At 33.2% G+C, this 72089-nt stretch overlaps 1 protein-coding gene and 1 long non-coding RNA gene across 2 annotated transcripts in view; one reads left to right on the top strand and one right to left on the bottom strand.

Moving 5' to 3' along the window:
- Positions 1-40924: 40924 nt before the first annotated feature.
- Positions 40925-44116, bottom strand: LOC107954711 (uncharacterized). Its single transcript, XR_001699658.2, has 4 exons — positions 43311-44116; positions 43093-43194; positions 41780-41917; positions 40925-41441 (listed from the first exon to the last, which is right to left on the bottom strand). It is a non-coding gene; the product is annotated as an uncharacterized lncRNA (long non-coding RNA).
- Positions 44117-66652: 22536 nt separating this feature from the next.
- The window catches only part of LOC107954713 (putative inactive cadmium/zinc-transporting ATPase HMA3), a 9853-nt gene continuing 4416 nt past the window's right edge, over positions 66653-72089 (top strand). Inside the window, exons 1-3 of the mRNA XM_016890352.2 lie at positions 66653-66793; positions 67058-67281; positions 69902-70159. Of these exons, the coding sequence (XP_016745841.2) occupies positions 67095-67281; positions 69902-70159 (445 nt within the window). The 5' untranslated portion in view covers positions 66653-66793; positions 67058-67094. The remainder of the gene's footprint in view (positions 66794-67057; positions 67282-69901; positions 70160-72089) is intronic.

Raw genomic sequence — 72089 nt, 5'->3', positions numbered from 1 at the left:
CGAGCTAGAGAGGACAAACTATAACAGAATATTGTAAAAGCTAATACTGGAGGTTCTATTGGTTCAATAAGAATTTTGGTTTGTAAGTACTATTGTAAGCATCATTTGGGAAAATGTTGGAAAAGTAAGGTGCATGCTTCAAATGAAAGTCTGTTGAGCATCGTGTTCAAGATCGCTCACGTTATTGTTTTTGTTTAATGCAAGCTTCTACTCAAAAATGAAATCAGAGACTGGTTTATGCTGCTAGGTGTCGAGAGGATCGAGACACATCTGGCGTCAATGAATGTACTTTTACAATCCATTCTAATTGTACCTTAGACAGATTGAGAATTTGGATTTACATAAATGTTTATTGTTAATAGTGCATATCTGAAACTGAAAATTTCAGATTAAGGAAACCATTATTGATAGTTCTATAGTTAGTCCTTTGAGACAATCTGTGTAAATAAATAGGGAATATATTGGAGATTTAAGGTGAAGTATTGGAAGTACATTGGAATTAGAGTTGCGCAACGAAAGAGTGGTGGTTGGTTTAGAAAGAAAAGTTATGAAGTTTTTGATAAGTTTATTGGCTTGACAATAGGAATTTTGAGGAAGAAATTCTTTTTAAGGAGGGGAAATTATCAGATCTCAAAAACCTGGTTAGTAGAAATTGGGTTAATGAACCGAGAGTGGTCACCTCTGAATTTTATTAGATGGCCTTAGCACATTTGATAATAAATAAGTATCAATTATACTGATTGATTAGTGGTGGAATTGACCTTGATAACTTGTGTTCGAATCCTTTCCCTCTTATTAATTTTTATTTGGTGCAAAATTGTCTCAAACCCTAAGGAAAGACCATCCAATGTTTTAATTATTTTATTGTTAAAATGATCACAAGGAATGAAATGGCCAAGTCTTGAAGTGTTTAATATGTTTCCTAAAGGTCCTAGGTTCAAGTCTATTCATGACCACCTTTTTAATTAATTTTTTTGTGAATTTTTCAATGTGCTAAATGCCCTTGCCGTCCAACCCATAATTGCCATACTTGGGAATATTCTTCCATTGTTTACATCATCAACATTCCTTCAATAGCCCTATTTTCTCTCCTATGATCCCCTTTTTGCTCATTTGTCCCCTCAACATACCATTCTCTTCACCCTTAGCTTGTGTGCTGATTCATTGAACCTAGGCTAGATGAAGAACACCCTTTTATTCCATATTTTCATTCTTTTCCTATTTTTTCCCACCCCTCCTTTGCTCCTCTCTTATCTCTCCTCCTCCCTTTTTGCACAACCATGAACCACCATTTGTTTTATTTTTTCCTCCTCTCCTCCACCAGTCCTTTGCCTCAAACCACCATCGTCACCATCGAACCTCCACTTTCTGCCACCCTTCTCCTCCATTTTTTCCACCGTTGCCCTTATCACCACCCTCATCCACTGTGACAACCACCGCACGCCACCGCGAATCCCCACTCTTTTTTCTTATGTTTTCTCTTCTCTTTTCTCCTCTGTTAAGTGATTAACTGAAACCATATATTCTTTTCTTCTCCTACGCTGAATCATCACCTCTATTGTTGGACTGCCACTATCACCGTCATGGCACCATCGCCGACGGCTGAGATTCTTCCTCCTTTCTTCTTCATTTTTCAACCTTCGTTTTCCTTTTTAGTAATAAAAAATTCTGAACTATTTATTGTGTTTAATTCTTAATCCTACACCTTACTTTCATGAACTTACTTTCAAATAATCCTCCTTTTTAGATTATTCTTTCCCTTCCAATTCATGACCAAAAAGATCTGTTGATCTTCCCATTTCAACCACGTTAGTGTAAATGTAAGGGTTGAGTAGAAATCTCCCTACATTTCTCTTGACCGGATATTTTTAAGGTCATAGTGAATTATTTTCTCGTGTATTAATGTCTCGTATGTTAGGTTTATTGAAGGGTCGATCGACACCAACCTCACAGTTCATACTAGTTTGGGGTGAAGAAGTGTACAGATAGGAAATATCAATTTTGGGTTAATTCCTACCTTGATGACTTCCCGGGGTTGTCAAGCCTAGGGTTTGTTTCACGTTCTTCCTTTCTCAAATAGTTGATCCGTTGAGTAACCCTGCAAAATAGTTATTATATTATACCTCCACTAGCTAATCCTGCATAGGTAGATTAGTTCCTTATGGCTTTCATAAACAATATGATATTGATGTAAAGAGAAAACATGATAAATGGATTAAAGTGTAGAGTTTAAGAAAATGTCTGATTTGTATTAAAAATAGAAAACAAATCCATAAATTTTAACGATTTTCACAAATCAAATCTCTTGACACAGAACAACTGAAAATAAATTCTAAAAACCTAAGAAAGAAAAAAAACTAAACTAAGTTTAAAAGATAGAATCTAGGCTAGTTGAATGATGTCTATAACATGTGCCAAATGAGCCTATTTATGGATTCTAAATGGTCGTCGACCTGAACTATAGGTCAACTTACGTTCTCGAGCTTTAAGTTTGATTGTGCACACTAAAATGCCTATATTTCGTATTTCATTTCTGCTCCAGAGTCTATGTCGCGACATACTAGGACCTGTGTCGTGACATGGCAATCAATGTACTCCTCTTGGGACATCTTTAGGGGCATGTCGCGACACCCTCAAGCTGTGTCGCAACATTGAAAGTAGTCTTGAGATTTCTTTATTTTGCTCCCTATGTTGTGACATCGATCATCCCATATTGCAACGTACGGACCAACATTAGTTCAGTATACCTTCTAAAAGTCTCCTGTACACTCACAAAGTGCATTAGCTCGCCCTTAGACCTCATTTGGCCCTTAAGGTCAATAAAAGACTCAATTTGCACATTTTATTAACTTATTAAAAACTTAATAAAAACATAATTCAAACCTACTAAAAATGCTTGTTTTCAAGCTCCTGAAGTGTGATAATTAGTTTAATCTGCTACACTAAATTACAGCAGATTAGAATGCTTAAGTCACATTGGTCTTCTAGGCTTGTAAAATTCTAAGACTTAAGATGGTATAAGTTCAGGAAAGATATGGCTCAAAATGGTTCAAACACTTGAAATAGTTAGGCACATGACTAACGTGAGCTCGCAATTGATTTAGTATTACAAGTCACTTGATTCCCTAACCGTTTCTAAATAGGTACTTGTTACAAAAGAAAATAAGATAGGAATCCTTCAATCAATCCTTTGTACGAGAAAATAACCAATGCTATTGAACATGACCCATTTTCTCTACGACAAACAAATTGGAAACAAGAATTAGATTCGAACAAACCCTGACCCATAATTTATGTAAGAAAAAAGAACTGAAAGTATAGAAAAGAAAAAAGAATGCCACAAAGTAATAAACCTTGATAAGTTCAGTTTGTATGTTCTTTAAGAACTTATGAGAGAAATCTCAAAATATGCAAATTTATTCATCAACCTTCTAATTACAAAATGAACAACTATTTATAGACTATTCTAGGTATATGAATAGTCAAATTGTCCATGAACTTTAAGGCCCTAATTATGCATGAATGCATGTAGTACATGAAAAGTCACATAACTCCCAATCTTAAATATAAACTTTAAAAAAAAAAGAAATTCAAAAGTCACATTCAACCCTTTTTTTATGACTTGTAGAAGTGATTGTGCATGGGAGTTATTAAAATGGTTGCTTAATGTGCATAAATGCATTAAAATAGAATCTCTCCAAAGGTCATGAGGTTGCTAAAATGTCACTTGTTTTCCAAAGGTCAGTTTAGCTCCCAACTTGAATGGTGGCAATTAAAGGGACTTCGGTTAATTGAATGGTCACCTAAGATGCAGAAATGTGAACCTTTTAGAATTCCATCCATTAAAATAAATGCTTGAATCCTTAGTCTCCCCTCTATTAAATTTGTCCATTGAATCTCCATTGACTGATTAAATTCCTTAGTCTCCCCTCAATTGAATTTTTCCATTGAATGCTAAAATTTTGAAGTCTTAAGTTACCAGAATTCTTGAATGTTGATTAGGAATATGAAAGCTCTTCATGGAAGATGTACGGTCAGCAAGGTACCTTCAAAACACTATAAATAGAACTCATTATGCTTAAAATCAATAAAATTAAACATATATAAAAACAAATGAATTCTGAAGAAAAGACTCTATGAACATATGATAATATTTTACGAATAGAAAATAACTAAATTGTGATGCATGGAAATAATGAACTGAGCATAATCAATTACGAAAGCATAAAAATAGTGCAAGCAAAATAAATATATGACCAGTATGAATCAACACATCAAATCTAACAAATATGAAATAGAGCATATGATCTGAAATCTGAATGTTTCATCTTGAACTTAGGTTTCCCATGTTGGGTCTTAAAAATTGGGTTGAGTCCATGATTGACTCCCTTAGGCCCAATGCCTCTAAACTAAGGTAAATTAAGCTCCTTGAATTTAACAAAAGCCTCATTTTGCCCACGAAAACTTGGCACAGTTCAGATGTAGAATTGTATTTTGGCCTAATCCAAAAACCACATGGTTACATAATCACATAATGTGACCATGCTCACATCATACCCTCCCTCTTGAAATCAATTGGTCCTCAAATATGGCCATTTCCTCAAAAGAAATTAATACAATCACAACCTCTTAAAGGACACTCCTTGAGAGCTGATTTGAGGAAATTACTTCCGCAGACTTGAAAACCAAACATATTTTGAAAAGAGAAATAGTTAATTGAGCACCCCTCATTGTACGAACGTGCAATTATAGGGCGATCTATCGTTAGAACCCTTTCAAACCCTCCCTCTTTAAAAGGGTATTTCTTCGAGTTGTAACCTATATAGATATGAAACCGATCAAAGACATTACAGATTATGAACATAATACATTTTCCCGAATCCCCTTTGAAAAATTGAACACAGAAAACTTTGGGACCAAAAACTTGGCTTTGCTTTTCCAACTTTTCACAGACTAAGTACTTCATTTTTGGAGGCAAAGAAGAAACACATGTCAAAACAAAATGATTCACACAAGCAAGAAAAGAGAAAATCCAATGCTCAAATCCCGTCAATAATGATATAGAACAACAATCTTAGGGTTTAAACATAAGATTTTGATCCCTTAGTTCACCATTAAACAAACATTTCATACCCAAAAACAAACCATCAAATTTAAACAAAGAAAAATTAGGTGGATGGATGTTTTCGTAAAATTCACTCACTAACTTTCCTTGAAAAGTAATGTTCAACCCTAAAAAGCTTCTCACAACAAATCGGAGGTTTCACATAACAATTAAAACAAAAGATATAATATTTGTATGTGATGATTCTTTTTTGAAAACATTAAATCACGAAATCAGCTTGCTATAAGGAAATTCTTTAAAAGCAAGTTGAAAAGCAAACTTATCAACAAATTTCAAAGAATGCCTTCTTGGTTTAATCTAAAAAATTTCCTTACATTCCTTACCTTTTTATCGTTATGCATAATTTTCAATTTCCCTCTTACCTTTCTCCTTCATACAGAACCGTCTCTCATTAGGGAAGTAATGAAGTTGGAGCTCATCCATTGATGAATTTTTATAAATACGTGGCAAAGAAACATTACAAAACAAACTCGAATATTGATTAATTAAAACATCTCTCACTTTTTCATGTAAAGTTTCTTGCTCCTCATTGTCTTTTTCCACGATGAAACTCTCCTATTTTACCTCCTTTTTAGTTCAACTCTCCAATTTTCAACACACAAAATCTCTTTGCTTTCTTATCTCTCGCACTCCTTTTCTTTTTTAATTTTTTTCTCATCTTTTTTTTCTCTCACACTCTTTTTCTTGTTCTTGTTCTTATTCTTATTCAATCTTTTTTTCTTTTCTCTCAAGTTCTTTCTTTCTTTCTTTTGCAATTTCTCTCTCACTCGATTTTTCTTTTAGTTCTTCATCTTTTTCATTATCTTTCTTTTTACTCTCAAACTCTTGTGATTTTACATCCTCACTTTCTTTTCTTTTCTCACTAGCTTTTAACTTAGTTCAATCTTCAAGAATTTGTTGTGTCGTTAAAGATGCCAATGTGATGCTTTTTCCAAGGCATTTGAATGAGTACCGATTGGTAATTCTGTCATAGTTAGCTTGTCTCTTGAACTACCATGGTCTCCTTAATAGAATATGTCCAACCTTCATTGGAACTATGTCACATAAAACTTCATACTTGTACCTTTCAATGGAAAATGACACCATGACTTGCTTAGTAACCTTGACTCCTCCACACATCTTCAACCATTGAAGCTTATACGGTTGTGGGTGATTCAATGTGGGTAAGTTTAATTTTTCAACCATTATAAAACTTTCAAGGTTGGTACAAACTTTTTCGTTCATGAGTCACCAAGTTTGGAGCAAATTTTCTTGTTGGAAGTCTTCATTTTTTTATATGCACTCAAAACCTTTCTCGTAGCAATAATTTCTTTCGACGTGATTTATTTTCTACAAAATATCAAAGAAATGTCTAGGACCAAAATGAAATACCTGACCATAAACAAACTTCACAATTTTCACTCATAAAAAAAAAATCAATCCTCTCGTGTTTGTACACAATTCAGACTTTTACCACTCAATTGATCTCCTCATGCTCTTGCCTTTTTCTGCTCAAAATCCTTTTAAGATCTTCAAGAACGCTGGGAGTGAACTTAGCAAAACTTGTAATCTTGTGTGTAACAACCCATTTTTAGTGATGTCGAAAACAATGGTTTTGGGCCACCAAATCTAATGAGAAAGTTTGTAAACATTCTTATTTAATATTTACAAATCAAATATGGTTTTTAAAAAGGTTTTTGATTTGATAATTTATAATTTATAAGTGATTTATTAAGTTCAAGTTGTATGACCCTAAGGTCAAGTGGTTTTAGAAAATAAGGTATCGGGACCTTGTTTCTATAAACCGAGTTGTAAATATTTTTATAAATATTTAAGGATTGTCATTAAGGTGGTATTAAAGTTTCATTCAAAAATTTTAATGTTTCGATAGTTAATTAATTAAAAAGGACTAAATTATAAAATATGTAAAATTTAATCACTATTTGATTTGAGTGATTAAATGGTTAATTGAATAAAGGAAAAGGGACTTAAATGGTAATTAGACCATTCAAGGTGTTAGTGGACAATAATGGACATGAATTTCATGTTATATTTAATTATTAAATAAGGTTAATATAGTAATTTGATAATTATATTAAATTAAAAATAAAAAATGTTAATTGGTTATCATCTTTTTAGTTTTCTTCTTCATCAACTGAACCTCCATGGATGTTTGAGATGAAGCTTTCCGCCATGGAAAAATTGCTTGCATGATCAAGATCAGGTGAAAAATCAAGGAAAATGGAAAATTACTAAAATACCCCTAAATATTGTTATTTCTACTATTTAGCCAGGTAACTTCGTATGAATTGTATTGTATATAATTTTGATTAAATTAAATGGTAATATGTGATTATATTGTGATTAAATCAATATATATGTTAGTATACAATTTATCGTGTTTTGAAACAAAGTAAATCCAACGATGTATGGCAATTACTGAGCCTCGTTTGAACCTTAGGAATTTGTAGGATGCAAATGACATGTCATTAGGTTTTACATGATTTGGGTGCTAGTCCTAAACGTCCTACAGATGGTTGAAGCCTTGCATGTGTTACAGATACTCAACTCGTGTGAACAACATCATGTAACTATATTCCAACCCACAACTAATGTGAGTAGGCCCATTTTCAAAGCTCATGAGAGAATTCTGATTTACAACTCGTGTGAGCATACATGTACAGGAATTGACGAATTACAGTTATTTGAGTTAGCACACTATGTGTGAGCTATCCCAAGTATCCAACGATCTTTTAAATGGTTAAACGACCATTATTCAAATAAGAAACGGTAAGAGAATGATGTGAATTATGACATGTACATATATGAAAATCCTTGATATGATGATACATGGAAATTATGTAAGTTGAAATGAGTAATAAACTCAAGTGTTACATGTTGAGAATAAACGGTTATCCATGTTAAATTTATATGAAATGTGTTCAAGTATGTTAACATGTGTTGTTGTTTGATGCTTAGGCATGTGTCAAGCTATTGGTTGAATGGTATTATGTTTACTTATAAGTTGCATTGAAATTGTAAGAGCCCAAATGGAAATGTGCTTGTGTTCATGAAAGAGTGCTAAGGTTTTAATTATGAAATTTCTTATAAAATGATTTATCATGTAGTTAATTCCAAAAAAAGCTATGTTTAAATGCACTAGCTTGTGGCTATGGTTGATGATATGCTTATTTGTTATGTGTTATGCATTTGAAAAGGGTGTGGAGAGGTAATGAAATTGTAAGTTCATACTTGAAGTGTAAAATGATGAAAAAAGGAATGATGAGTTGAATTGATGTTGCTATTTAAGTTAAAGAAAGTAAATGCAATGGAAAGTAATGAAATGAAAATGAAAATAAGAAAATATGAAAGAGTTTAAAGTTATTTAAAATCCTACTTTTCTAATGATGATATGTATAAATAAGTTATTGAATATAATTTCATGAATCTTGCGATATCGGTATAAGATTATTCTTGATATGTATAAATTTCATATTTGAAATGGATTGATATGACTAAAGTTTATACGAGCTTACTAAGCATACATTGCTTACGTAGTTGCCTTTCCTTTACTTTTCAGATTATTGGAAGCTCGTCGGAGAACTATCACACTATCCAGCAGTTATATCGGTAGTTTTCGATGTCTTGGTTAAGGTTATAATGGCATGTATAGGTGGACTTATGGTTGATGATAATTGAATGTTAGTTAATGAGTTTGGCATGTATATGTCATTTTGGGTGATGAAGCCTTGGTACATTTGGTGCATTGTTGATATGTGTTAATTTGATAATATGTTAAAGCATGTTTGAATGGCCAAAGTGATATATGATGAATTTACCTCAACATGGTCAAGATGTGGTATTTTTTGGAAAGGTTTTGAATCTAATATGGTATGTTGGTTATATATCAATTATGTTATGTTTTGGCATGGAAACAAGTTAAGTGATAATTGGTTAAATATGCACATGTATAGGTATTTTTGGTTGATGATGTAGCCATTTGTTTTGGCTTGTGTTTATGGAATTTTCTTATGAATGAGTTGTTATTAAGTTGGCATGTATATATTTGGGCCTTGTCATGGTTGTTATGTTGATATATATATGTGACATTATGATGGTTGATTTATAGTTCTTATGATGCTTAGGTGATGGAAGTTGAACATGGTCTTTTTGGTATGAAATTGATAGGTAAACAAGATGGTATGTTTTGGCAATAACTTAGCTATAGTTTAGTTGAACATTTGTTCAAATTGTGCATATAATTGTACATGTTTAATTGTTATGATTGAGGTGACTTTTAGGCATATTGGTTGTATGTTTATGTACCTTAATTAGGTAGCTTGATGATGCATGTTATTAGTGCAATTTGAAGGCTTGTTTATATGTAGAAATTTTGTTGTAGGTGTATGCCTGAATGGGTGAGAAAAATGGCTTGGAAATGGCCTATTTTTCGTCCACACTGGTAGAGACACGAACGTGTGTCTCAGTCGTGTGTGACACACGGCCAGACGACATTGCCGTGTGTCTCATTTAGCTTTCAAAGGGTTGCAAGTCAAACTATTACACGGCCTGGCACACAGGCATGTGGCGTGGCCGTATGATCCAAGCCAGTGAGTTACACAGGCACAGACACGGGCTGGGACATGACCGTGTGTCCTTACTTTGAATGTCAACACGGCCTGAGACACGGGCATGTCTCTCAGTCGTGTGAGTCACACAATCTGCCACAGAGCCACGTGACCACTGCAGTTTGAAAATATTCATCTTTTCCCTAAAAGTTTTATATGTTTCTGATTTAGTTCGAACTTGTTTCTGTTGTGTTTTTATAGCCTCAAGGGCACATAAAGGGACAATATGTATGTCATTGATTGGTTTTGCATTGACTGATGTTGTAAATTTAAATGTATTAATTTTTTGATAGTTTTGAATTGTAAACTCCAGTAATGCTCCGGAACCTTATTTCGGTGACAGATTCTGGTTAGGGGAATTACATTTAGTGGTATTAGAGCTATAGTTAGTCAGTTCTAAGGCTGAACATAGCATGTGTAAAGTCTAGAAATACATGTCATTATATAACCTGTGATAGTGTGATATCTCTTGAATCTAATGAGATTTGTTTCAATATTACACAGAGATGTTTCCAACCAGGCTAATTCCAATAATGCTGAATGCGATACTTAAGTATCTGGGTAAAAATGTTGCTGAGGATGAGTAGAAACTCATAAAGGTACGGATAAATGTTTTATAATATATATGCTAATGATAAAATTTTATGTTTTGAGTATATAATATTGGTTAAGCTCACAAGTGTGAAACTGAAGAGTTTAGTGACTAAATGATTAATAATGCGGTCAGAGTTGATAATGGGTTAGCAAGTAAAGACAGTTCTAGAAAAGATATCATATTTTTTCTGAAGATCATTCGGGATACGTAATGTCGCTGCAAAAGAAGAAGTTATTCATGAGTAATCGACTTATTCAAGTATGGAATTTAAGGAATGGGTTAACTGAAAATTTCTTCATAATTGATTTCTTTAGTGAATGTAATAATGTTTGAATTGCAAAGATATCTGAATGTAGCGGTTATAGTCGAATATCTTAGGACAGTCTCTTCAAGGTATTCTTTATGTTCTTTTATCTTCAGGGTATTCTATTTCGGCGACAGATTCGGGTTAAGGGTGTTACATTGTGGATATTGATAGGATGTGACAACTTGAAGGAAATAGAAACAAATAGGTGAAAATGAAAAAAATGACTCAAATACAGAAAATAAAAAAATTGCAAAAAGGCTTATACTACTTTAACAAAATAGACGAAACAAACACAAAATGTTATATGGAATGTAATTTGGATGATTTGGACAAAGTGAAATTTTTTACAGAAAATTTTTTTTCCTACATTCAAAGCCTACCAGAATGTGAAAAATAGGTTCAAAAGCACTAAATGATGAAGAAAATTTTTTATGAGTTCTTAGACTTTTTTTTAATCTCAATTCATTTTTTTTACTTTCGTACTTCTTCTCTTGTTGCTATGGAATTTTCTTTTTGAATATTTTTGTCAAAGTTTTTTTATATAAACTAAGAAAGAGAAAATTTAAAAATGATGCCTGTGAATAATATCATCTTTGACACCAAATCACGTGAACTCGTAATCGATTTAGAATTACAAGTCACTTGATTGCTCGACCATTTCTAAATAGGTACTTGTTACGAAAGAAAATAAGATAGGAATCCTTGAACCAATCTTTTGTACAAGGAAAGAATCAACGTTTTTGAATGTGACATGTTTTCTATACAACAAACAAATTGGAAACAAGAATTAGATTCAAACAAACCCCGACCCATTGTTTATGTAAAAAATAAGAATCAAAAGTATAGAAAAGAAAGAAGAACGCCACAAAACACTAAGCCTTGATAAGTTAATTTTGTATATTCTTTAAGAACTCAATAGAGAAATCTCACAATATGCAAATTCATTCATCAACCTTCTAATTACAAAATGAGCAACTATTTATAGACTATTCTATGTATATGAATAGTCAACTTGTCCATGAACTTTAAGGCATTAATTATGCATGAATGCGTGTAGTACATGAAAAGTCACAGAATTCTCAATCTTAAATGTAGACTTAATAAAAAAAATAACTTCAAAAGTCACATTCAGCCCCCTTTTATGACTTGTAGAAATGAATGTGCATGGGAGTTTTTAAAATGGTTACTTAATTTGCATAAATACATTAAAATAGATTCTCTCTCCAAAGGTCATGAGGTTGCAAAAAAGTCACTTGTTTTCCAAATGTCATATTCAGCTCCCAACTTGAATGGTCGCAATTAAAGGGACTTTTGGTGAGCAAGGTACCTTTAAAAAACACTATAAATAGAACTCATTATGCTCAAAATCAAGACATTTAAACATAAATAAAAAAAATGAATTCTGAAGAAAGGACTCTATGAACATATTCCAATATTTGACGCATAGAAAATAACTAAACTGTGACGCATGGAAATAATGAACTAAGCATAATCAATTACAAAAACACAAAAATAGTGAAAGAAAAATAAATACACGACAAGCATGACTCAATGCATGGAATGTAACAGATATGAAATAAAGCATATGATCTAAAATCTAAATGTTTCATCTTGAACTTGGGTTTCCCATGTTGGATATTAATAATTGGGTTGAATCCATGATTGACTCTATAACAACCCATTTTCAGTGAAATCAGAATAGTGGTTTTGGGACCATAAATCTGACGTGAAAATATTTATTTTATTAATATTTTAATGTGTGTAGCATATTAGTAGTATCGTATAAAAATTTTGTTAAGAAATTTTACCATTTGCATGCTTAATTCGATAAAAAGGACCAAATTGCAGAAGGTGTAAATTTTGAGTTTAATACCTATGAAATTAAATGGTTGAGGCTTTTATGTGGCAATTACACCATATAAATTACTAGTGGACATATATGGACACTTTATTAAGTGAATTAAAGGTTAATATCAAAGTTTATTTAAGTTACTAGTAGAGTAAAATGATAAAAAAAAGGCTATCATCTTTTTTTTTCTTCCTTAGCCAAATTTTAACCTAAGAAAACACCATTGTTGTGCATTCAAACATTTTTCCATCTCTCTCCTTTGCATGTAAGTGAATTTTCATTCCTTTTTTAATGATTTTTATGTTTTTGGAGTTGTTGTAGCTTAATCTAACTAGCCTAGGGACTAATTTACAAAAATGTTGAAAGTCTAAGGTTTTACCATGAATTATTGGTTGTTTGTGATGTTTGGTGGAAGAAAATGAATGTTTGTTGTTAGTTAAACAACTTTTTTAAAGTGAATTTTTATAAAAATGTCAATTAGGGGTTAAATTGATAAATGTGTAATATTCATGGTAAATTTCTGAAATTAATGAAATTATGAGTTGCTAGGGACCCATATGAAATTTGGCTAGCTTGGGTTAGGGATGAATATGCATGAATTTCATTTTTATGAGATTAGGGACTAAATTGTAATGAAATCAAAACATTAGGGGGCAAAAGTGTAATTTTGCAAAAATATGATTTTTGGATTGTATTCAATAGAATAATTATTGAATAGACTGAATTTAATTATTTAGGTCAAGATAAGCATCGTACGGATTTACATCGAGGGAAAGAAAAAGTGTCAATTTAGTTGATCATATCTCCTCGTTTGTGATCGAGGTAAGTTTGTACGTTTAAATAGCATTTTAATTGTTTAGTTTAATGCTATTTGGTTGTATTATTATGTTATGTCTCTACAGGGAAATCCAACAACATTGCGATGACTTTCGAATCTCGTTTTAACCTTAGGAATATATAGGATACAAATGACATGTCATTAGGGCTACTGTGTTTTCGGTGCTAGTCCTAATTATTCTACCGGTGGATAAGTTCCGGCACGTGTTGCAGATACTTGACAAATTGTGTGAGCAGAACCGTGTAGCTACATTTTGACCGACAGCTTGTGTGAGTAGACCCACTTATGGCTCCAAAGAGAGCATCTATATGAGGAAAAGAAAGAAATGGTTTCAACCATATGTTAGCACATATTGTGTAAGATTATCGCGTATTTGATATTATTCTAAGTGGTTCAACGGGTATAAAAAGGGAAGGAACGATAGATTTTTTTATTAATAATACCATTAAAGCATGAAAAGGTATAAGTTGTTGATGTTTAAAGTATGCATAGCCATATTCATGAAAGTATGCATAGCCATGTACATGAAAGCTATTATGTTATGTAATGAATTTGCTAAGTTATGTGCTTATCACTAACTTGAATTGTTATTAATGCTTAGGCTTGTGCCAAGCTATGTTGGATTAGTTCATAAACTGCTTTTAAGCTTATATAATGAAATGGTAAGCATTGTTTTTTATTTACGAACTTACTAAGCATTACATGCTTACTCTATGTTATTTTCCATGATAGTGAACTATGTTGTTAAATGGCTAGTTTTGGTAGCTTTGGGTGTGGTTGACTTATGGTCAAGTTGTTAAGGTAGTGATGATAGGCGTTGGATAGTAATATTGGTAACAAAGTGAGTATGAAAATGGTGTGTGAACATTATGGTCAATGCTGGTATAGAATTGGTTCAATTGGTTGATTGATTTATGGTTAAACTTAGCAAGTGATTAATCAAGTTTGATTATTGTGACTGAGGTGCCTTTTAGGCATATTGGTTGTATGGTTAAATACTATGTTGTTTTAGCTTGAATATGCATATGTTAGGTACAATTTGAATACATGAAAGTAGGTGCATTTGGTTTGTGTAAGTGACTAAGGTTTGGGTGAGAAAAATGGCTTGGAAGGGGCCTATTTTTTATCCACACGGCCAACGACACGGGCTTGTGTCTCAGTCGTGTGTGACACACGGCCATGCAACATAGCCGTGTGTCCCCTGTAGGTTTTAAAGGGTTGCAAGTTAGGCAATTACGCGGCCTGACACACAGGCGTGTGAGGCCATTTAGAAGGGTACACGACCTGGCACATGGGTGTGTGGCTTGGCCGTGTGACCCAAGTCAGAGAGTTATATGGGCACGGACACGAGCTGGGACACGACAGTGTGTCCCTACTTCAAATGCCCACACGGCTTGAGACACGAGCATGTGTCTCAACTGTGTGAGTCACATGACCAGGCCACACGGGTGTGTGATCCCTACAGTATGAAAATTTTATAATTTTTCGTTAAAATTCTATATGCTTTTTATTTAGTCCCGATTCATTTCTAATCTGTGTTTAGGGCCTCGACGGCTCTATTCCGGTGAATAATTTATGTTACGTTTTGAATATGTTGAATAATTGTTTGTTGTGAGATGTAAACTTCTGGTAATGCTCCGTAGCATTATTCCAGCGACGGATACGGGCTAGGAGTGTTACAAATTCCCTAAGGCCCAATGCATTAATGTAAGGTCTATTAATATCCTTCAATTTAACAAAAGCCTCATTTGACCGACTAAAACTTGGCACAATTGAGATGTAAAATTGGATTTTGGCCCAATCCAAAACCACTTGGTTACATAATCACAAGATGTGGTCATGTTCACATCAATGACATTGTTCCCTCTCTCCCCCCCTAAATGTCCCATCCAAGCTCACCACTTTATCTCTCCATGTAAGAAGATACAATATAATACTAGCAATTATAGTCGGCTTAACAAGTTCTGGTGCACTAATGACTGGATTTTCTCTCACTTTTGATACCTTTTGTTTTTTCACTTTGACTTTTTACTCTTTTCTCAATTACAGTCTTTTTGTTTTTGTTCTATACTTTTTCTTCTCGTTTTTACTTTTGACTTTTTCTCGATTCTTTATTGTCGCACATTTTTGCCTGATGTAAAATTTCTTTATCACATTATTTCTTCCTTTTTTGCTTTTTTTTTACACCACCATGATATATCTACCTAAACTCTCAATATCTATGGCTTGACCTCTATTTCGTAATGTATTAAAGGACCAAGGATAGGGAAGAGTTCAAGTTTTATGTGTGGTCATTGGGTTTCAATTTTGTTGGTTTATAAAAAAGGAGTTATTAGGCTCAAATAAGGAGACTAGAGATTCATAGCATTAAGGTATGGTTATTTGAGAACTAGTTATACAAACAATGCCTTAGGTCATCCCTAAGCATCCCACCATACACAATTTCCTTCATGCTTTGAATTAAACCGAATGAACAATAATCAATTCAAGCATTCATGTTTCTATGACTATATATAAGAAATATATCTCATATGAATCATCAAACATTCTTACTTAGGTACTTCTAATCTATTATGCAATTTTACTAGGTAACCTAATTAATTTCCTTTAAAAATAATCAAATTATCTTCTATCAATAAAAAATTTCATGCTTGACAAGAACCATTACATGCTTTATTATCTTCACCGCTATTCATTGTATTAATATAATCCAAGCACCATGCAAATATTTTTTTCAATGAATAATCAACTAATTCAAATTAAACACACAAATGAAATCGTACACAAACTAATCATATGTTCTTGCCCCCACACTTTAGAACATACATTACCCTTAGTGTAAAATAATCAAAGTGCAAAAACAAGAAAACTTCCTTGAGTCGGTCGAATCCTTATTGTTATGATAATCTCGGGTTTTGTGTGTTCCAAGTGGACGAAAAAGTACCTAAAAAATACAACAAAAATAAATATGAAATATAATGTAATAAAAAATAAAAATATGCAGAAAAATAATAAGTGTTGACAATGGATGACATAACTTCTCAAATGAACTCAGCCATTCAATGCTGTGAGGTTGTTTTCTATCTAAGATGTTGCGACATTAGGGTAAGATGTCGTGACATCGAGCCTAGTTTATGGCTTCTTCGATTTTTTTATTATATCACTCCATGGTATCTACACCTGCTATGGGGAAAAAAACTAAAAACAACTAAGATTAATAAAAATAAAATAAAGGAATAATAATAACTAACAAAATTTAAAGTAGGAAATAGAAGTTCTTTAAAAACTGAGACGATCCATGTCGCCACCACAGAAGAACTTCTAGCTGGTTCTCGACAATTTGATCTGTCATTTGTCCCATTATCGAAATATATGAATCAGTCCCTTCGATTGATTCCATTGATCTTGCCTTATTTTTTACAGATGCGACATCCACATTCAAGCCACTTGATACCAAATTCGAGCCAACCCCAAATCATTTCTCGGGGTATTATTTCCTCAAGCTTCCTCCCATTCATGTCGCATGAAGTTTTGGTCACTCGAGCTTTGTTGCCCTTTTCAGATGAGAATGAGTCAAACTTATCGATCTCTCTGATTGGTACCCTCTCTGTTTGGCCCAAAAAGTGTTTTAGCTTTTGTATACTTTCATCCAGAATCAATTTAAGTTCCATGTTAGTGGTTACTTCTACTTTTATGTCTACAACTACATCTACTTTTATGTCTGATTCTACGACAATAGGATCAGAGACTACTTCGATTATATTCAATTCATCCCTAGTATCTCCGGTTCCAAACTCTTGTTGACCGCTATTGTCTAATTCAGGGTGGTTAATGATAATATGGGGATCCTCTAGATCAAGGTTGGGAATGTCATGCACGACCTTTTCCCTTGGAGGTAACACCTTAAATATCTCTTGTAGCATTTTCCTCATCTGTTCCATCATGTCTCACATGTTTGATAATCTCTCGGAGTTGGATAGCTTAATAGTTTCACATGAAGGAATCGTATGCAAATCACAAAGAGATTCATTTGAGTGTTTGGGTATATCATTGTCTTTGTCATATGACTCAAAGAGATTCGTATGAGTACTCAATTTCCTCACATCTATGATTATCGCTTCATTAGTTTGTTGCGGCTCTACTCGACCAACCTCTTATGTGGTTCCATTCATCATCCCAAGAATCTCTTTCATCATTAAACCTGTAATAGCCTATTTAGTGAAATCTGGACAGTGGTTTTAGGACCACAAATCTGAAGAGTAAATTATTATTTTATTATTATTTAATGTCTATGTAATGTTAGTAAGGTCGTATTAAAATTTTGTTAAGAATTTTTAACGTTTGCATGCTTAATTAAATGAAAAGGACTAAATCTTAAAAAATACAAAAGTATAGTTCTAATAGTTAAAGGTGTCAAATAGCTATGAAATTGTAATCTAAGGGACTTCGATGGTAAATAGACTAATTGAGTGGTTAGTGGATATTTATGGACTTGGTTTTGTTGAAATTTTGAATGTTTTAAAAGGTTAAAAAGTTAAATGTGTAAATAAGGTTAAAATTAAATACAACAAAATATGCTCTTCTTCTCCAAATGTTCTTACCACCGAACTTTGAAGGAGAGAAAACCATTTTTAGGGTTTCTTAGTTTGACAAGCTTCGGTGGTGCATGTAAGTGTTTCTGAGCCCCGTTTGTAATGAGTTTTATGTTTTTAGGATCGTTGTAGCTTAAACTAACTAGCCTGGGGATTAATGTAACACCCCTAACCCATATCCGTCACTAGACTAGGGTTACAGAGCATTACCAGAGTTTTAAATTCAAACGAACACAAATTTCAAACATTTCAAATCATATCAATTGTGATAGCCTAAAATAGGGCCTAATCAGAATAGGGGTTTCATAACCACAAATCCGAAGTGAAATAGTTTAATTTTATGAATTTTTATTAATTACTGATTGATTGAAATATTTTGTGAAAATATGGATAGGAAATTTTAATGATTTAGTGCCTAATTAAATTTTTAGGACTAAATTGAGAAAAATGCAAAGTGTGTCTAATTAGTGATTAAATGACTTAATTGAATTATTGCATGAAATTGGAAGTGTTTATGTCGCAAATAGACCATAAATTAGTATTATGGACACAAAAGGGTAATTCTAGAAAAATATCTAAGTAAATGGGTCAAGGGTATTTTTGTCAAAAGTGAATAAAAGGCAAAATAAAGTGAAAATAAGTGTCCATCTTCTTCAAAATTAAAGATTTGCTGCCAAAACTTTCATGTTCTATAAGCTAGGGTTCTTGATTTTTCTAAGTTCAATTGTAAGTGATTTCTTGCCCCGTTTTTAATTATTTTCGTATTTTTATGCTTATTGAAGCTTGAATTTCATGTTTCTACCATTTATTTTAAATGAAATTAAATTTTAAAAATTGACCCATTCATGATATAGTTGTAATTTGATGAGTGATGTTAGATAATAAATGTTTGAAGTGCTAATTACAAGTTTTACAAGATGAATTTCGATTAAAATGTTGAAAAAAGACTAAATTGTGAAAGATAGTAAAGTGTGCATAAAGTTGTGATTTTGTGAAATTGAGGGCTGTTATGAGCATGACATATGATTTAGTGAGGTTTGAAATTTAAGCATTTAGTAAATTTTATTTTTACGAGCTTTGGGACAAAAGTGGAATTTTTGAAAAGTTATGGGAAAAAATGTAAGTTTGCCAAAATATTGTGTATGAATTGTATTGGAATGGAATGTTGATAAAATGTATTAAATAGTGTTAACATAGATCAAGAAAGAAGAAATAATGAAAGTGGTCGGGGAAAAGAGAAGGTTATCGACTAATTTACAAAAATAGTCGTTTTGCATCTAAGGTAAGTTACGTGTAAATAATAGCAATATATTTTTATACATTGTGAATTATATTTGATATGTGAATCAATATTGAATGTGGAAGGAAAATTGTTCATGAATTATTCAAGTGATAAATTATTTAAAATAAAGTGTTAAGTGTAAATTCTCGGTTGAAGTTAGGAATAGAAGTGGATACAAGTGACATGTCACTAGAGACCAGTGTTACAGTGTTACAGTGAATAGTAGCTTACACCTTTCTTCATTTCCTTTGTTTTATAGTGTTTTGAGCTTGCTCGAATTGGGGATCATCGGAGCTCGTATCACACTATCACAACCATCTTGGTATTATTTGTTTTCAAAATGTTTAAAGCTATGGCATTTATAGAGTCTTAATCATTTTGAGTATGTTCAAATTATATGGCTAAGATTAGCTATTGGAATGGTTAGTAAAGAATATGTTTTGGTGTTATGTATGTTTAAATGGTAACTAATACAAAGAAGCAGTTTTTGGACAGCAGCAGTGATGTGAATTTAAAAAATCACCAAAAATAGTAGAAATGGAATTAGAGAGTGAATGAGATATAGAATTAAATCTTATAAAGTCTATTTTATATAAAAGAAGCGGTGTAAGAAAAGGAATTTTATATTTTGAGATATTTTAATTTTAGTGAGATAGGGTCAGAATGGTTTTGAAGTCCCCTGTTCTGACTTTAGAAAATCATTATAAATTGTACAGATATAATTATGGGTCATAATTTATATTTCTAGATTCCTTAGTGAGTCTATTTTCAAAAGAAATAAATGATAACATTATATGAATTTTGTACGATGAGATAATTCCTTAGGTCAGAACTATCAAGTAGTGAAACAGGGGAAACTTTAATGAATAAACTGTACTGATTGGCCAAGCCAAAAATTTTGAAAATTTTATGGTATGTAGGAATATGAGTATAGTTTTAAGGAAAATTTACGGATTTAAATTCCAAGTTTTGTAACTCAAGTAGACCTGTCCATGGGCCGGGCCAGGCCCGAAAAAAATTTTCAGCCCTCCTCCTAGGCCCAGCCAGGCCCAAAATATGGCCCTAAAATTTTGCCCAAGCCCGGCCCAAGAAAAATATCATAAGCCCGAGCCCGGCCCGGCCCGGCCCATTTTTTAATAAACATTAAAAAATTATTTTAAAAATAAAAAAATAAAAATAAAATAATTTTTAAAATTAAAAAATAAAAATAAAAAATATATATTTATTATATTCGAGCCGGGCCGGGCCCGGGCCAAAAAAGTGGTGCCCGAGGCCCGGCCTTTTTTTTAAACGGACCTCATTTTTTTCCAAGCCCATATTTTGGGCCTATATTTTTACTCGAACCCTCCCATATTTCGGGCGAGCCGTCGGGCCGGGCCGGGTCGCCCGGCCCATGGACAGGTCTAAACTCAAGTTATAATTAAATTAGTGACAGTCATGCAGGTGGATAGTTTTGTTATGAATAGTGAAATTAATTTTAAAAGTAAATTTTTGTGCTTCGTATTGGTAAGTTAAATTAGATGACGCCTCGTGCTCGACTCCAGCAATGGTCTCGGGTAAGGGGTGTTACATCAATAATCATATCGAAACCAATTCAAAACATACATATTGTCCCTTATACAAGCCCTCGAGGCCCTGAAAACACATCTGAGATAAGTCTGGACTAAATTAGAAACTCGTGGAATTTTTCAAAAAACAGTGAAGTTTTTCAAAGCTATAGGGGCCACACGATGTGACTCACACAGCCAGGAGACATGCCCATGTCTTAGGCCGTGTGGGCATTCAAAATAGGGACACATGGTCGTGTCTCAGCCCGTGTCCGTGCCCATGTAACTCACTGACTTGGGTCACATATCACCAGGCCATGTGTCACACACGGCTGACACACACGCTTGTGTCTCTGCCCGTGTGGATGAAAAATAGACCATTTCCAAGCCATTTTTCTCACCCATTCATGGATGTACCTACAATCACTTTTGCACAATTTAATAAGCCATTAAAATGCATCAAAACTATACATAATCAATCTAACCAAATATAATAAATTTGCATACAACCAATATGCCCAAAGGGCACCTCAATCTCAACAATCAAACATGTACACTTATGAACACAATTTGGCCAAATGTTCAACTAACCTTTAGCTAAGTTTATACCAAAACATACCATTTGTTTTACCTATAAATTTCATACCAAAAGGTACTGAATGTATCATTTAACAACTAGCACTTATAGCCATTCATGATATTTATAACAAAACTAGCAAAACACCATATTTAAACATATCACAAGACCATTTATACATGTATTTTAAGTTACCATTCCATCTTCAGTCATTCAACCATAATAAGCCAAAAAATTAACCACTTAAAGGCCAAATATATACATGCTAAAATTAAATCCATATCATCACTCAAAATGCCATAAACACAAGCCAAAACCAATGGCTACTTTATCAACCAAAATACTTATACATGCCATAACAACCAAACTTAAAAACATCGAAAAGTACTAATATAGCCGTTCGATAGTGTGGTATAACTCTGACAAGCTTCCAACCTGAACGAGCTTCTGATCCACTATAAAACACAGAAAATAACACAGAGTAAGCATAAATGCTTAGTAAGTTCATATAATGTAAAACACAACTTACCATTTAATCATATAATAGGTAAGTTAACATGACATATTCCAACCATAATTTGGTCAAAGCCTAAGCATGTACACCAAACATGTTAGCTATTTACACATATAACAAAGGCATCATAATCATGGATGACCACAACATTTAATCATGTATCATATACATATATCATCCATCTCAACTCTCAATATACCAAGTATTACCATTTCAATGAAATTCACATGTGTCCATGTCTTAGTTCATATCGAACTCATACCGTCCTCTTTCCAAATCATGCCCATTGAACCATTTAGAATACCGTTGGATGCCCGGGATAGCTCACACATAGTGTGCTAACTCATATAACTGTAATCTGTCAAATCTTGTACATGTATGCTCACACGAGCTGTGAACCAGAATGCTAACACAAGCTATGAAAATGGGCCTGCTCATAGGAGCTATGGGTTGGAACGTAGTTATACAATGCTGCTCACATGAGTTGTGTAGTATCCGCAACACATGTCGGACCTCAACCATCGGTAGGACGTTCAGGATCAGCACCCGAATCATGTAAACCCTAATGACATGTCATTTTTATCCTACGAATTCCTAGGGTTCAAACGGGGCTCGGTAATAGTTATACATTATTGGATTTGCAACTGATATGTACGTATAGCAATTCATAATACAAGTATAATTCAACTAAAACATATATACACAATTTAATTACATGAACTTACCTCGACGATTAAACGTAGATACGGAGGCGAATAATCTGAAACTTTATCTTTACCCTAATCTAAAGCCATACGAGGTTTGTCTTGATCTAAATGGATCAATTTAGCTCAATTCAATATATATTTATTCAATTTAACTCAAATTCACATTTTCGTAAAATTACAATTTTATCCTTATACTTTTGATTTTTTTTCAATTTAGTCCCTAGCTCATAAAAATGGAAATTCATGCAATTCATCCTCAACCCACTATACTCAAATTTCATATAGGTCCCTAGCAAGCCCTATATTTCATTTATTTCACAATTTCACCATGTAAAATTTTCTATTTTTCAATTTAATCCCTACTTGATAATTTCACCAAAAATCACTTAACAAAAGTTGTCTATCTAACAATAACTAATCATTTTCTTTCATAAATGATCAAAACTCATACATATTCATAAATGGAAAAACCCTAATAATTTAACAATTTCACAAATTAGACCCCGACTAGCTAGATTATGCTACAACTGAAATACATACCATGCACCCAAAGACACCATGGCCAAAAGTAGAAAGCTTTCATGGTTTCTTTTTCTTTTAAATTTTGGTTGACAAAAGGTAAAAGATGATAGCTTGATTTTTTTTATTTAATTAGTCACTTATTTACAATTTTACATATATAACATTTAAAAACATTTAATTTCACTTATACCAATCCATCATATTCTAATATCAAAATTTATGGTCTAATTAACGTATAAGAACTCAAAATTTAAGGTTCTATAGCTATTTAATACCTTTAGCTACTAGAACTCAACTTTTGCACTTTACGCGATTTAGTCATTTTTATCAAATTAAGCATGTAAACGATAAAATTTCTTAACAAAATTTTTATATTGTACTACTATCATGTTGTATACAATGAAATAATAATAAGATAAATATTTTGTTGTTAGATTTGTGATCCCGAAACCACTATTCTGATATCATTAAAAACAGGTGTTACAATGTATTTGCAAATTTGTTAAAGATTTAGGGTTGTACCATGAATACTCTTGTGTGATTCTTGATGTTTAATGCTATATTATGAGTCCTTGATGATAAACAAACAATTTTTGTAAGTGATTTTTGATGAAAATTTGTATTTAGGGACTTAATTGTAAAAATGATAAAAGTTCATGGTAAATTTATGAAATAGTGGTTTGTATCGATTGATTTATATCCCTATAGAAATTTGCTTGCTTGAGAAAAGGATTAAAATGCTTAGATTTCAATTTATGAACTTAAAGACTAAATTGTAAAAAAGTTAAAATCTTAGGGGCAAAATACTAATTTTTCATAAATATGAAATGTGGACCAAATTGAATAATAGAGATGTTAAATGGACTGAATTTGTTTATTTAGATCACAATAGACTACGTATGAATTTAAATCAAGGAAAAGCTAAAGCCTCGGATAAGTTCGACTTCGTGTTACGCCCTAGTAGTCAAGGTAAGTTTGTAGTGTTTTAATATATAAATGAATTTCTATTTGTGTACTTATATTACGATGCTTTAATTATTATGTATTTAGAAGAATATTTTTAAATTGCATATATGTGCCCCTATTTGTACTTTGGTACCCCTACATTGCACAAACGTGCCCCTATTTGTACTTCGGTACCCCTGAATTACACATACGTGCCCCTGTTTGTACTTTGGTACCCTTGAATTGTATATATGTGCCCCTATTTGCACTTTGGTACCCCTGAATTGCACATGCGTGCCCCTATTTGTACTTTGATACCCCTAAATTGCACATACGTGCCCCTATTTGTACTTCGGTACCCTTGAATGCACTTGAATACCCTGTTTAGACTTTGGCAATTCTGAATCATATTCAATTCATTGTTAGATTGAATGATATCCTATGTTCTTACTAAGTTCCATAAGCTTATTTGTTCTTGTGGATTGTTTTGTAGGTCATTGTTGCTGACATTTTGGACAGATCAAATCTTCAGCTCACACCATCCATCGATATTGATAGTATTTGTTTCTCCTAGGGTAGTGGCATGTATAAACATAGGTAGTTGAATTTTATGGTTGAGATGTATTGAGTATGTTTAAAAGTGGTGCTTGATGAATATGTATAAAGTAACTAAATGTGTTTGTGTTTTGGTAACATATATGCATAATAGGCTATAATGTTTGTTTTAGAAGGTACCGTCGGTCACTTTTCGTAATGGATGAGAATGGTTTATTAGTAACATTAATGGTTTGTGCCATTGAGTTATTTTACGATGTATGTTTGGTAAGTTTTGGGAATTATTAGTTGATGAATGGTAAGTTGTAAAACTTGCATGTTTAGGTAGGTTTTGATAATTGCAATTGAGGTGCCTTGAATGGCATATTGGTTAGTTGATTTAGTACTTTTGAATTGGTAGTTATATGTATGTTTCGATAGGGTTTTGTTCCCTTGAAACTGTGTATATTTGACCTAAAGGATCATGCTTGAGTTGAGGTTTGAAAATGCATGATTTTTGGGCAAACTCATTTCCACATGGCCTGAGACACGGGCATGTGACTCAGTCGTGTGTGACACATAGCCTGGTGACATGGTCATGTGTCCCCTGTAGGTTCTATTGCATGCAAGTCAGGCGTTACATGGCCTAGCACACAGGCATGTGACTTGGTCATGTGACCCTTCTGAGAGAGTTACATAGGTGAGGACACGGGCAGGACACGGCTATGTGTCCCTATTTCGAATGTTACACGGCCTGAGACACGGGCATGTGTCTTAGCCTTGTAATGTGCACAGCCTAGCCACAGGATCGTGTGACCCCTATAGTTAAATTTTTCTAACTTTTTCTTAAACTTTCTAAATGTTTCCAATTTAGCCCCGATTTGTTTCTAATGTATTTCTCAGGTCTTGAGGACTCAATTTAGGGATGATATATATAATAATGAATGTATTATGATATTTTTCAATGATGTATGAAACATATGTTAAAATGTTTCATTTGTACGGTAATGTTCTGTAACCCTATTCTGACAATGGGTACGGGTTAGGAGTGTTACAAAACCACATGTAATCAAATCCTCTAGTGAACAAGGTAAATACTAATAAAAATTTGAGAAAAAACAATTAATGAATATAAAAATTAGTACACTATCTAGCTCATTTGCCTTTTGACTAATATTCTTTGCAAGTAATTGATTCAATAAGAATTTCACCGTTACAATCCCCACTAGCGGCACCAACAACTTGACTGCCTTCGAACATATAGCATTTAGAGTGTGAATACCACAACTAAACATATGGATTTGAGGCGGTGTTCGCAAGTATATGGGTCAAGTTGTAATATAGTTTGTTTACAACGAAACACTTGGCAAGTATTCCTAGGATTGTACCCAAAGGATTGCAGTTCGGGAAAAACTTCTATTAAGCCAATTACAAAAAATAATTACTAATCTATTTGAGTCACAAACTAGTAGTGTTAATCAAGAAACAAGATGATAATAATAATAATAAACTAAATAACTTTAACTAAACCTAAATATACTCCTAGGTACATGTATCGGCTTTTTCTATTCCTTGTTTCGACTATGCGAATTCCTTTAGCCTGGATCCAATTGTTTTACCTAATTAATTATTGATGTAGGATTCTAAATAGTTGGTTGCTAATTAACCTAGTAGAGCTTCTCAGCCTTCTACGAACCTAACTACCTAATAAGACTACTCACCTCTCGATGATGTAGTACGGATCAAGGTAGGGTAAGGTTTTTTCAGATAGGAAATACTAAATTCGGGTTAATTCCTTCATATATAACTTCCTAGGGTCATCAATCCTAGGGTTTAAGTTCTTTCTTCCCTAACCACTGATCTACTAAGTGATGCTTGGTAGGCAATACCGATTTCGGGTTAATTCCTACCTAGATGACTTCCTAAGGTTGTCAATCTTAGGGTTTAATGACACTCAACAAGATCTAACCAATCTAAGTAAACTCTATCAATTAATCAATTAATTAGGTTAACATAGTTGAAACATGCAAAATATGTAATAAGCATAAATTGATTCTAATCTTTACAGAATCATTCAATTAACAATGTTAAATAATGAGCTATAAAGAATAGAATAAGGAAAAGAGATGCTCATGGATTTATCGATGAACTCGTGGCTCCGAAACAATATCCACTCTCAAAAGTCTCAATTAGGAATAGGATTTTCTAATTACAAGAACATAAAATAACCTAAGTGAAAACTAACTACAAAATAAAAACCTAAGAATAATTTGTCTCCCTAAAAATTATGTGTTTAAACTGATTACAATGGCCCTTATATAGGCTAAACTCAGAATATTAAAATGCCTAAAATATTCTTGAATTCCTTAGAGTTCAACTAGGACAGATACTCCTATTTTCCCTCAAAAATACAACTATCACGAGCAAGGACTTTTTGGGTTATGCAGGGGCGATGTTGCAACACAGGCCTGCACTATTGTGACATCAGATTTCAATGTCGTGACATAGGAGGGTGTGTCGTGACATCAAGGGTAGTTTCGCTCCATAACTTGTTTTTGGCTTTTGTCTTCGATGTTAAGACATCAGTGTCTTGGTGTTACAATATAGGCGTCAGTTTTGGCCCGAATATGCATCTTTCGCTCTTGACTTGACCTACAAGACCATGTAACCATAATTAGATATATAAAATGTAATAAAAACTACTAGAAAGCATACATTACTACTTTAAGTAAGAAAACCTAAATATATACTAAGATGCTTTCATTTTTCTATTAAACAAGCTAAAGTTATGTGTAAAAATGATATAAATAATAACGTAATTCGTAGAAGATTAGTCTATAACCATTTGGGATTAAATCTTGCAAGCAATATTGGAATACGTTTCTAACTGAAACAAGTTCCTCCAAATCAAGTACGTACCCCTTACCTAACTATTTATATTGGTTTTCAGCAAGTTGGGAATCTATAGCCTAATATTGTGAATATATACTCTCTTTGGAAATGGACCATTTAGTAGGAAAACCAAATCCAGATTCAATCTTAAAAATTACCATTATATATTTGTATTTTCTTTAATGAAGATTGGAAAAGTTATTTTGAATAATGGGTTCACAACCAGAGCGTATATTGAAATGGGCACTACTAGCTGTAGCTCCTTTTCTTTTCACCTTTAGCCAATAGAATTTCTAAAAGACACCCAACAGTGGTGGCTCATCGTACATACAACAGTTAATATAGAAATCCACTAGCGTCCACCATGATAGGCTTGATAATTGCTCTGGTGTGATGTCATACTCTTTTAGTACAACACAGAAGAAAGGGTGATGCGATAGATGGAAACTGGCTTTTATTAAAATCAAGGGTAAAATGAAACCCAAATTTTTAACACTTTGATGGCATTGCTTGGGTCGTTGAAAGTTAAAGGAAAATTTTGGGTCTTGAATACCCTTTATTCTTAGATATTTATTCATATTTGTCTTGAGTTGTGCTACAATTTACCATTAGCGTTTCTACCAATGGGGGAGTATTCTTAAGGCTTTGGACTCCAAATGGATTGGGTTTTTTGGGAATGATATTTTGGCTAGCTTGACCTCGACCCTACCCCTGGTTGTGGTTCGAACCATTTTATGTGATGGAAATGTAAGAAAAGAAAAGAAGGGAAATTAATTGTTACCTTTGAGTAAGACGAAGAATGAAGAAGGAGAAGGCAGACAAATTAAACAGAGAATAAATTAGGGTTTTAGTGGTTGCATCAAAGTGATTAATAAAAAAGTTTGAATATATTTTATGGTGATAACCATGGGCAAGAAGTTTAATTTGCGGTAATTTTTCAGATTCTTAAATGCAATTTTGACATCTATCAAAAAGGTAAGCTACGTGATGCTTGAATTTCTAAGACTAACCATCAATTTTGAGTTCGCCATATCAGGGTTAACTAATGGAATTTTTCTTAGTAAGGAATCACCAAGTGTATGTTTCTAGATGGGAGCTGTATAGATTCAGAAAGGTAATTTGCCAAATTATTATGTGCTTAGCATAAATGTCTAGTTTTAGAATGTAGTGGAATTCTTCAAGTTAGAAAATTTCGAGAATGAAATTTTTTTTAAGGGGAGGAGAGCTGTAACACCCAATTCTAGCGAGTCAAAGGTTTTAGTGTACAGTATTAAGATAATATGTTTGGCGAAGAGTTATTCGCCCAATTGTCTCTTTTGGCATATAGACGTATAATAACAGTCAAGATGGAAAGTAAGGATTTATTTCATAATGCTTTGTTATGTGAGGAGGAAGATTTTTGTAACTAAAAAATGGATAATTAAGATTTGAGTTAATGTCAAAGGTATTGTACGCCTTGTTTGTCTAAGTTATTGTGTAGTTATGTTGTAAGAGATTTGGTTAGGGATTAATAGGATAGAATAATCTGATAGTTATAATATTGAATTCTCATTTATGTTTCTCTCAAAGTCTGTAGACCATTAAGAAGGACAAGCCCTGAGTTCGAGTGACACTTACAGAATTACTGCATGTGAGATTTGTTTATATATGTGTATGAGGATAGAGAAAGAGAGTTTTCTTCTTCCTTATCCTAAGATGTTATTATTTGTTTCTTTCTAGAATCGATGGAGGATTTCTCTCTTTAAGCTAGAAATTAAGACTTTTGATTTTGTGATTCTCCTATCTTCATGTAAGGATTTAACCTTTGCATGTTAAGTTCTGAAAGAGTGAGTCTATACGAACAGAATGATGTAAACATAAGGCCTTGCATGGGGGTTATAAATGTTTGAAATGATAGAAATTTGTATATGAATGAGTTTATAATGATGTTTCTATGTTCTCTAAGCAATGGTTGCTATTGTTGCATAATGGATGTTTGGTGTCACACCCTGAAATTGGCCTAGAAGTTGTGAGGGTAAATTAGGAATTTTAGCTCGAAGTGGGTTCAAAAATTTTGAATTGTGGTAACCCTAAATTGTTTTTGACTAAGGTTTTTGAAAATTTAATCAATTTTTGAAAAGAACGCTAAAAACACTTTCAATTTTAAAATAAGGATTGTTTTGCAAAATGGTTCAATTTAGGAGTGGTTTTAAAGTAATTATACCAGCGTTTTAAAAATACCATATTTTCCCCTTCCACCTTCATTAAACCCACGATAGTCTCTTCCCTCACCCTTGTGTTGTCGTCCTTAGATTTTCCCAAGCACCCTTCACTTGTTTTATCTTCCAAGCATCAATTCCTTTGGCATCTTTCATCCTCCTAACATTAAACCTCTTTAGAATCCCATAAAAACCATAAAAAACATCATTGATTTCACCATTGCTCAACTTGCGGGTTTTTTGGATTTTCAATAAAACATTCGATTCTCCGTCAACAAAGGTAATGTTTCATTTTCGTATTAGTTTCAATCAAACTCTTTTGCATTTTACACCATGTTTGGTTCGTCGTAATGCAAAAGAGTTGTAATCACTAATTCAATTGTTTGGTTGAATGGAATGGAATAGAACTGTAATGGTATTCTTGTGTTTGGTTGAATGGAATCATGATGTAATAGCATAAGAAAAAAAGTTGAAATGACCAGAGTACCCTTAGTAGAATTTTTTAAGTAGATAATTGTTGTTATTAAATTTTACTAGGATTTAATAATAATAAATAATTTAATCACATTTTAACATAATTATTACTAAATATAATTTAATTAAAATAAAAATATATAATTTAATAACATTCTTAATATAATTACTATTAAAATATAAAATAATAAAAATCATAACATAATCTCATGGGATCATAGCTGCCCAAATTACAAATATTGATCCAAAAACAATAATTATTCTCATTTTTTATGTATATATGAAAAATATCAAACATCTATACACCAAACAAACCCTAGCAAGAAGACCCTGTTTTAACTTCTCTATATTTTTCTCCAACCTATTAAAATCAATTCCAAAAATATTCCCCCAAAAATATCAGAAAAGAAAAAGGGCCCTTGCTACTGCCATTAATGTACCTTCAATCTGAATCACTTTCTATACACCCCATGGCTTTCAATCCTCTTGGTGTCTGCATCATGCCAAAACCCCACATCAGAAACATGAATAATAGCATAAAAAATTATTGCGTTGTAGGAAATGTAAAAGAAGAGAAACTAAATCATATATTACCTCCTTAAAACTCTTCTTTTCCCGAAATGCAATCTTCCCATTCTATAGAAAAAATAATATTTCACAAATCTAGCAAGAACTCAACTAATTTCCATGGCTAATGAAAATATGAAACATTTGTCATTTGTTAGCTTCACCTTTCCCTCATTTTCAGACAAAAGCCTCCTTAAAAACCTTGTTGCTGTTACTAACATAATCTAGTAAATAAATATTGAAACAAAAATTATACAAAGATCTAATGCTTCTATTATACAACATTTTTCGAACCAAGTAGCTATTTTTGGGTCTTAGTTTGAGAAACGAAAGCATTTCACCATAAATTAGTCATTTAAGTCTATATGTTTCATAACATAACAATAAGAGAGGACATACAATAAAGAATATTGAGAGTTTCATTTATTAATATAGAAGAAAGAATATTGAAAGTTGCATTTATTAAAGAGACACCTCATTTGAATGAGACATGGAAAGCAATATAGGGCCAAAATGGAAAACAGAAAGAAGATCACATAAGTAGTTCAGGCAGGAATCTTTTCTGACTGTCTGGTGCCATAGCTTCATAATATAATGTTCCATAGACACAGAAACGATAGAAACTGATAAGAGAAATATCAAGTAAGAAAATTTAATAATCATTACATCCAAGCGAACACTCTCTTCTTCCAATAAGGTTGCCTTAATGCACTATTTGTATTTAAATGCTTAGTATTGGCAAATAAAATAATGCATAGCCTTTCCACAGATACACACAAAAAAATTCATTCAATTTTAACCTCCGCAATCAGCATATATCTTCAAGATTGATAATAAACAAGAATCTGTAATAGATTATCCACCTGACCAGTGCTCCGAAACCACCTTTGTATTTATGGACTTGTCCAATGGTAAACAACTATTTTCTAAACTTTGAAGAAGTTTCTAAATCATAAAGAACAAGAAAAGAAAAAAATCATACATTTCAAAAACTATCAGTGACCAATCTTGAACAAAATTACAACCAATTCTATCTAGATAAAGTGAGAAATAGAACCCTAAATCTTTCTTCACAACTAAAATTATTAGAAATTCAATTTACATTTAGAAAGAAAAAAATCCAAATTAACAAGGTAATCCACTATGATTACCCATATTATAATGTTTCAGGTTATTTCCAAAAAAATTATCACCACAATTACACATCAAGACTTTGCTTGATGATTGGCATTTAAAGAGTAGGATCCAGTAAATAATTCAAATATTCAATAGTTCGCCAAAAAGCAAAAAAAAAACATCAGTAATATGTGCTAAACAAATATATTAGTTAAAATTTCACATACGAATTTCCATTTCATTAAGAAACTATTTGGCATTATAGAAACTAAGAAAAACAAAAATGAGAACCCTAAGATTAAAAACAACAATAAATAAAAAAATCAAAAGGAGGGAATAAAATTATCACCAACACTATTATGATTGGAGCAGCTTGTGACGGCATGGGAGAGAACAAGAAGAGGGCCAAGAAAGGCGTCGGAGAAAAGAATAATTGGCATAGAAATGTATGCGGTAGAAGTGGTTCCACCATCCAATCCTAAAATAACAAGTAAGTTCATTGCCACTGCCACCTCGTGCTCAAAGTTCTAGATTTCCCCATTCCTGTTGATCTTAATTCCTTTTTAATGATTCTAACTACCAAAAATTTCAAATAAGGGAAATCAGAAATGTAGTGAAAAAGCAAAAAAAAAGGTTGCAACTCTACAACTAAATGGTTTTATTAACTTAAAAGGTGAGGAAAAAGAAGAAACAATAAAGAATGATGGCTTCAATAGATTAACCTAGGTCTCCTCTGCAATCAAAGGAAGAAGGGAAACATATTGATGGGAAGAAAAGGAAGTTAGGAGGGTGAACATGATAGTTCCAGTTACAACTTCTTCATTCTTTGGGTAAAGGTGAGGGCAAAAATTAAAAATAGAAAAAAAATTCTTATCCCATGGGGTTGAATGGCTATTCAATGGTGAGGGAAATGAATGGTTATTTAGCCTCTTCTTGTAATACACTCTGAATCAATTTAGGTCGTAATGCCATTATAGTTAACCAAATTAATGTTTGGTGGTGGGCCCGTTGAATTGGGCTAGAATCCATTCATAAACCCCTAACCAAAACTGCTATTAGATTGAGTTTTTATCTATTGAATCAAGAGTTTTGAATAACTGCCAAAATTTAGGTCGTTAATGGTGAAATTTGAGATTATGTATAAAAACTATGTTTCAAAGTGTTTCTCAACTTGTTTTAAAGTTACTAGAAGGTTTCTAAACTTCCCTTAAAGTTACGTTAAATAATTCTAAGCTTTTGTTAAATTTTCGTGAAAATTGTCATAGTATGTCAAAATTTTGAAACCATGAATCTATGTATTTTTGTGTAGTTTAAAGGTTGAGAATTATTCTTAGATTTATTATTAGATGATTGGAATCTATTATAGGTAATGGGAATGAGTAAAGATTAAGATTTTGAGTTTCAAGTTTGTTTGTCAAAAATTTCAGTTCCAAGAGGAACTAGCCTTAGACCTATGTTTTTGTTTGTTTAAGGTGTGTTATAACTACTAATTGATTGTGTATATTAGATTATTGGAACTATTATAGGTAATGGGAATGAGTAAAGATTAAGATATTTGAGTTTCAAGTTTGTTTGTCAAAAATTTCAGTTCCAAGAGAAACTAGCCTTAGACCTATGTTTTTTTTTGTTGAAGGTGTTTTATGGATACTAATTGATTTTCTATATTCTTTGGTTATTATGTGTGAAGTTTTGGAGTAATTGGGACCTTCTTCGGGTAAGGCGAAAGGCAAGAAAAAGCTAGTTTAAGCTATCGGCAAATAGGCGGAAACATGAACAGTGAGTGTTTGGAATCACTGCTAGTAGACATAGTTCATAGTGTTAATTGGGAGTTTAGGAGTAGCCTAAACCCCTACTTTAAGTTCTGAGTGTAAGTGTTCTTATACCCTTCATTTAATTTGCAAAGCATGTGATTGTGTGATGTGGATTGAGTATTAAGTTATGACAATGTAACATGTGATATGTATTGTGGTAGCTCTTGTGAGTGTGTTAGTTGTGGGCATATTAAATATGTTGAATGACAGTGATGATATTGTGTTAGTGATATAAATGTGCAGTGAAAAAAAGGGTAAGTACGTATGTGTTGAATTGTGGAATGTGATGTTAATGTAACAGGTAATGTGTGTGAATAGTTGTATGTGATAAACTGACTTTAATGCACACATAGGTGGACAATTATGTGATGGCTTAATAAACATAGTTGTGGCACTTGTAGTGCAATTAAATATGAATCCAATAAGTGTGTTATATGTACAAATTGTTATGTGAATTAATGTTTATGAATAGAGATTAAGTGCATAAGAATAGTAATTAAATGTGTGTATTTGCGGATATTTTGGCCTTGTGATCTCTTGAAACCATTGGATATAGTTGGCATGCCATAAGATTGTGAGTACTCACCCTTGTGTTTTGTGATTTGGGCATTAAGGCTCCGAGACAATTTGGAGAGATAAGGGAATATGAGCTAACCTTCATTCACCGGGATATGTTAGTGTGTTGGAGAGTGTTAGCTAAATGCTATGCTTTTGGGATATGTTCGACTCTTTGAGTCATTGGTGTAATGGAGATTCGTGTATCCAATGTGTGGTGGTAGAGCCCACTTTTATGTTTCATGCTTCCAAGTTACCAAATCATCATTAATTAATTAATATATGGAAATGTTGTGTGTAAATGCAAGTGAATATATATAAGCTAGTCTAGCGGGTCATTAAAGCATGAACACATTGTTTTGTCTTAATAAATTATCGTTAAATGTGATTTTATAGAAAGTGATATTACGGCATGTGATGTATGCATGAACATGTGAATAAATAAGCTAATTGAGTTTATTAATATTGTATGAATATGTTAGCATGTCATCATAGTAATGTGTAATTGCATGTGAGAGTATATATTAGATTTATGATTTAATGAAGCGTGAAAATGTTATTTTGACTTGATTAGAATACGGTTGTGAATGTGTTGTAGTATGCTTTTATTTAACCTTTGATGTTGTGTATACTTTGTGGTTATTCCGACATTCACTGAGCTTGTTTAAGCTCACCCACTCTTTCTAACCATTGTAGATATTTAGCGTTTGTGGTGTAAGCGGTGCGAAAATTCCAAGGAAGTGATCCAAGTTAGGCTTTAGTATTTATGTAGGTGGTATTAATATTATTCTTTGAATTGTGTGAATAAGGCAATGTGGTAGACATTTTTGGTTGATTATTATTATGCTTTAAATGGTTGATATGATTTTAGACTCTTAGAAATTGATGTATGTTTGATATTATGTTATTGGTTTTGTCTTGGCTTAAATTATTGATGATACTTTGAGTTGTAATTTCAGATATTTTTTGTGTCAAACTTTGAAATTAAGATGCATCTTGAATTGGTACAGGTATGATTATGCTAAATGCCCTATTTTGGTGTTATTTTTACTATTCTGTGCAAAGGTATCGATAATCAGGTATTTAGTATCGATACCTCCATGATATTTTGAATGTGTAGGAAGTCAATAACTCAATTTGGTAATTGATACAATTTCTCAAGTATTGATACTCGGGGTAAAAATACTGAAATTTTTTTATATATATCAATAATTTTTTGGGCTTTAAATTTTGTAGGAAAACAAAATGCTAATCTGGTGCCAATTTTCTATACGGTATCGATACCATCTATGAGAAATATCAATACCACCGTATGGGTATCGATACCTACGTGATCTTTTACAAATTTATGTTAAGTGATCTTTAAGCATGCTTTTATCTTGTTATAAGGTCGATTATTGTATGTTTAGCAAATTTTAACTTCGTCTAGGGAAGATTAGACTTAAACCTCATATAGTTATTTGATTATGATGTTAATCGCACGTTAATGAGATATTTTGTGTTTATTGATGATGAGACGGTGGTGTAGTGTCCTATTACTTGGGCTAGAGATGACTGAATGTATATGGATTGAAAAGGTATTGGATTGTAGTTTTTTTATCAAAATGGGCCCGAAGGCCACTACCTCGAAATTAACAAGCGTCAGCAAGTACAAGCCCATGGATATCGCTCAGATACTTCATGTTAAAAGGAAATGTACAGTGGTTATTAACAGCAAGTTTACAAAGGTTTTCAGTCACTCTATTGAGCGAATGACTAACCCACTCAATCTTAAAGTCGATGAAAGAATCCAACAAACTAAAAATTTCCTTCAAACGGAAACAAAAGATCAAAATGTCCTCGTGATGAGACTTAAATAGATTGACTAAACTCACACAATCGATCTTGAAAAAAGCCCTAGTGACGTTCATATGAGCCCAAATAATCCCTTCCCTTAAAGCTTCCACCTCAGCCTATTCAAATCCATCTTATGGTTCAAAAAGATCGCGCATCCACCTAATCCATCTTATGGTTCAAAAAGATCGCGCATCCACCTAACACAAAACCATCGTGATCCCTTGCAATAATCCTTATGCCTACCGCCAAGTCAAAAACCACCACATCAACATTAAACTTAATGGCATCGTTCAAAGATTATAGATCCTAAAATCATCCCCAAAAGTTCTCGCCCGTTCTCATACCAACCGAGCATCATCCCCCTTGCCCCTGAAAAATGCATTGTTGTGACCATTCCAAATATTTCATAAAATCGTGGTGAGATTCTCAAATGCCTTAAGATCCAAAACACGAGTAGCATCCTCAAGCCAGTCAATACAACTCTCATAAGAAGAGTTAAGTAAACATCCATCAAGCCCACAAAAAGAAAGAATCGCTCGAGATTTAGAACAGTCTCTAATAGCAAGGATAATAGTTTCAACTTCAAGCCCACACAGGTGGCAAGCCCGATCGAAGCCTTGAAAAATCAAAGCCATTTTGACATTAGTTGGGAGTACATTATGATTGACCGCAAAGATATGGATTTTGGGAAGCACGTGGAGTTTCCATATAGTCCTCCAAAATAAACGATGCGGCCCATAACCCATCTTCTTGAGAATGAGCCAGGAATAGTTAGATTTTCATGTATAGCACCCGGACTTGTTGTGAAACCAAACAATTCGATCCGGTGGACCATGCTGAACACTCAATAAGGTATAGATAAGATCACTTAGCTCGTGGCCATAAAGCTCAACCACCTGATCTCTATCCCACACACATGAATTAGGACTCCACAACTCACTCACCAAACCATCTCGAATGCCATTGAATGAAGTCCTCAACTAGTTGCCATCAAGACCCTTAAAGCCCCGTCTATTAATCCCGAACCTAGCGGTCATGCCGCCACCTATCTGAAAGTACTAGGAGAAAAGCACTCGATAGCATAAGGTATCCTTATTATTGATGAGCCACCATACTTTTCTTCCGAGAAGCGAAATATTGAAGAGCCTTAAGTCCCTAAAGCCAAGGCCACCCACACTCTTAGGTGTACAAAGAGAATCCCACACCATCATCGCCCATCCACGATCTTTGTTCTTTTTTGCCTACCAAAAGCTCCTTATCCTCAAAATCATCACATCAAGGGTGCCCCTATGAACAAGAAAAATCAAAACTGCATAAGTAGGTAAAGATTATAGAACTTATTTAATAAAGATGTCCTTACCACCATAGGATAAAAGACTTTTAGACCAGCCTTTTATCCTAAGAGAAAATCGATCAATAATATGCTGAAAAGCCCTCGTCTTATTCTTGAAAATGATCAAAGGCAAGCCCAATTAGTTATCCATGGACTCGAGGACCCGCACACCCAAGATACCACTCAACTGTACCCTTTGATCTCTCAAGATTTTAGGGCTAAAGTAAAGAATAGACTTGGACGGATTAATCTTTTGCCCTGAAATCATCTTGAAGTAGTGAAGGACTTAACAGTCTCAACCCCCTCCTTCTTGTTACAAACAAAAAAAGCGCATCATCCGCAAAGAAAAGATGATTAATCCTGGGCCCATTCTGACTAGCCCTAATCCTCTAGATCTTCCCCTTCATTTGGGCTCCCAAAAGAAATCTAGAGAGCACCTCCATAAAGAACAAGAAAATATAGGGCAAAAATGGATCTCCCTAACGAAGCCCTCTCTCAAGAATAATCACATCAGTGAGGGAAGCATTACATTTAACAATGTAGCTCATAGTACGAACACACTTCATAACCAAAGTGACCCAGAAAGAAAAAAATCCCATGTGAATCATCACTTTCTCTATGAATTCCCATTCAACTCAGTCATAAGCTTTACTCATATTGAGTTTAATAATAAACCCTTTATTCGACTCGTTTTTAGAACTCTGGAGGTAATGCAAAAACTCATGAGCGATAAGGAAGTTATCATAAATCATACACCCCGGCACAAACGTACTCTAGTTCTGACTGATACAAGTCAAAAGAACAGTTTTTAATCTATTAGCTAACGCCTTAAAGATCATCTTATAAATAAACCTACAAAGGCTGATAGGACAGAAGTGAGTCATAACCTTAGGATCATCAATTTTGGGGATAAAAACGATAACAACTTTATTACTATCTTTGATGTCTGTATGCCCATCCAGAACCTCATAACAAAGCTGGAGCACATCCTTACCAACCACCCCACAATTTTCCTTATAGAAAAGGCTTGAAAGCCCATCAATACCAGAAAGCTTGTGAGGATCCATTTGATTAAAAGCTTCAATGAGCTCCATATCAAACACACAACTATCCAACGCACCATTCATATTAGAAGTGATACAATTTGGAATCAAAACCAATGCCCTCTCAAGGTTACCACAAGCCTCGATTTTAAATAGGGAATAAAAGTAATCCCAAGCCACCTGAAGAATACCTCTAGAATCAGAAACCCAATTACCGTTAGGGTCTAGTAAACCCTAAATCTTGTTCTTTTTATTTCTCCTACAAGCCTTAACGTGAAAAATGGGTGTTCCAGTCGTCCTCTTTAAGGCACTCAATCTAAGACCTCTGAGCCCAATACCACTCCTCCTCATACAAGCAACCAAACGCCACCCAAGAGGCTCGGAATCTCTCAATATTTGATTCCAACATTGACCCATCCATTAGTTTATCAATCCTGTTAACTCCACATACAATCTTGCCCTTTTTTAAATTGTCGAAACTACCATCTCCCTAAATGAAGGCAAATGTGATCAATCCAAGTCAACACATCCCTATCACACTGATCCCAAACTCTTTTGATCATGTCCTTAGCCTCGTTCTCCTTGGCCCAACAAGCCTCAAACCGAAAAGATAGCCTCGGATCCCTTATGTCCTCCCTCGGCTTCCTACCCAAAGTATCAAGCAACGCGGCATCATGGTCCGAGCAAGTCTGACATATTATGCTTGAGGATAAAAATAGAGAACAGCCCAGCCAAGAAGCCAAAACCAAGAATCTATCAAGACATTCCTTAACCTCTATATTCCCTTCGCCGTTATTCATCCAAGTGAACCACCCCTTATCGGGTTTGACATCAACCAAGGCAAGCTTCCGAAAATTATCCATACCTACTCTAGGTCTGTCTCCCCCCCCCCACACACTTCTTAACATCATCCATCACTTCATTGAAATCCCCCCCAACAACCAAATCCCCACTCATAAGAGTCCCAACCCTCCGAAGGGTGCTCTACAACAAATGTCTCTTATTAGGGTTCAGATAACCATAAAAGCCCGTGAAACGAATATAGTCATTCCCCTCCATTTTAACCACAAAGTTCACATGATGCTCAGAGTAATTCTGAATAGTCATATCCACCCTATTCCTCCATAATGGCCTCCTTTACGACTATCCAGATCCACAACAAAATAATCATCCATCTTACAACGAACCCGAATACACTCAAACTCGTTAGCCCTAAGCTTCGTTTCATTCAAAAAAATAACAAGATTCTTGACAGTGAGGAGCTTTCTCAACTCACGAATTGTCGCAGGGCTCTCGCACCCACAATAGTTCCAATAAAGGATTTTCATGGCTCCGGGCTGGGCTGATCACCAGCCGCTGCCTTGAAAGGAGAAGCTCCCTCCATTAATTTCCTATGAAACATTCTTATCGGGCTTTCATCCAAACCTTCCCTGTTCCCTACCTTGTTCTTTTTACATTTGATTCTTATTCTTCCGGGATTCTCCCTCATAGTCTAAGACGCTTGCTTACTTGTTAGCGAGCATGATTCCGATACCTCATCCCCTATTTTAACCTTTTCTTTGCCCCTCTATATCATCACTAAATGCTCCTTCTGATCTGTACTTTCGGACCTCCTATCTGCTCCTTTTTGCCCTTCTCTAATTATTACTAAGGTTTCGATTTCATTTTGCCGAAGACTCATACCCTGATTTAGTTGTCCCAATTTGACCCTTAGCCAATTACCATATTGAAATTTTGGATTATCCATGCATTTGATACTTTCAGCTTACCCGCGTTTTTGTGTTTGATGTTCTATACAACTACATATATAGCAAAATGTAGGTAATCATTCATACTTGATGGCACACATGATCTCATCTTCATCAGACCCAACCAAATATACAACACGTCTCAAGGGTTTAGAGATGTCCATTATAACCCTCACCCTAATATATTCAATCTAGCAGTCATCCCTATCTCTCTAATCAATAGCAAAAACCTCTCCTATAGCTCCTCCGACATCAATTGCACTTTTCGGTCCATTCTTTCCAATCAAATGTTCAAAATTTAGACCCAAAATGGCACATAGTATAAATTATAGTTGCTTAAGTCTTGACCTTTCACAAACGGCATCATGGAAAATCAGCATTGATCAAAACTACAGTGGGACAGATTAAAGATCCTTTCTCTATCCTCCTTTGACCCAAATTTCACTCAAAACAGCCCATCCATCATTGCCAAAAAATTCACCGGTTCTTTCGCATACCATAGAGATTTTAGAACCTTATACATTGCCTCCCTATTTATATTCTCCTCAAACATAATTTTTCCAACTTCCCATGCCTCAAATCCCTACATGCCCGAATTTGTACCATTTCAATACACCACTCTTTCTTTTTCAAACTCCAAAAACTTTAAATTTACGAGCATCTCATTTAGATCATCAGCCGTAATGACCACCAAGACAGGAAAGGCGCATAAACAACAAACTCCCTACACATTTAACAGAACCAAGTAAACACAGCCCACCAAGAGTCGCAGTCACCACCTACCAACCCAGACGCAAGCAAAGCACCAGAGAAGCCAAAATGAAAATAACTATATATAGGGGTAAAAGAAAAAAACACAAAATAGCAAAAATATCACAAAACAACAAGCAGTAAACTATCCTAAAATGATGAAACAATAATAGTTCATAACATTCTCAATCGATAAAGAAAGCAACACAAAAAAGGAGTGAAAACCACCCCAAACCTTATTAAAAAGACCCTTACAGTTACATGAAACGGAATGAATACAGGGAAAAGACTGAAAATGCGAGGTAATATAAGAAAAATAAGAAAAACATTAGAACAGCCACCGATCCCAATAATGAGTCAGCACATACCATGAGGCGCAAATAACCAACGAAGGCTTATTCAACTCGATTGCCCTCAAAGAAATCAAGGGAGTATCCACCTTACGAATCAAGAGAGCCAAGCCCCTTAACCACCAAAGCTGGAACTTTATGAAACGCATAGAATAGCAATCCTCTTCACACCTAACAAAGCCAGATTCAACAGCCACCAGGGACCAAAACCTTCGCCCTCACCACAGCTGCAAGGAAAAGAGACAAAAAACATGAAAAAACTCGCCACAGAAGAAGAAATAAGGTAAAATAAAAGTAAAACACGAGTAAGTAGTAAACAAATACTAAAAAAATTGAGAAAGGCTATCCTACAATGATAAAGTAATAACAGATCATGAACAAACTAGTCAAGCAAACAAAGAAACACACGAAAGGGGTGAAAAAATGCCCCAAATCCAAATAGAACAGTCCCTTAAACAGTCCTGAAATATTACAATATTTTTAGAAAATAGGGAAAGAGTTGAAACAAATGAAAACCAAAACTAAAGCAAAGGGAACAAGAAGAAGAACTAGGGGCTAACTCTACCAAAGCCGACGATAGATTAACACTTCCCAAGAAATACGAGCAAGACTAGGGAGAGTTGTCCCGATAATGTGCCCCCAGGTTGATTGAGAGAATTCCCACTTCTTCCACACCGAGAGGTCAAAATCTTTCCCCACCAAACTGGACTTACCAAGCACAGTGTTTAGTAATAAGCAAAAATACTAAAAAAAACCTTCATAACTTGCATAAACAAAATCCACAGGAAAGAATTACAAGAATCACAAAATCCAAAGGAACCACAAGAAGAAAGCACAAGAAATTCACAACATACTAGAGATCGAAGTACATTGAAAGAGGAAGATGCAACTCAAGGGCTAGTTTAGAAAGTAAGAAAGCAAGGTTGAAAGAAAATAACAACTTGAGTTTAACAAAGTAGTAATGAAACTTGAAGAATAACCAAAAAGGATAAAAGAAGCAACGAAAATGACAAATTCTAAAGGCAAAAACCTACCTACTGGTTATTAAAAAAAGAAAAAACAAGAAAGACTTTTATTCATAAAAGAACGTAAAAGCCATGCATAATAACAGTAAAGAGACACGTAACAACATACAAATCAAGGGGAAAAAAAGTTCACCACCAGGGCCACAATATGCACTTGTCAGCATGATCCCACCACTTCAGGGCCAAGAAACGACAAAAACCACCGCTTACAGCAAACACAACTCTAATGCCCCACAAAATTATTTGCAAGAATTTAGACAACAGTCACTAGAACCGCATAACAACACACCACTGCCTAATTGTTCTATTCAAACAAAGATGGACAACCCCACAAAGCAAGAACAAGATTCATCAAAATCTTGGAGAAAATCTTTTTCACTCAATCCCTCCCTACCAGCAGACATTCATCTCCTGGATTTTAGTTGTATATGATAAAAAAAGATGTTTTTAAGCCAAAGTGTAAATCTGAAGAGTTAAGGGAGGTATCCGCCATTTCTAATTGCATTATTGCCTTACTCTGAAGTCTTATGAAATTGTAATAATTCTGTCAAACTAGGTATACATGTATTCTACTACAAGGGTTTGAGCAATGCTCTAAAAAAATAAGCAGGTATTAACTATGATTGTGTTAAACATTGGTATAAAGACTATTAAGGTTGTTAGTTTGTTATCAAATCTAGTAATCAGTTTGATATGAAGTTGGTTAAGAACAGTTACTCTCATATGAATATATAAACATAGTCAATGTATTCACTCAAGACTGAAGAAATATTGATTAAAGAATTACTCAGTAGCTTATCTTTTTGTTCATACATTTTCTACATAGTATCTAACATGGTATTAATCGCCTAACCTCCTAGGGTCGACATCCACTGCTTTTCTATGGCTAATTCATAAGATTCCACGTCCGTTGATCGTTCTACTCCATCCTTTTCCAGTTCGCGATTGATTCAAGCTTTTACTCGTCATGACACAAAGAAATAGATGAGAAGAATTTTGTGCAGTGGCAGCAACATATTAGATTAATCACAGAAGGATATGAGCTGCAAGGTTTTTTAAACGGTACTCTACCTACTCCGCCTAGGTTCGTGGCGTCTCTGGATGGTGCTCTGACTTCAAATCTAGATGCGGATGTCTTTCTTCAACAAGATAAGCTTTTAGCCTCCTGACTAGTCTCCACCATTACTGTGTCTTTATTATCTTCATTTACAGCTGCTAAAATGGCGTGTGATATCTAGACTACTGTCAATCGGCTGCTTGCTACCTCCACCGGTGCTAAAATTTTATGAATCAAGCATGAGTTGCACTCTCTAAAGAAAGGTACGTTAACTATTACCAAATTCATAGCCAAGGTTCAGAACACCTCTGCCCCGCTTGAGGCTTCTAGATCTGTTGTTTCGGAGGCCAAAAAGGTAAAAGTGATTATTGCTGGTCTTTCATTCGACTTTGATACGGTGTTGACTCTCGCATCATTTTCGTTGGAGACACTTCCGTTTCAACTATTGGTTGATGTGCAGATGGAATTTGAGAATCGCCAGACGCAAGCGGTGCAAGACGTACCGATCTATGTGAATTTGGCTGAAGCTTCTCCGGCCTTGGCGGTGACTGAGTTTGCTCTACGTCCTAGGTGTAGCGGTCGCTTCTCTACTGGCTCGCGTGGGCGTAATTTTTGTCCTCAGATGCAGTGCTAGATATGCAATCGATATGGTCATCTCGCTCAATGGTGTTTCTATCAATTCAACTACGACTACGGCGGTCCTAGCAAGCCAACTCCGGCACGATTTCATTCCAGTCCCACGGGTCAAATCTTGCCTAGTAACTTTTCCAATCGTTTGATTATCCATGATGGACCTAGATAGCCTCTGGAGGTCGAACCGACTTCATGAGAAAGGTGGCCATCGTCTTCAGTATTTGGATATGGGGTTTCTAATTGAAGGAACCCTAATTATTTTACTGATGTTTGTACCTGGTCTCAACTAGCCCGCATCTGGTGTATGGCCTGTGTGTAAGGTCACAAAGTGGGCGTGAGTATGGGAGTAATTTGGGTCGTGTATTTTTGGGCGTGATATAGAACGCGGATTTGGGCCTCCTTTTGGGCGTGATATAGAGTGCGAATTTGGGCCTCCTTTTGGGCGTAACTTGGGCCAACAATATTTTGAGCCCACTGCTGGGGTGCCTAGGCCATCTATTTTAGGCCAGCCATTTTGGTTGAATAATTTTAGTGGGCCGCATAATAGGCAGGTTAATATTGGTCAAAATTTTGCATAGAATCCTTCTAAGCCTGTTGCTAATTATGTGAGTTTTGATAGCTCTATGCGACATAATGGTCTCAAGTTTTTGTGGTAGACTAAACCTCGTGCTCGAGTATTTGATTTTGACTCCTCACAGGTTGTTGGGCTGCCCCAAATTCTTGACTTCCATGCATCTGATTTTTCAACTACCATACAGTATGACTCTAATTTTGATAACACTGATTCGTATGTTCCTGTGCCAGTAGGGACCTCGTCTTGGTATTCAGATTCAAGGGCCACTCATCATGTCTATCAGAATGCTTTCGGGTTAAATGCGATAACTTCATATTCAGGTACTTCTTCTTTGGTAATGGAAAATGGTACTTCTGCTAAAATTTCATCTATTGGTAATACGGTTCTGCCTACAACAAAGAAGTTATTACATCTGTCTAATGTTTTATACGTGCCCAGCATCCGGAAAAATCTTATGTCTGTGTCTAAGTTTGCTATTGACAATAATGTGTTTTTTGAATTTCATCTGTCTTATTGTGTTATTAAGGACATCCAGACTGAGGAAACTTTGTTGCGGGGCCAAGTTTGTGATGGTCTCTATCAATTTTCAGCCAATTCGTCAGCTCCATCTGATTCTAATCCTATTGTTCACAACCCCGAGGTTCAAAACTACTCCTCTGCTGATGATATATTTACTCTGTGACATAAAAGGCTTGGTCATGCTTCTGCTGCAATTGTTAAACATGTTCTTGATAAGTGTCGAATTATTTCAAATAAAAAATGTCTTGATAATGTTTATATTGGCTGTCAAAAAAAAGAAATCACATAAATTACCCTTTTTTTGCATTTTACTATCGAATATATGGAATTGTTTGAATTGGTTGTTTCCAATTTGTGGGGGCCAACTCTTGTTACCTGTGGGGGCAATCTGTATTATGTTTCATTTGTAGACATGTGTAGTCAGTTTACCTTGGTTTATTTGATTAAACATAAGTCTCAAGCACTTGATTATTTTCTTCGGTTTCAGAAAATGATTGACACGCAATTTGGAAAGAAAATTAAAAAATTTCAGAGTGATTGGGGTGGTGAGTTTCGTGCCTTTACATCAGTTCTTGCTAGTCATGGGATTCTTCATCGGGTTTCTTGTCCACATACTTCAAAACAAAATTGGGTTGCTAAGCGTAAACACAGGCATATTGTGGAAACCAGCTTACACTCTTGGCCTAAGCTAATCTACCTATGGATTATTGGGGATATGCATTCTACAGTGTTGTTCATCTTATTAATCGTCTCCCTACTATGGTTCTAAAAGGTCAGTCTCTGTATCAGAATCTTTATGGTCATGAGCCTACGTATGATCACTTAAGGGTGTTTGGTTGTTATTATTTTCCATACTTATGTCCTTTTCTGTCACACAAATTGGATTTTTGCTCTCAGCCATGTACGTTTCTAAGGTATAGCTTTCAATATAAGGGCTATCAGTGTCTCACACTAGAGGGTAAGATTGTTATTTCTCGTCATGTTGTGTTTGATGAACATCGATTTCTATTTCGTTCGCCTGCTCTGGCCACTGTTCAATCCTCTTCTAGTTCTCCCACATATGTTCTTGTTGTTCGAACCTCTTCTGTTCAGTCTACTACAAAACCCAGCAACACCACTGTCTCGTCACAAGCTGTACCTCTGCCTCCTGCTCCAAACTACCATTCTGACCGATCTGTTTCAGTTAAGTTACCACATACGTGTCACCCCAGTCCGTCAGTCTCAATTGATTCACCGACTGAATTTGGGAAAAATATAATGGAGCATTGTATTTCAAGTTCGTCCATAAAAGCTAGTCTGGTCAATCAATCCAGTGTGTCTCTAATTATTCCTTCTCTTCCTATAGGAAATACTCATTATATGGTTAGTCAGTCTAAGGTAGGAATTTTTAAGTCTAAGGTGTTGTCAGTTGATGTTGTAGATTTTGAGCCTCAATCTATTGAGCAAGCTCTTGCTCATATAGAGTGAAAAAAGTGCAATTCAAGCTGAATTTGATGCTTTAATGGCCAACTCTACCTGGGAACTGGTTTCTCTACTTCCTGGTCAAAAAATAATTGGGTGCAAATGGCTTTTCAAAATCAAAAAGAATTCTGATGGGTTAGTTAATCGTCGAAAAGCACGGTTGGTAGCAAAGGGGTGCTCTTAGGTTCCTAAGTGTGACTTCAAAGAAACCTTTAGCCTAGTGGTCAAATCTGCTACTATCCAAACCATTTTATCTGTTGCTATGTCTAATGGTTGGAACCTTCATCAAGTTGATGTAAACAATTTTTTTTTAAATGGAGACCTGACTGATGAAGTATTCATGCAGCAACTTCAGGATATGTTCAATATGGACCAAATGGTGAGCCTTTGGTGTACCGTCTGACGAAGGCTTTGTACAGATTACGACAAGCTCCTTGTGCCTGGTTTGAAAAGTTGAAACAGTTTCTTATCTCTACTGGTTTTGTCATGTCTAAAGTTGATGCTTCCTTATTTGTTAAAGTTTCGACCAAGTCAACTATCTATATCTTGGTCTTTTTGGATGATATTATTATTACTAGCAATTCGACTAATGAAATAAGTATTTTGTTTAGCGATTATATACCTAATTTTCTCTAAAGGATATGGGTGAGCTTCATTATTTTTTAGGGATTGAGGTCAGTAGGTCCTCCACTAGCAGTCTGCACTTATGCCAATGCAAATACATTCGAGATCTTCTTGATAGGAGTTCTCTGGCTAATGCAAAGAGTGTTCATAGGCCAATGGTTAGTTCATCGAATTTGTCTAAGGATGAAGGTGATCGGCTTGCAAATCCTACTGAATACAAAAGTCTAGTTGGTGCTCTTCCATATGTGGTTCTAACTCAGCTAGATATTGTTTATGCTGTAAATCGTGTCTGTCAGTTCATGCATGCACCTAGTACGTTCATTTGATAGCCTTGAAATATATCTTGAGATATTTACATGGTACTATCACTCATGGACTGGTTTTTTCACCGATCTAACAAACTATCTTTCGTTGGATATGTTAATGCTAACTGGGGTCTTGACTTTGATGATCATCGATCTACTACAGGGTTTTGTGTCTACTTCAGTCATACATCGGTTTCATGGTGTTCTAAGAAACAACAAGTTGTGTCGTGGCCCACAACAGAGGCTGAATATCGAAGTCTTGTTGTAGCCTCTAGTGATATTGTGTGGTTATTTTCTCTGTTAACAGAGTTACAAATTAGTTCTACCGATCCTCTTAAAATTTGGTGTGATAGTTCAAGTGCAGTAGTTGTTATAGCTAATCCAGTCTTACAGCTTAAATTCAAACGTGTTGAACTTGACATGTTTTTTTGTTCGCAAAAAGATGGCTGATGGGTCTCTCATTGTCGGTGAAGTGCCAACGTGTGATCAAGTTGTCGATATTCCCACTAAACCTTTGTCCGTCTCGTTATTTGCTTGATTTTGAAGCTTACTTCAAGTCTTACCCATTAAGAAGCCGAGTGAATGTTAAACATTAGTATAAAGACTGTTAAGGTTGTTAGTTTGTTATCAAATCTGGTAATCAGTTTGACATGAAGTTGGTTAAGAATAATTACTCTCATATGAGTATATAAACGTAGTCAATGTATTCACTCAAGACTGATGAAATATTGATTAAAGAATTACTTAGTAGCTTATCATTTTGTTCATACATTTTCTGCATAGTATCTAACAGATTGATTGGGCAAATCGATGATAGGTAAGATATAAGTAATTCGCCAATTGTGTATGCGTCAACCAATAATTCGTGATTGTGAACATTAGTCTAAGTTAAGTCCCCGTAATAAGAGATGTTATGGATGCATTGATTTTTAAAAGATACTTGTACGAATTTATGAATAATAATAGTTGAAAAATATCCAAGAAGGTGGAAGACATTTTTTGAAAATGGAAAATGTGTACATATCAAGGTACGGTAATTAACGTATATAAACAAGACTGAGATTAATAGGTGTTCGCTGAAGCAAAAGTTATGAACGAGGAAGCATAAATGGCAATGATGGCTATTCATATTCTTCAAACAAGGTAAAGATATGTTTTCTCTCACTAAGTTCTTGTGAACTTATTGTGTTGTGTTATGTTTCAGGTTTGATGATGTGAGACTATGCCAGGAGAGACGATGCCAAGATTATACCAAAGAAGAGGCGTAACGGTTTATTATTCATACAGTGCACTTATGGTGGTGTATTTAAACAGTAGAGTTAAATAGGAATTCATCTTCAAGAGTCTATTTATAGAATTATTGTATCAAATTAAGGGTCCAATTTAGAAATCCATGTAACAAATCATTTTAGATACTTTCACTTAATTTTCTTATTCTTTATGTCTTCATTTGAATAAAAGGAGATAAAGTTGTAATTTCAGTAAAATTTTGTTAACAGTCTAAATTTGTTTGGTAACACCCAAGATTTGGATTCGATGAATCGGTTTGGGTTTAGGCTGTTACACCATACATAAATAATATATTGGAACATTATACAATAGACAATTCAAACAAGGGAATTCAACCTTCTATATCGAGCTTTCATCTTTTTTGAAAGACTGTCATTAAATAGCGAAAGAAAGAGAATACATGAGAAAGGGTCCTTATGGTTTAGTAGTTAGAAATCTCATGTACGTTTGTTAGAGTTTGCCCAAAGATCAATCATGAGATGGTTGTAATAACATGCTTGATTTATCATGTTTATTAATATAAGGCGTTAGCATTATTATTTCAGTTTCCTTTCTGTGTGTATAAATAAATTGTTTTATAATAATGTCCTGAGAATAATATGATTATTCTTAAAAGGTCCTTAGTCAAGTATTATTGTTGGCTAGGACAACAATAATGCATTAAGACTAACATGTAGTTGATTGATGATAAAGAGTTGTCATTGATATGGAATGTCAAAATCGATGCATGAATATGTGTGTTAGAGAACAACATATTGGACTGACCCGTTATGAGTATGTTTCTGGATTATTATGTAATTGTCACAACATTACTTATAGTGATTAATATGTATATGATCCTCAGACTTGAGATCATCATAATCCCAACATCGTGAGTTGTATATTTTGATACAGTCAAACGTACACCATAACTGGTTGTTCTATAAAGACTGATGTTGGATATACCACGATCTGTGTAAAGGGATATGGTTGATCAATATAGGATAAGTCCCTCCTACATAATAGGAGCAATATCATAGGCCACTTGATTTAGTGAGACTAGAAATGCATGGCCATGCTCAAATAAGCTGATATGAGATGTCATACTTATTTGTATATCATAGTCTACTTAAGATATCAAAGAACATGGAATGGACTATGCAAGTGTGACTATTCCATGACTTGTGTCCAATCCAGAGATAAAAGACTTAAGGATTATTGCATGAAAGGTTAATCATAAAAAGGTTATGTCAAATCATGATTTCTTGTGACTTAGGTAGCAATAATGCATTGCTAGGTGCCACTCATTGTTTGTAACATTGGAATTGTTCTAGTATTACTGCTAACGTTACAAGAACCTACAAGGTCACACCCTATAGTTGAAATGAACAAAATAAAACATAGTTGGTATTGTGTCTGGGTAATCAAATATCGAATACATTATATGTACAAGGTTGTTGTACACATAATGAGAACATGAATTTAGTTCGTATATAAATTCAAATAAATATATATTTTACCGAAATCATTATTATAATTAATGTAATTATAATTTTCGGTTTAAAAATATTGTTATATTTATTTAATTTCTAGAAACCCTAAAAATAGATATAAAAATCTCATTTTTCTTTGCTTAGGGGTCTAGCAACCATCAAAGCAAAGTCTTTTCCAAAAACAGTTTTTGGGGATTCCTTCTGTTCATTGTCAATTGGGTGGATTACGTAGAGGCCGAAGTCACGATAGATTACGACTTGGTTCGATAGTAGATCAGATTACTCGTTGCCGAGGCGTCGCTGTCTACTCAGAGTAAAGATTTGGTAATTTTGAAACCTTTATTTCACCCCGATTCGTTCCTCACACATGGATCCATGGTTAGGATCACTGGATGTTTTATTTTTCCGCTGCGCCGTAAGGGTGTCGGCGTTCCAAAAATGTTATGTTATGAACATGTCCATAAATTAGTTTCGCAATAGGGTTGGTGAGTCAATATCAAGCGAATCTCAATCTAAGACACTGGCACGTAGTTAAGTATATATTTAAGTATTTATGGAAAATGAAAGATTATATGCTTGTGTATTCCAAAATAGATTTTACTCCTATCAGCTATATCAATTCTGACTTCCAAACGTGTCGAAATTCAAGGAAATTGGCATCGGGTTGTGTCTTTGTCCTAGGTGGCAAGTTCATAATGTGAAACATTCTTAATATCAAAACTCTAATTGGTATTTTCATTTTAATGCCTACAGAAATTTCAAATGTGCCATTCATGTAAATAGTGTAGAATGTCATGATTTGATACATCCCAAAATAAAATCCCAAAGGAATGTTTAAGTTAAGATGTTTACGCTTTCAAAAAAAAGTTCAGATGCTTAGTTTAAGTATGAAAAGAACAATGTAAAGGTGGATATGTGATTTAAAAGGATTCACCATTCAAGTGACATTGCAATATACTCATATGTTGTTGTTTTATGTTAATTTAATAATTTCTTGGGCAGGGTAAAATAAATTTTTTTTAGTATTTTGCATGTTTGTTTTACGGTCTATGTTTGAGGTTCATAGTTACTCTTTCCAACAATGTTATTTCCAAGATTCAAACTTGCATTCTCTCCTTAGAAGTGCAATGTATTTTATCATTACACCCAACCATTTGTAGGTTGTAGAATAAATGAGATTTTCTAAATAAATTATGATATTGATTGATAGACATGAGTTGACATTCTACCATGCTCATAGTTTCTATGAATAATTTGTAATACTGTGGAATTACACTTATCAACTAGTTACTAAAAGTTTCCTAATCATGAGACCATTGAATAAAAGGTTAAATTTAAAAGACTTGATTGAATAACTTCAATTATGGAGAAATGGAGACGTAAGAAAGATTTGAGAAATCTGGATATGCCTAAATGTGACATTATGGATAAAGTTGTCACGATGTCTAAAATAGACATGCCCTTGCTAGAAATTAAAAGTTGTTGAAATTGACAAAAAGTACACGTTAGAGAACTTCTTTACGAATCAATTACTATTTTCTTGCTTTTCACTAAATTGGGCAGTATAGTTTATTGTAAGATTTACATTAATATATTGTGTATTTGGTTCATATCCATATTTATGTAATTTTTTTATGTTCAGCGTGTTATAAATAAGTTAATGATTTTTTGTTTGTAGATTTTGCCATGTTTAGTAATGTGTTGTTATTCCTATCATTTTCATATTGATGCTTTTTTTTTATGTATGTCTAAAGTATTATAAATCTATATAGAATTTTTAATACAATTATAATTCATTCTGTATGGATTAAGATGTAATGATTATGTTTTTTTTATGTATTGAATTTTGTAAAATTTATTATAATGATTTTTAGAGAACAATTTATATATTCGCACATATCTATGTTGTGTCTCGATTATTATCAAATTTTATAGATTTAAATATGTCAAATGTACTTATATCTTTTTAAATTTTAAATTTAAATTTTTATAATTTTGAGACATTGAGTCCTTGTAGTTTTTTATTTAAAAATCTTGATCCTTTCTAGTGGTGTAGCTAGGGGCTGGCAGGGACCTCAATCCTCCCTAAAATGGAAAATATTTCATTTAGGCTTTTAGATTTTTTTTTAAAATTTAAATTAGTAAAGGAAAAATTATACTTTCACCCCCTAAAAATAATAAAATTTTAATTTAATCCTTTAAAAATTATACAGATATAGACTATTAAAATGATGAAATTACATTTTTACTATCGTAAAAATTATAATTTAATTTCAACCCCTAAAAAAATTTCTGGCTTTGCCTCTATTGGCAAACCAATTAATGTGAACTAAACAACTCAAAATAATAATAATAAAACAAATAAAAAGAAAGTATTAGGTTGACTCAAGGTGTTTGATAAAAGTATTCAAAATTTTCAATGTTATTAAAAAGATTTTTTTAATAATTAATTTGTTAAGCATATTTTAAGAATAATTTTATTTAATATTTAGCTGAAAATATTATGTTGACTTTAGTTTTAGAACAAATGCTGAAAACATTTTTAAAAAAAAAAAGATAAATATTCAAAGTATTATGATTAACTTTTATAAAAAAATGAAAATAAAATAAAATATGTTATTTTTATTTTTAAATGTTGTGGTATAATAAATTATTCCTTTAATAAAATTTTGTAAGATTTTATATTAAATCTTAAGAAATTTTCATCACATCATTTTCAAAATTGTTCAAGCACTTAAAAAATTTTACGAAGGTTAAAAGCTCTTTAAAATCATGCAAAGTTTATTTTGATATAGCTTGGGTTGTGGTAAGATACATATAACTATGTATTAGATTCAGAATTTGGGAGATCAAATTATCCTTTGAATATTTAAGGGTGTCAAACCCCAAATGAGGATGAAACGAACCTCAAACCTAGAAGTATTAGAACACAACTTCAAGGTTCGGTGCTTCAGGTTTTAATGGTCATATTATTTAAGCAGGGTATCGGTACATAGACCTTTACAATTGTATTTAACGCTTGATTTAATGTCTTCAACGGCTCAATTTTTCCTCTAACTACTCCAAACGGTTAGAAACTAATGAGAATGCACAAACAAAACTCAAAAGCATATAGAAGAAGACAAGAAACAAGTTCACAAAGCTTATTGTGCAAATTTTCAATCTTTCACTTGTAATTGTCATATTTCTCTTTTACATACTTGAAATTTTATTTAGATTATAATTAACTCACAAAATAATCATATACAAATTTAATGTGATAAAGATTAATAAATTACAATTGAATAATATTACAATTGCTTTATAAATCAAATAGGCGTAAACTATTTTATTATTTAAAAAGCATTGAATGAGCGGTTAAACTGTAAGATTTGAGGGATTGTGCAAATTCAATTTTTTGCGTTAATATTAGGAGTGAAAATATTAAGAGGAGATTAATTAGTATTTAAAAATCTCAATAAAATTTTCTAAAATATGAGAAAAGGAAAATAAAGTTTGGAAAATTGAATTATATATCCTAATTGCATATTTCCATTGCCATGACCTTTTACAAATAAGGATTTCCCAATTTACTATTAAAATTGATATTTTTTTAGGACAAATTATCAACTAGTAACCCTTCAATTACAAAATATTATAAAGATGAAGTAAACAATGAAACCTCTACAAAGGTATGCGTTTGCAAAGTTTAACTCATTAAACAAATGAAATTGAGATTAAGAAAATATTTTACAAGTATAAAGATTATGTATAAGAGAAAAATGTCGATATCAATTTCTTTTAAGAACACTATTTCAAAAAAAAAATATTATGATTATTTTGAATGGGTGTCTTTAAGAAAAAACAATCTACATAACATTTTTACTAAAATAGTTAAGGATATTAATTATTTAGATTTAGTAATATCATTATATTAATATAGAGATCAAATTTTACACTCCAAAAAATAGTAAATAAATCACAAAATCAAACATAGTAAAAGAATCTAAACCATAATACAACTCAAGACAATCAATGCCTAACACAAATCATACCGAAAATATGAATCTCAAATTGTAACATGGTAAAAGGATTAGAACCATAATATGACCAAAGAAAATATGTATCTAACACAAATGACTCCAAATACAAGAGAAGTGTAGGGATTAGATCTTAAATTTAAGCATGGTAAAGAGCTCAGAATTATAATATAATTGAAGACAATTTACGTTTAAGATAATCATCTCTAATGTTTTTTTTTAAATATTTTTATTATCGCAATACAAAAAATCCCAATTTAAATAATAAAATATTACTTTTTGATAAATTTAAAATTTTATAATGAAATTGTAATAAAATATGAATACAAAGCATTATTTAATATTTATCAAATTTTATTTATTCAAAATTTATATTCAATTGATTTTAATATGATAATAAACGCATAAAGGCTCACAAAAAATATTAAATGTGTACAAGAGGTGATTATGGGTAGGGCTAGGTTCGGGCCAGGCCCAAAATATTTTAGTCCCGTTTTCTAGGCCTGGGCCCGACCCGGCCCAAAATATGGGCCTAAAAATTTGTCCAAGCCCAGCCCAAAAGAAAATTGCTAAGCCCGAGCCCGGCCCGGCCCAACCCATATAAAAAATATATATTTAATATATATTTGATTAAAAATAAATATATATATGTTTGATTAAAAATATATATATATTTAATATATAATTCGGGCCGGGCCGGGCCGAACTCAGGCCAAAAAAGTTTTACCCGAGGCCTAGCCCGTTTTATAAACGGAAAAACGGGCCTCGTATTTTGCCCAAACCCATATTTCGGGCCTATACTTTTACTTAAACCCTCTCATTTTTCGGGCAGGCCGTCGGGTTGGGCCGGGTAGCCCAACCTATGATCACCTCCATGTACAACGTGTGATTCACTAATTTGAGATTATATAATAATGATTAAATTTTAATTTTGATAATTTTTTTACATTTATGTTTGAGATTTAATCTTTATATTTTAATTTTTTATATATTTAGTACCTTAACTTTTATAATGTCATTAGATAATTTAAATACTTTATTCTTATTTAAATACTTATGTAAATTTTTAAGACCAGTTAGTTCTATTAAAAATATTTTTTAAATTCAAATCTATTAAATAATGTATTTTTTTTTATTAAATGATTATCGAGTGAGTTTTTTTTTTGAAATTCAAAACGCCATATTAATAAATTTAATATAAAAATATTTAAAATATTAACAATTAAATCTAAATTTTAAATTTAAAAAGTAAATAAACTAATTTTTTTTATAAATAAAAATAAAAAGACTAAATTTCTGATGAAAAAATATGGTGTAAAAGATAATTAACTCGAAACATGAGCCACAAACTATACTAATTATAAATAAAAATTCAAACTAAATTAATATCATGAGTGCTCTAATATTAATTCAGAAAGTGTAATTAAAACAATCAGATTTAATCTGAAAAAGTGTGTGTAGGGCAAAACAGATAAAAGTTATTTATTTTGAATTAGTGGTCTTGCTATTCGTTAATCATATGCCGTAGAATTGGACTCCACACCATTCAACTGGTTCTACCTATGCTGTAGATATTAGTTCAAGTTAGGCATTTTTCGGCCTAACCAGGCCCAAGGATTTATTTGGCACGTGCAAATAGAAAGAAAATCAAAAAATTTTCTATTTTTTATTCGTCAAATTCTGTTATCAGACTCTTTACTTTGCATAAATTATGGATTTAGTATCTATATTTTAATTTGATCAATTTTAATTCTTATACTTTTCGAATTTTAAAATTTTAATCCTGATCTAATGGCAACAGTTAAATCTATTTGGTATTATGTTATTAGTTCTATATTATTCGTAAAGTTATAGATTTAGTCTACATTCACCAATTAGATCATTCTTAATGGTTTTATTTTTTTAATTTCAAAATTTTAGTCTTAATGCAAATGACAATTGTTAAATATATTAACTAATTTCTTGTGAGTAATATATGAAAATAACAAACAGACATATCATTACACATGTGATAATATATTTAACATATCAAATTTTAAAAATAATAGGATTTAACTTAATGGATTTAATAGTTACCATTTGGTTAGGGCTAAACTTTTCAAATTCTAAAATTACAGAGACTGAAAATGACCAAATTAAAATATAAGTACTAAATCCATAACTTATGCAAAGTATAGGGTTTATTAGCATAGTGTAACCTTTTTTATTATGTTTGAAAATGAAAAATATTTTTCTTCTTTATTGTTTGATATGTTTATTAAGGGCTTTTTTATAAGAATTTTTTATATAAAGGTATATAAAAATAATGATACTAGTACAAACAATTTCCTTACGGCAATAATTATTGAAAATTTTCAATAAATATTAAAATATAGGTAGTAAATAGAAAAAAAAAAGACAAATTTCAATAATATTATGCTTAAGAAAATATTTTATATTATATATATTAAATTGTAAATTTGTATAGAATGTGGTTTAAAGCTAAATCTGTAATAGGTGATGTTTTTCATTTGCTCATATTTATATGCAAAAATTTGGTTTTTTATACTAAATTTTTTTTATTGTTTTACGATCAAATAGGTTTTATTGATTAAATAATTATTATGGATTAGATATAAAGTATTCATGTAGCTATATAATAATTTTTAGAATGACTGGTCCAATTGGTTTAAATCAAATAAATTATTAAAAATCATAAAAAATATTAAAAATTATAAAATTCGATTCGACAACTAGGTCAATTGGTGTTTTAACTTAGTTCAACTAATTCATACCGATTCATGTGTCAACTAGGTTTTTACCTCTCACAAGACTAATATCCTAGTTGGTTCTTAATCCAATTGGTCCAATCTTGTTTAGTTAACATTGAATTTTAGAATTTTTTATATTGGTCCAAAAAGTGTCGATATTTTTTCAAAATTACCAGAACAGGTCGATTCTTGGAATATTTACGGGTATAAGTGATTTAGGGAAAATGCTTCTAGCTGGAAGCGCTTTCTGTGTGTCACCAGTAAAACGCTTCCAGCTAGAAGCATTCCCCCCCCAACGGATACTTTTCCAACTACTATTGCCCCCCCTAACTGTAAAAAAAAACTATAAAAACACCCCCACCTTACTCATTTCTCACAATATTCTCTTAAAAAACTCTCAAAAATCTCTCAAATTCTCTCTTAAATTTATTACTTAAATTCTATTTCTATCTAAAATATATTTTCTATTAGATTTTTTATTAATATTTTCTGAATATATTTTTTAGAATTAATTCGTGTTCTGTATAATTAGCAATGGTCGGTTCTCTATTCCGTCATTCAATTGCAAATGGTAAGAATAATTTTTAATAATTTTTAATTTGTTTAATTTTTTATTTTATTGTTATATATTAACTTAATATTTTGTATATTTTTTACGTAAATAGGCGGAAGCTCAAATTTTACAATGTCATATTTGTAACCTACCCAGTCCTCCATCACTGTTTATTGAACCATACTTAAGGGAAGTCGGTTTTTGGAATGTCCTTGTAGGCCAAGGATGTAAGTTGGACTCGAAACTCATAAGCGCATTGGTGGAGAGGTGGAGACCCGAGATGCACACATTCCATCTTCTATGCGGCGAGTGTACTATCACTCTGAAGGACGTGCATTTACAGTTGGGGTTACCCGTGGATGGGTTGGTAGTTACCATGTTTATTCAATTTGGTGATTGGCGAGGCGAATGTGGTGAACTATTGGGTTTAGTTCCGGAGATGTTTTATGGGGGTTAGATTGAAATGGCTTGGTCATGAAGAACTTTCACGGCGTTGGATGAGGATTCAACTGAAGTCAAAAGAGAACAAAACACTTGGGCAAACATCCTTCAGATCATCGAAGGTATCCTAATGACGGACAAGTCACGAACACTCGTCCACTAAGGTGGCTGTTAAAACTTATCGATTTTAGAGGACTAGGTGAACTCAGTAAGGGGTCTGTTGTGTTGGCGACATTGTACTAGGAGATGTGTCGGGTGACGCAACCAGGAAAAATCAAAATTGATGGTTGCGTTTTACTATTGCAATCATGGGTGCGATACCGATTTCCATTTTTACGTCCTCGAGCAAACTACTCGTATATATTCTCACTCGTAACAAGGTAAAATTTAGTAGATATTTTAATAATAATATTTATTTAGATAAATATTATTATGCTAACAAGTTATTTAAATAGGTGGAACCATGGGCCAAGTCACGTGGGATTACCTACTAAGCTTCAAGATATATGACTTTTGTTAGACCAACAATCAGAAGCGGAGGTTTCTATTTATTTAAACTTGAAACTAAATAATATTAATGTAGTCGATTTCATATTTAGTAGTATATATAACTAATGTTTTTATCACGATAATATAGTTTAAATGGACACCATACGAGGATCTGATAATTCGAGAAGTCATCCTCGATGAATTCTTTGTGAATTCTAACATCTGGCACGGAAGGCCCTATTGGTAGTGTACGCTACCATCGAGATACACGAGACTGATAGAGTGTTACAACAGTTCAGATTCCAACAATCAATTCCCGTGGCACCTCAAGACCTTGATGTTTGCATCCTATCAACTTGCGGCGGCCAAATGAGAATTAGTTGGTATTCCACTCCTAACATATCAGCTTGTGGAATAATCAATATGATTTCTTACCTACTTGCGAACCTATTACCGCTGCAGAGTTAGCATATGATCTAGAGTACATCTCATGGTTTAAGATCCATGGCAAGCCATATTTGTACGGAGAAGAGGCGAGGCGTCGGCATCCCCATAGAGCAGGCTATGACGGCCCCCTTTAAATCCAAGAGCTAGCGATGCAGGTACATCATCAACATCTACGCAAGAACCGGCACCGACGACCACAAAACCAATACCCACACCACCCACCGGTCAATATGTACCATCTTATTCTGGTACGTATTCTAACCCTATCATCTTCACGCAAGCACCACATATTGCACCACATTTTTTTGCTTCTAGTCCTATGTCAGGTTAGAGTGTAATACATCGGTGAACGTATTACACGCCTATGCCATCAGCACATCTAACGACGACGATGCCGACAACGATGTATAGGTCGTCTATGTTTCAAGCACCGATGAAGAGTCCACTCATTATCCCATCAATATATGAGACTTAACATAGTTATGCTCATTCGTTGTTTGTGACGTGAACACCTCTGGGATCTTTGCTCTACTAAGCTGGGTCATCTTCCCAACCACTTATTCCTAGATCGAAGGATGCATGATGGAAACCGAGAATGTAAGGATCGCAATCGACAGAAGGCAAAGAAGAGGAGCTACCGAAATCACAACCCCAACGACCATGACCCCGCCCGAAGCCTGAACCAAAAAGGAATTCGGCACGCAACTGTCAACCATCCAATGTGGTACAGATTTTGAACGGCATCTGGATTGATTAATTTTATCGTTGTATCGAACGTTTATATTGTATTGATGTTTTTTATTATTATGTTTTTAGAGGAATATTGTTATTATTTAACAAAATTAAAGTTGATATTTGTTATCATTTCACAAAATTAAAGTTGATATTTGTTAGCATTTCACAAAATGAAAGCTAATATTTGTTATCATTTCAAAAAATCGCACGTTTACATATTACAATGGAATTGATATTTGTTTTCTAGTTTGCATCTTCCTTAGTTGGTTTGACCTATCCCGAATATTCGTGTTATCGCGTATTCGAGTCGACGTCAGTCGACCTTTTGGTTTGCAATGCAATGACCTATGGGGTAACAACTTAAATGGAGCGCTCGATACCGGCGACCACATACGATTGGTGTAAATACAAATAGTATAAATATCAAATTCAATAGTTACAATTATTATGTTAAAAATTTAATCAATTTAAAATTTAAAACCCTAACCCTAAACTTAACGCACTAAAAAACCTAAAGCCCTAATATAACATGGGGGAAAACGCTTCCAGCCTATTCCCGTAAATATTCCAAAAATCAGCCTATTCCAATAATTTAAAAAAAAACAAAATTTTTGGGTAATTTAATAGTTTTAAAACAATATTTTATTTTTGAATTTTGAATTTTAAAGAGTTTTATTTTTCATATTTTTTAAAAATATATTTTTAAAATTTTTTATGATTTTTTGTTTAAAATAAGAAAAAATATTATTTTTTAAAAATTAAGTATTTTTAAAGGGCGTGGATCAAATTGACAAAAAACTATAAATGTTTAGGGTTAAAAAAATTGTTTTACCATTGATATTGTTAACTTTAATGTGCAAATTAAATGAACGAACCACAATTTTTAAATAAAAAAATACAAAGACTTAATGTCTCAAAAAAATATAAGGTCTAAATTTTGAAAGAGTACAGTGACATATAATATATTTAAACCAAGTCAATATAAGTTTTTTTTATGTAATACCTAAAACTATTCATAATTCCTCTTAATTTTTAAATAGGAGGATAAACACATTTCAACGTGCTCAAACTCATATCCTCCTAAATAAATATCAATATTAATTGAGTTAAAATTCAATCAACAATTTTATATAATTTATCTCGATCTAAAAAAGTTTACATAATGATCTTATAAAATTATATGATTTGTTTTTAAAAAAGCAATTATATGATTTGCTATTATATCATATACATATTATTTTTTGTCACAATTAAAACGTTACCTCTGTCGTAAATTAATTTAGATATGATGCTACAAATTTTAATTCAAAACTTTTAAGGAAAGACTGTAGAATACATAAAGAATAAGGAAGGGTTAATTTGATGTTTGTGGATTCATATGTGGATTCCATTCCGACCCCATAACTGATTCTCCACTATCTCCATCTGTCTCTTCTGTTAAAGAGATGAGATGAGTGCACTATATTCCCCCTATACAGAATCAAATCAATTTCACTAGTAGTTTGGCCACAATTCTTTAGACCTTTGATTTATTAAAGTATTTTCTTAGGTTAAAAGCAATATTTGAGTTTGAATTTAATATTCGAGTTTGAGTTTTTTTATTTAAATTAATATTTAAATAAAAAAAATTTAAACTTCAATGAAAGAATAAATGAGAAGCTCTAAAATTAACTTAAACAAAAAAATAAAACCTAAATATTAAGATAAGTGCCTAATTCATATATTGATATAAAAACAATTATCAAATTTAGAAATTAATATGGATAATTGAGTCTTAGCTCGACTAGTATGTGCATTGTTGTCTTGTTGTCAATGTATGAGGACGGGGATTCGAGTGCACTTAAGTATATTATCCTCCTATTTATGAGTTGAAAAGGGACAATAAATAATTGAGAAGAAAATATAAATATGATTAAAATTTATAATAAAATTATTAAAAAACTAATATTAAAAAAATAATTCAAACCTCCTCTATGTAAACCATTGCCAAATTCTTATAAAAATGCATTAACCCTATTTTCTTTTACTTGATTTTTTTACTCCATAATTGTCACCTCAAAACGGTGGCCAAACTACCAAAAAAAGCCCCTTTTTTTTAATAATTACAGAAATAGGCCGGTTTTTTAATTATTTACCGGAATGGGCCATTTTCCGCGAAATCGCGTCCACGTCAGAGCGATGTCGGGGAACTTGACAGGAGATCGCGTCCACGTCAGCGCGACCTGCCGACGTGGAAGGAAATCGCGTCCTTGAGGAAGCGATTTCCTTCCACGTCAGCAGGTCGCACTGACGTGGACACGATTTCTCGACGTGGCGCGGTACCGGGGACGCGATTTTGACGCTGATTTTACGTTTGTGTTTTCTGGCTTTTAGGGTTTAGGGTGCAGGCTTTTTTAGGGGTTAGGGGTCCCGGAAAACAAATTTTCGAGTTGACGTATCCGGTCAAATAGTGGGAAATCGCTTCTACTAGGATGTTATTTGAGAAGAAATTGTGAAATCGTGGCCTCGTGGACGCGATTTCGCTACAGTGGTCATGTAAGAAATATTTTTTTTTGATGTTTTCTGAGCAAATAGTATAAAATCGCTGATACAAGGATGCTATATTGGGCAGAAATTGTTAAATCGCGCCCTCGTGGACGCGATTTCGCTACAGTTGGTCATGTTGGAAATAATTATTTTTTGACGTTTTCTGAGCAAATAGTATAAAATCGCTGATACAAGGATGCTATATTGGGCAGAAATTGTTAAATCGCGCCCTCGTGGACGCGACTTCGCTACAGTTGGTCATGTTGGAAATAATTTTTTTTACGTTTCTGAGCAAATAGTGTCAAATCGCGCCCTCGTGGACGCGATTTTGCTACAGTACCAAGTTTGGGCTGAGGCTATAAATTAGGCAGAAAATGTTCCACAGAATGCATAACTCACAGCAGAAACATTTTAGAGAGGCTAAGAAACTTAGAGTTTCAAAATGAGTGAACGTATTAGTGCTGTTATTTACTACGATGGTGAGGTTTGCCACACGGAGAATGGTGTTGTTTTTTTGTCGGAGAATACGGTGCGACTGTCATTTAGCCAAAACATAGATTTGACAGAACTCCGAAAAAGAATTAGGCGTAAAATCTTCGGAACGACGCCAATGAAAGTTCTATCATGCACGCTATGTGTCACGATCGAGACAATTTATGGTTTCGCGTGACGGAGTTCGACATACCGCACCAAGGTGTTGTTGGCGGGCAATATCGTGTACACTTGCGAAACAGGACGTGTGACTGTGGGAAGTTCGATGCACTTCGTTATCCATGCGCTTATGTTATTGCAGCCTGTCAGAAACTCCGCCTGGATCCGCTTAGTTATGTGGACGAAGTGTACAAATTAGAAAACATGTACAACGTATGGAGACACGTTTTCCCACCGGTCCCAGATGAACGTAAGTGGCCGCCCGTATCTCTTGCTCCTTTTAAGCTGTTACCGGATAGAGAATTGCGTCGCAAGCCAAAGGGTCGACCTTGCTCCACTAGAATACGGAACAATATGGATATCCGAGAAACAGCCAGTCAACAGAAATTGTGCGGATGGTGTAGGAACCCAGGCCATACAAGTCGATCATGCCCTAATCGCAATAGTTGAATGTAATTATAGAAAAAGCTACCTTTTATTCAATTATTAATTGATAATTGTATTAATTGTTAGTAAAATTATCGAATTACTACAATTTCTTAAATGTTAGTACCAGTCAAAACAGTTTACGAAATAACATTATGTAAAATTACAATTTCTTGAATGGTTAGTAAGATTATCAAATCCGCTGTTGTATGTTAGGGTTAGGGTTTAGGGTTTATAATTAAATTAAGTTAGGGTTAGGGTTTATAATTGTATTAGGTTAGGTTAGGGTTTTGAATTAAATTAAGTTAAGGTTAGGGTTTATAATTAAATTAGGTTAGGGTTAGGGTTTTTAATTAAATTAAGTTAGGGTTTAGGGTTTATAATTAAATTAAGTTAGGGTTAGGCTTTATAATTAAATTAGGTTAGGTTAGGGTTTTTAATTAAATTAAGTTAGGGTTAGGGTTTATAATTAAATTAGGTTAGGGTTTTCAATTCAATTAAGTTAGGGTTTTTAATTAAATTAAGTTAGGTTAGGGGTTTTAATTTAATTAGGTTAGGTTAGGGTTTTTAATTCAATTAAGTTAGGGTTTTTAATTAAATTTAGGGGTTTTAATCAAATAATGTCAAAAAAACTCGAAAAAATTTCTATGTGTATTACATCGTCATTAACTTCTATATTGTCTACATGGGTATTGATACATGTTAATACGGTAGTCAATGTCTATGACCGGGGGATTCGGTTCCACATGGCGGCCGTCGACGGTTACGCGCTGGATTCCTCCTTCCTCTATCTTCCGGCGGCAGTTGTTCTTCCTCGGGTGGTGATTGTTGTTCTTCCGGTTCGGCATCCGCTTGTCGGACTTGGGACGATGATCCACCTTCAAAGAATAATGTATGTGGAGGTGTTTGCATCATGAATGGCGACAGAGTTTGAAAGCCATGCGTTGCTGGCGATTGGTAAAAAGGAGAGCTCCCCGACGGCCCCCCTTGCGACCCCTCCTGCGGCGATGGCCTAGTTATCGATGGTCCACTCGGCATTACAGGAAATGGAGCTGATCCGGGCATTTAGCTCCAACCTGCCATAGGATTGGGAAAAGGATACATGTACGGGTTAGGGTACATATAAGGGCTAGGAAACATACCTGGCATCATAGGGAAAGGCGATTCCGTTGGTATCATCTGTTGAATTGCTGCATCAGGTGACTGCGTCGGAGCTCTCGTTGGGGACGGTGCTTCCATGGCCGCTGATGATGAGCCGGCTGAATGTCTGGGCCTCGTTGATGGGCTGCCCTCGTACTCTTGTCCCCTTGGATTTAGAGGCCCGCGCCTTTCCCTTTCGACTCGTATTTGCCGCCACCTCTCCTCTGGCGTAAGTAAATACGGCTTCCCATGGATCCTAAACCATGGCATGTATTCTGGAATGCACGCTAACTCGGGAACGATGATTTGTTCCTGAGTAGGTAGATACTCATGCCGATTTTCCCACATTTCTGTGTACTCTGACCAGTATCTAGGCCAATCCGTACCTAATAGCCGAAGGTCGATTTTGTGGTGCTCGTCAAACACCTCAGGGTCCGCAGGGATCGGTTTTCTACATCCAAACTGTCGTAGGACTCTGTCTGTCTGGTGGGGCTCCACAGTTGCGTAGTTGATCAACACCACTTTCATGTGCCAAGAGTTAGGGTTTTGTAAAAACTCTTCTGGGATTACTGCCCGGATTACCGGATCCTCGTATGGTGTCCATTGAAACTACATGAACATGATAGAAATATTACTTATATACATAATACTAAATATCAATCCACTAGCGAATCTATGGAAATATCTATTTGCAATAATACTTACTTCTGCTTCCGACCGTTGGTCCAATAAAAGCCGTATATCTTCAAGTTCAGACGGTAATCCACGATAACTCGCCGGATGGTTCCACCTAATTAAATAAATTTTTAGCATACTTTTATTCTTACAAAGTCTACATAACAATTTCAAAATGTAATATAAAATTTACCTTGTTACGAGTGGGAATGTATATGGGTGGTTCACTCGAGGACGTAGAAATGGAAAGCGAAACCGTGCCCATGATTGCAGTAGTGACAGGCATCCTCCGATTTTTGCTCTCCTCGGTTTGGTCGCCCCGCACATCTCCCGATATAATGTTGCCAAGACGGCAGACCCCCAACTAAATTCGCCGGCTCCTCTAAAATCAACGAGTTTTAGCAGTCACCTTAGATGTACACGGCTCCGTGACGTGTCCGCCATAAGATAGCCTCCAATTATTTGAAGAATGTATGCTCGAACATATCGGATTCTTTCAATTTCGGTTGAATTTTCATTCAGATCGGGGAAGGTCGCACGTAACCAGCCCATCTCCACCTTACCTCCATCCATTTTATCCGGAACGGCGCCCAAAAGCTCGTAGCACACCGCCTCCCAATTGCTAGATTGGGCAGACCCGGTCACTGGGTGCCCGTCCACCGGCAATCCCAAATGCAGATGGACATCTTCTAGAGTGATAGTGCACTCTCCACATGGAAGATGAAATGTGTGCGTCTCGGGTCTCCACCTCTCGATCAACGCACTGATCAGTTTCGGCTCCAACTTGCATCCCCGGCCTACCGTCGCCACGTGCCAAAATCCCGCTTCCCGGAGGTAGTTCTCTACTAACGGTGATGGAGGAGCATGCATATTCCGAATATTGCATTCCAATACGCGATCTTTATCCTTTTATAACAAAAAATAAATTAATAAATATCTAAAAATACATAAATAAAAATAGCTTAAATAAAATTTAAAATTTAAATTTAATACTTACCATGTTCATTTGCTCCACCGATATGTGATTCTTATCAAGACGAATCAATGATCCGGCCATTGTTGAAAATTTTAAAAATTTTAAAATTATTTTAAAAAAATAAAAAATTGTATAATTTTCTTAAAAAAATGAAATTTAATGGAAAAATAAATTTAATATGGATTTGGAGATTTTTTGAAGGAATTTGAGAGGATTTTGGAAGGAATTTGAGAGTTTGAGATAATTTTGGAAGGAAATTGAGAGAACTTTTGAAGGGAATTGAGAGAAATTTTGAAGAAATTAAGAGAATTTGTTTGTGAAAATAAAAGGGATGGGGGGGTTTATATAGTTTAAAAAAAAATTACCGTTGGGGGGGGGCAACGGTCAATTTTTTGACCGTTGTGCACTGTTCACGCGCGTTTCAAATCGCGTCCACGTCAGCGCGACTTGCTGACGTGGAAGGAAATCGCTTCCTGAAGGACGCGATTTCCTTCCACGTCGGCAGGTCGCGCTGACGTGGACGCGATCTCCTGTCAAGTTCCCCGATATCGCTCTGATGTGGCCGCGATTTCGCGGAAAATGGCTCATTCCGGTAAATAATTAAAAAACCAGCCCATTTCCGTAATTAGAAAAAAAAGGGGCTTTTATTAATAATTTGGCCCAAAACGGTGGTTCCCCTCCCACCAAGGGTACCCAACGATCTCTACTTAAACCATCCTACTCCCAACCTCTCTTCTTATACCTCTCTCTCTTCTCCTCTCCCCAACCCATTTTTCCTTTGCATTTCAAAGGTAATTTTTCTAACTCCAAAAACTCTTCCTTTCAACTAGAAATATAAAGAAATGTATTTGTATATATATATATATATATTTCATCGTTTCAGTTTCTTCTCTTCCTTCCTTAGTAAGTTTGTGGCTTTCATTTCATGAGCTTTCTTTTCTCTTCTCTTCTTATTTCATTGGTCAAAATTTTGCTTCTCCTTTTTGTTTCACATTAAGAAACTTCAATACCCATTTCCAAAAGATCTGCAATTCGAATCATCATTTTTTTTTCAGAATTAAAACAGGTAAAGAAGAGTTTATTATAAAAGAAATGGTTGCAAACAAAAACCTGCAGAAGAGCTACTTCGATGTGTTGGGTCTCTGCTGCTCATCTGAGGTCCCTCTGATAGAAAACATATTGAAATCTCTTGAAGGTGTGAAAGAAGTGTCTGTGATTGTTCCTACCAGAACTGTCATTGTTCTTCATGACAATCTCCTTCTTTCTCAGCTTCAAATTGGTAATTCCCAACTTAATTCTTCTTCTTTTAATTTATGTTTACATTTTAGCAATTCATTCTTTTCAAACTATAACTAACACATTTGTGTTATATAAAAGTACAATTTGATCTTCTTCTTCTTATTATTATTTATATGTGATCTTATCAATTCTTAAACGTTTTATTTTTGTTTTTTTTTTTAAATATGAGGTTAAAATATAATATTTTATTTTTTGTGATGCTTTTGGAAGGGGAGTTAATTTAACTGCCAAATATGAGTGGAATCTTACCTCACCAATGTTGTAACCTGAATTTTTATCTTATTTTTTTTATTAGAAAGATGTGATTTCTTTTTATTAGTTTGTCTGCAATGCTATATATTAAACAATTTATTAACAAAACAAAAGTTTTTATTTTATTTTATAATAATTGCTTTCTTTTTTCTTTTTGGAAAAAAAGAGAAAGCAAAAGAGAGAGAGAAACCGGACGATGGGCCATGTGATTCACATGACTTGCGGGACTCTACTTGTGTAACTGTGTTCCAATATTTCTGCTTATTTTACACTCCCTTTTTATTGATATTATTTATAAAATATTTTATTCATAACAAACAAACTAATCATGACATAAAAACTAAATAAGCCTATTTATGTCTTTCAAAATCTTTTATACTAGTCTTTATTAGATGAAATCTATTGTTTCGTAAAAACGCTGTATACTGTTTGAAAAAAACAAACAAACTATCATTTATTTAAAAAATTGTATACACGCACTAATTATGAAAATATATACTTTTAAAAAATAATATTTTAAATATTACATAAAATACTAATGATAAATCAGTTTAAATATTACATAAAATTTGATTTAGTTGGTTTTTCCCCCATGACATCTTACAGAAAAACTGACACTGAATCCTGTTTTTCCGAATAAAAGAAAAAGTAAAAGGGCCTCTAAATTTTATTCTAGCCTTAATACTTTCTTTACAGCTAGATACGTATTAATCATTTGATTTCTACTTAATAAGCCTATGTTCTAATGGAAGGTCAAGGTTTATTTAGGTATATATAAATTAAAAGTTAGAGACTTAATTAGGTATAAGTTATTAGAATATAAGTTAAAAACAAATGAAAGCCTAAAGTGAGTTATTTAAATAAAGTGGTAATGTTTAAGGGTTTTTTTTAAAGCCGAAATTAAAACTAAAATTAAAATAAGAACATCTATAAAATTTTGAAATTGAAGTATAGAATAGGTTAAAATTAAAATTTAATGAAAAGTTCAAAAAGTGATAGTCTTATACTCTTATTGACATTCAGAAATTATCAATCTTTTTTATAAAAAGATTTAAATAATAAATTATTTATATAGGGAGTAATGAGAAGTGGAATAATGGTATTTATCAGCGTTGTATAATAATTAAATAATCTCTAGTCTCAAGTTTAAAATTTTCATGATGAATAATAATTTACTATCTCCCAACAAATTTTCTCTATTAAAAGCCTAAATAGTAATGGTCGAAGTTGTAATATAACTGAGTTGGAACGGAATGATATTATACGTTTCACTTTCTCAAAAACAACTGCTTTACTTTTTTAAAGAAGACAAGAAAATTTCTCATCCTATATCAACTTCTTCTAATCACATATTATCTATGATTAGAAAACTCTGAAGAATTGCTAAAGAAAAAAACAGATCAACATTAAATGCTAAAAGCAATATAACTTTTGACAATAATTATGAAAAACTTTTCTTGTTTAAGACCATTACATAATATGTATTACAACTCACAAGGAATTTTCAATTTCACATAAATATATATATATATTTGTTAATAAAAATAAATGATATATGCTAGTAACCTCTTGATTTTGTTGTGTAGCTTCCGTATATATACTGCATATGATTTGCTATTTTTTAATTTACGCTATGTTTAAATTAGGGTAAGAGGAAAGAAAGCAAGGCAAGTTAAGGAATTGATTTCTCTTTTATTCTCTTGTTTGAGTAATACATTTTTTTTATATAAATTTCATTTCCTTTCTCTCATTTTCTTATGTAATTTTAAATAAATTGTTTTAAAATTAATTAAAGCAAAAAAATAATTTAATTGATCAAAAGCATGAATAAAAAGTATAATATCGTGCATTATTTAACATTAAAATATTTAAGAATTAGTTTTGAGAATTTATTTAATAGTGGAGTTTTTAGAATCTACAAGTAAGGGTAATGTTTGACAAGTAAAAAATATATATAAAAAAGAGCTGCTTGTGGAATAAAAAAAACACATTGCTAATGTGCCAAATACTCACCTTAAATTTTTTTTAAATAAAAATATTAAAATTACATTTCTAGACAAGTGATTTCTTTCGAATTTTAATTGAATCAAATATATATTCATCGTATCAAAGTATATCATATGTATGGAATGATACACATCGATTTGTATGGACTGCCACTTTTGTATGATGAAGTAGATTTTCTATAAAAATAGATATAAAATTTATAGTGAATCTTACTATACGTATCGAATACTATATTATATCAAAACCTATGTAGAGAACCACCATTTATTTTCCTTTTTTTTCTTAGGGTTTTGCCACCAAATAAAAATAATTTAATATATATCAATCTTTTGATTATATAGTGAAGGCTCTAAATCAAGCAAGACTGGAAGCAAATGTTAGAGCACATGGGGAGATAAAGTACCAGAAAAAATGGCCGAGCCCTTTTGCAGTGGTTTGTGGGTTGTTGCTCTTGTTATCATTTTTGAAGTATGTGTACCATCCTTTACAATGGCTTGCTGTGGGAGCTGTGGTTATTGGCATCTACCCTGTTCTTTTCAAGGGATTTGCAGCTATTACACATTTCAGGATCGATATCAACATTCTCATCCTAATAGCAGGTAATATTTCATTTATTTTAAACTTAATTTCTCCTCCAATCAACTCTTTAAACAAAATTACAATATTCTTATAGGATTATATGTATATTTATTCTCAACAAAAAAATCCCAAAGAAGTGAAACAACTTAATTAAACTTGGACTAAGGTGATACTTTAGTATCTTTATATGGAATTTAGGTGCTTTCCGAAAAGTTAATAGTACCTTGGATTTTAGAAAATAAATGTGGGACAATTGCTTTTATAAAGAATATTGATTTCTTGTTAAAATTGGAAATGGTTTTATACAAGTTTAATGGACTATAAATGCAGCAAAATCGTTAGCTTTGTGGTTTCTCTTTGCTTTTGTTTCTTTATTGTCGATTTCTTCAATTTTTACTCTTTTCTCTTTTTTTTTTTTTGTGGATTATCTTTTTTTTCCCTTTTTCATACTTTTTGTTAGTGGGTTTACAATACTTTGTATTCCTTTTGAGGTGGAGTCCTACCCTTTAAAATCCAATCCGTCCTTTCAAGTAAAGCTTCTCACGTTTCGTAACAAAATGGTAGAGTCGGAGGAAAAGCCAAATGTTTCTTGTTTTATACACATGCATACTTACATAATGAGTTTTCTAAATTGTTGTTTGAATAAGGTGGAATTGATTGAAATATTAATTTGGAGAAAAAATTAACTAATTTATTCGTAATTACTTGGAACCAATTTAATTGGATTAAAGAAAAACTAATTTAATCTATTAAAATGATATTCCCTATTTTTAATATATATTTTTAAATATTTATGAATTTTAATAATTTATTTAATTAAATAAAAATTTAATGATTTGACTTGTTCTAAAATCTTTCCATGAAATTTGGTGCTTTGAGTTGATTGATTGTGAAGATAATCAAAAGATTCTTATGAGAATCTTGGATTTACTATATAGCATTTTAAAATTTCAATAATCAGCTTAAATTATTTGCATTTGAGTCATAAGTCTAGAAATTTAAATGGATCGTTTTGAAAACATCTATTTCTTTTGTGGTTTTAGGGTGGAAAATTTTGGGTTTGGTCAATTACATTTTCAGGTTTGATCATACTGCGAAGAAATTTTTAAATTGAAAAAGATTTACGAGATCAACGTTGGTGTATTTTAATATGTCGGACACCCTAATTCCTCTTCCTCACAGTCTCGTTGAGGACTTTGATTTGACAACCAACAATTCCAAAAAGAACAATAGAAATAAAAATCCATTGATATGTAAAAAAACAGTTCATATCCACTTGCTTAGGCAAAATAAATAAATAAAACTACTCAAAAGAAGAAACAGACTGTTTCTCGAAGCTACCATAGGGGGGGGTGCAGTTTTACATTTAATGAACAGTCACTACTTTCCTTTTTTTTTTTATAATTTAAAAAAAAATTGAAGATAAATGAATAATTCCATCTTTAAATGAAATATTCATTTGATTTAAAGAAAATTTAAATTTGATTCTTCGTTATTGAATCAAGTTTGAGCAACTTAAATTATTAATTGAGTCGAATTCGATTATAGTAATATTTAACTCAAATATTTCATAAATTTTTTGAAATTTGAATTTTTAACATATATTTTTAATATTTTTCTATTATCAAATTAAATTACTACATTTTATTATATTATTAACCTTAAGTTTAATTGTTGAGCCGAGTTTGAATATGCACGAATTTAATCGAGCTCGAATTCAAACTTGAATATTAAAATTAATAAACGAACTTAATCGGCTTCAAATTCAAGTAGCCCAATTATATCTAAACTTAAAAATAGTTGTAACTTGAATGGAATATAAAACTCTAAATTTAAAGTCGAACTCAAACTTTACAATATTCAAACCTTGCTTTACTTACGTTACATTCCTGTTCTTATAGGAAAAAAAATATATTTTAAATATATTATTTATCTAATGCCGATGCATCT

This window comes from Gossypium hirsutum, chromosome D08 (genome assembly GCF_007990345.1).
Source record: "Gossypium hirsutum isolate 1008001.06 chromosome D08, Gossypium_hirsutum_v2.1, whole genome shotgun sequence".
In the NCBI taxonomy this organism is placed as follows: domain Eukaryota; kingdom Viridiplantae; phylum Streptophyta; class Magnoliopsida; order Malvales; family Malvaceae; genus Gossypium; species Gossypium hirsutum.
The sequence above is the reverse complement of the archived record's forward strand: the minus strand, read 5'-3'. Positions and strand labels throughout refer to the sequence as shown.